The sequence below is a fragment of the Martes martes genome (genome assembly GCF_963455335.1).
Source record: "Martes martes genome assembly, chromosome: 16".
Lineage (NCBI taxonomy): Eukaryota > Metazoa > Chordata > Mammalia > Carnivora > Mustelidae > Martes > Martes martes.
Window position 1 is genome coordinate 5947205 of NC_137904.1, and position 71826 is coordinate 6019030.

General features: G+C 47.8%; 1 long non-coding RNA gene and 1 pseudogene across 2 annotated transcripts; one reads left to right on the forward strand and one right to left on the reverse strand.

The window, feature by feature from the left end:
• Positions 1-12611: 12611 nt before the first annotated feature.
• Positions 12612-19002, reverse strand: LOC308356552 (sialate:O-sulfotransferase 1-like; annotated as a pseudogene). Its single transcript has 6 exons — positions 18892-19002; positions 16534-16696; positions 15920-16083; positions 13952-14144; positions 13318-13396; positions 12612-13003 (listed from the first exon to the last, which is right to left on the reverse strand). The product of its transcript is annotated as a sialate:O-sulfotransferase 1-like (transcript).
• A 17299-nt stretch (positions 19003-36301) lies between these two features.
• Positions 36302-49630, forward strand: LOC308357574. Its single transcript, XR_013968213.1, has 4 exons — positions 36302-36690; positions 42379-42438; positions 46510-46586; positions 48762-49630. It is a non-coding gene; the product is annotated as an uncharacterized lncRNA (long non-coding RNA).
• The last annotated feature ends 22196 nt before the right edge of the window (positions 49631-71826 follow it).

Below are 71826 nucleotides of genomic sequence, written 5' to 3' on the forward strand. Positions count from 1 at the left end.
GAGCCCATCTAACAGGCATCAGTCCTTTCTGCAGATCATTAAGAGCAGGCTTGAGGTCCTGGTTGGGGGGGACTGAAAGCAGCACAGATGGGAACAAAGCCTGGGCTCTGGAGGGAGGGGCCTCCACAGCCTTCAGGATGCCCACAGGACCCACCCTCCTATCTGTACTGTGGAGCTGGACAGACCTCTGAGTAGGTGTGTGTGTGTGACTGTGATCATGCGTGTGTGAGCGTGTGAGCACGTGTCGTGTCTGTTACGGTGATCTCGTGTGTGTGAGCATGCATGTACACATGTGTGATTGTGTCTGTGTGTTAGCACGCAGGGAACATGTGTGTACATGTGCATACGTGTCTTCGTGTGAGTGCACATGTGGGTCATGTGTGTACATGTGATCATGCATGTATGATGTGTGTGATTGTGCGTGCATGTGAACGAGTGATTGTATGGGTGTGCATGTAAGTGTGTGTCCATGTGCGCACACATGACTGTGTGTTCCCATGTCTCCAGAAGCCCCCCGTGGTGAGTGAGTGGGGACAAGAGGTCAGGATATGCTGCAGGGCTGGGGCTCCGTGCAGCATCAGGCGAGGCAGGGCAGCGGCCGGCAGGCAAGGGGGCCAGGCCCCGTCTGTGTGTGCTCCTGGCTGCGGCCCATGGGCATGTGGCCTCTCCCTGATCTGAGCGTGTCTGCCCCAGGCCCGCCAGCGCCTTGGACTTCTCTGGGACCGATAAGCAGGTTACTCCTCCTGCATTTCCGCTGTGCCCGCTGCTCTGCCAGCCCCTGCGGTTCCCGCAAGCAGAGTCGCAGCTGTGCCCGGGCATCTGCTGGGCCATGGCAGCTCTCCATCTGCCCTCTTGCTTCCTGTAGCCTGCTTGGCTCTCTTTGGCTCTGCAGACATTTCCTGCCTGCACTTTCTCTGACACCGAGTAGCCGTGTTTGAACCTGCTTTTCCTGGAGGCTCCCGTGCGGGGCTGTGAGCACGCCAGAGTTCCCACCCTGTGGGCCTGGGTCCTCCTCCAAGTGTCCCCCAAGACTGTCGCAGGCCTGGACCCAGAAGGATAGGCCATCCTTGTCTGTATCCCTGGGAGTGTGTGCGGTGGTGCATGATTGTAAGTGAGGTTTTCCCAAGTGGCAGGAAATGCCAGGTCTCGCCACGTGGGCTCTAGATAATCCTTGTGTTAGTCAACAAGCAGGTAATTACTCCGTGTTTGTGTGATTTCCCCTCTCATGATTCATTTGCTCATCCATGTGCTCGAATAGTCATTCAACAAACATTTAGCAAGCACCTATTGATGCCAGTGGGTCTGAGCTGTTCGTGCAGGAGCTGGGTTCAAATTGCAGCTGATCACCCCACCTGATTGCTCAGAAGCCCGTTTGCTTATCTGTTCAGGGGACCTCCTGAGGCTGATCAGAGGATCTCGGTACAATCCCATGTTAAAGGCCCCGTAGTTCTCCGCCGCTGTCACTGTCATGGGTGTCCTCACCGTTAAACCCCCATTCCAGCAAGGCAGGGATGAGGGTTCCCTGTGGTCTGTTCTGTCCCAGGGGATCAGGAGAGGCTGAGGGAGGAGGCAGGTCCTTCCAAGCTGGGCCTTGAAGGATAGTTAAAAGGCTACTAGTCAGTGGGGGTGGGCAGAGGGGAGGCATCCCAGGAAGATGGAGGAGCACGAATGGCCGAGTGGATGGAGGATGGCGGCCATGAAGGGGAAGGTTGTGTGGGCAGATTACAGAAAGCCTTAGAGAGCCTCGCATGCCAAACCAAGTGGGGTATCTGCTGGCCGTGGGGAGGGATTCCAGTGTCTTAAACAAGGGAGCAGTGGGATCTGATCGGTGCCAAGGGGACAAGTTGCCATTATAAAAATAAGTACGTTACCCCGGACTAAGGATGTTGGCAGGAATGCTCGGCCAGATTTTCACTACTCCGCCGGTGTGTGCTTGCTTCCTGCCGCGGGAAAAGGGGCCAGGAAGGGGGATGTCATGGGAGCTTGGAGGCCTCTCGTCCAGAGCAGGCAGCCAACTGGGCTTGCCAGGGACTGCGAGGAAGGGGACGTGACGCATCCTCTGGCCCCATGCCGGGCTTCCTCCTGTCCTCACTGCCTCAGCAGCTCCTGGAAACAGAGGAACCGCAGAGGTAAGGAGGGAGTGATGGGGCCCACGTGAACTTGCTCTGTGACACTGAGACAGGTCACTTAACTTTCCCAAGACATGGTGTCCCTGTCACTGTGGGAGCTCTGTGGCACTGGCCGTGGCTGTGAGGACTCAGGGCCAGCACAAATGAATGGGATGCACTGTGGGGCACACAGCAGGTGCTCCTCAAATGGCAGCTGTGGGGGAGTGGGGGGCTTCGGAGCCCGAAGAGGCTCACGCATCTGCTCCCGACTCCCACCACCCCTGCTCCCACAGCCCTTCTCGCCAGTGGGCCCTGCCACAGGTGGGCTGGATGGGACATGGGACATGCAGCTCCTGCCCGGGAGGGTTTCACACAGTTTTTACCACCCCTCTCCCAAGTAGGCAATGTTCGCATCCTAGGTCTTTTCTTCCAGGACCTTTGAAGTTTTCGCTGTAAGTGGTAAAACACATCAATGGATTTCCCCATGAATATTTATTGGAATGGCCCTTTTAATACAAAGCCATTTTAGTGAAACTCCCAGGAAATGCATTTCATGCAGCCATTGATCTTAAAATATTTACTACAAATATGCTCATCTTGGAACTATTACATGCTGCTCCTTTTATTTGTTCTGGATGAAATCGCAGGGATCTGGCACGCATGGTTTTTACAAGCAGAGCAGTGTTGTTGAGATGATGATGGCGTTCGGCTTTCTTTCTCCCGGGCCCCCGATGTGTGGGTTTCTGCTGCTCCTCCACGACTCTCGGGGTCGGGGAGGCACTGAAGGCGAATCTGTGTCAGGTGAGTTCTGAGAACAGACATCTGGAGAATCAGGGGCACAAGGGCTCATCTTGCCAGATGCCCCAACTTACCCACAAAGGTACCGCTTCACACGGGGCCACTACCCAACCCACCCACTGGATCAGCAAAACTTTGAGAAGATGAGACTCTGCGAGGTCCAGGAAGATGCAGGGACGCCAGAATTTCATATGTTCTGGGGCGGGTGTCGATGGCTACGGCTTTTTGGAGAGGAGGCCACCAACATCCGTCAGGATTAGGATGCCACCTCTCCCCTGAGCCAGCTTTTACGCTTGGGTCCTACAGACCTCAAAGCACTCATATGTAAGCGTTCGTACCGAGCAGCCCTTGTTGCATGAGGCCAGCAGTGGCCCCAGCCACAAACAGCGTCTCCAGCCAGCGGGGAATCGTGGACAAAGTCCCTCCCACTTCCTTAGCCCAGTGGCCTTGAAGGACTGCTGACTGCTCACGGGGTGTCAGCGCGCACCTCCAAAGCATAGATTTTCATGTGCATAGACGAATATTATAAGCATGGGATAGACAGACCGAAGCGGGAGGATTCAAACAGACGAGGTAAAGCGTTGGATGTTTCCCTGGTGCCAGCGGGGCGTACATGCCGCACGTCGGAGGTCCTTGCTGGAGGATGTTATGCACCCTCCCCACAGCCCACAGCATATCATCGAGTGGGGACCTGAAAGACGGAAAATTCCGTCCTCGGCCGTGAGCCCTGGGGCCACGGCAGGGGCTGGACGGGGAAGGGGGAAAAGACAATGTTAAAAAGATACTACAAAATTAGGACATACTCGGAATGTAATGCCAAGTAGGAAAGAAAGTAAACCCCCGAGTTCACACGGGGAGGAGAACTGTGTAAGAAAAGTGATGAGGGGCACAATTCCTGCCTTGGGTTTGGGCCATCATTTGATAAGGGACTTGCAGCCACCACGTGGGGGCTCTTCACCCAGCCCTCCTCTTCTCTGCATGGGGTGCCAATCCTTGCTCCACAGACCCCACGACCATGGTCCCCCCCCCCCGACACACACACACCAAGGAGACAGGCTGGTGCATTTCAGTCTAAGTGCTGGACACAGAGAACCCGACAGCTGGGCTCAGGTCAGGGAGACAAGGTGGTGGGTCAGAGCAGGTGTCAGCCTCGCTACCCCGTCCTGCACAGATGCTGGAGCCCCCAGATCCCAGGGTGGCTGGGCTCTTGGCACCTCCGAGTTTTCTCATTGCCCATGTCCGAGGGCCGGTGACCTCTGGGATTCAGACAGGCCAGAGGTGTCCCAGCAGGGCATTCACATGGGACACAGCCAAGAGGCTCATGGAGCAGAATGTGGCCCTGGAAAGAGCAGAGGAGGGCTCTCTTGATCCCTTCTTCCTGGGGCTCGTCTGCACTGGGGAATCTGCACCGTGAGGTTCTCACTTCCATCAGATTGGAGGACTCCTGGGTGTGTGCATCAAACATCCTCTTCAGGGCCCAGGAATGTGTAATAGCTCAGCCTTCGGACAAGGGACAGAGACAGGGAGGGGATCCGAGCACAGGGTCCTGAGAGCCGGCGCTCATGGTCGGGATGAGTCCTTGTAAGTGCCCTGAGTGTGGGGGACCCAGCTGGAGCCAGACACATCAGCCCCCAGACTCAGTGGCTTCGGGGATGGTCCCACTGCCTTTGGCTCCTGTGCCACAATCCGTTCCCCCTTCCATGTATCTGGAAATCTGTCCTGGAATTACATGCTAATGAGGCAAGGGAGAGGACATGGACAGTTTTCCTGAAGGTCACACTCTGCGCCCTGGGTCCCGTGGAGACCGTGCGTGATGCAGCGGGTGGTCGGGCAGAGTGATGTGGTGGTGAAAGTGGGGAGCCTTTGGCTTCCTCGGTTTGAACATGTTCCATTAGACATTGTGCCTGTCGGAGGTGACTGGCTGGCAGAAAGGTGACCGTGAAGGTCTCCCATGGAGAGCTGAGCCCTTGGTTACCTGACAGAGGTTAACGTGGCCACGGGGGAGGGGAGACTGGGGCTGCACGGAGAGCCCTGTGGGGCCGGAGTCTCCCAGCCTCGCGGGCTCCCTCCCAGGCTGCGTGTGGGGACAGACGGTTGTTGGCACATACACGGTCGGAGGGCAGAGCCCACAGGAAGGATGCTGGAGGCCGCCTTCTGCAGGGCAGGGGCAGGGAGCTCCTGCGGTCAGATGTGCGGGGACTGCAATGCAGGAGTGCGGTTCCCAAAGGGGGCTCAGTCCCTGTATCCTCCTCCCCTTGTCAGGCTGAGCTGCATGGGTGAGGGGCTGACGGGGAGGTCCTCTGCCCTCGCGTTTGAGGAGTCCTGCCCACGGCAGGGAGAGAGGCTCAGGGGGAGCCCCTGAGGAGCATGTGGCCCGGCCACTTCCCAGTCGCCATCTCCAGAGGGTCTGTGAGCCATAGGACCCACGGAGGCCGTGCCTGGATTCCCGGCCCACATGGACTCTGAGTCCGTGGCTCTAAGTTATGGCTGATTTGGGGTGGTGGCTGTGTGGCGATGAATCAGTGACAGAGACGTTTGCTGGTGGGGCAGGGGTGCTCCTCCCTGTGTTTCCCCCTCCTTGTCCCCTCATCTGGATGGCGGGCCTGGGAGAGAAGCCCGATCCCCCCCACGGATGAGCGTGTATGCATGGTCTGGGGGCCCCACCACGGCCTTCCCTCTCCTCCTTACATAGCCAAACACTGGTCCTCGTGCTGCCCGCAGGAGAAGGGGGCGTCTCCGTTTACACCTCGGGGCCTGTGCTGAAAGGGAGGTTTCCGTTTAGAAGAAAGAGCATTGGTGTCGGTTTGGGGCTCAGCATTAGGTACCAAGCAGCAGAACAGGGGGCAAAGGTCGGCCGATGCCGTTAGACCATCTTCCCGACCATCCACCAAAGGGCTTTGGACAAAACCCACTGCTTTATCTCCGGTTTTGCAAATGGGACACAGGTCGACCAAGAATGTGTGTCTTCCATTCGGACAACTCCCCGGAGAGCTCGGCACTGGTGTTCGTCCCCCTCGTTCTGCCTGCTGTGCGGCTCCCATAGCTCACTTTTGTCCCCCAGCATCTCAGCACGTGGGGGAGGGGGGCTCACAGGTGTCATCAGCTCTGTCCCCGCACCAGCTCACAAACAGGAAGCGTGAGGCAGTGGTTGCTTTCCTGGAAAACTTGAAAAGCAGTGGGTTTAGGAATTTCGTGCATCCCTACTTCCTTTCCCTGATAGTTGCTGTACCTCCGGCTTGCGAGTCCTGTGCCAGGAGCAGAGGGTAGGAAGGTCCATACAAAATATAGCACTGTCCCTGTCCCCACGGGTTTAAAAAATCCAATGAAGTAAACATGTAAATAGAGCTTTCAAGTGAATTGAAAATGGTGATTATTTATCCAACTTAAAACATGAAGAATGGAAGGAACACACAAAACGTGATTTAAGAGGGTTTTTTGGTGTGTTTTCCATGGCACTGTTTTGGGGAAGGCCTGACAGAGACTGGGCTCTCGAGTGAAGGTCTGGCTGTTACCATGTCCCTGGTGAGGTCAGTGTTTGGAGCAGGTACAAAGGTGATGCTTTTTCCCCAGATTGTGTGGACGGCCTCAGCAGAACTGTCAGACAGCCAAGACGGGTGAGGTCTTAGACAGCTCTTCTTTCAAATTTCTCAGGGTTTTTTTTTTTTCCCCCTAATAAAGAACTTGAGATTCAGAGAGGAGAAGATGCTAGCCCAAGGTCACACAGCATCTCCTGGCGACGCTCGTAGGTCAACTGATCCAGTCTTTGTGATCAGGCATCTGGTTCTCACGGCAGCTGGTTAGGGAAGCACTCGCTCAACTTTTCCTTCCCTGAATTGGACGCAGATGGCGACATGGTCAGGAAGGCGGGGAAGGGACGGCAACGACAAACACTGAGAAGCGGCAAACTGATGAGAAGGTCAGAGGTGGTGAGCGCTCAGCACACAGCCGGGCTCGTGCCTCAGAAAGGCAGGCATGTCCCACTGGGAGCCGGTGGAATCGGGGAGCAGGAGGTGGCCCAGGCGTGATTCACGGGGTCGTTGGCTGAGGTCCCAAACCTGGGCCTGCCAGGAAGGTTGACTGGGCACCATCCTCCTCTCCTGGAATGAACGCAGAGCCGCCGACACTCCGATGAGGACAAGAACTGCCAAAGAGACCACAAACCCGACAACGAGAGAAACTAACAGCCGAAGAAATAGAGTTAACAGCACTGAGTGCATTTAATGTCCGCCGGCAGACCTGAAAGGGCACCATCCACAAAACCGGGGCAGACCATGATAAAAATTAATTAGAAGTTCCAGGAATTAAAAAACATGTAATTATGGAAATGGGCAGGTGGGTTAATGGGAACTGTACCCAGGGGAGAGCAAATGATCATTTTTGAAGACCAAAGTGCAGGACCTTCGTGGTGGGATCAAGAGAGCACGTGTGGGAAACCGCCTGCTGTGTGCTCCCAGATGCAGCTGGGCTTTGGAGTCTGTGTGCCAGCGAGTGAGGAATTCGAGAAAGATGTTGGAGGGAGGGGCAACATTCATCCCAAAAATAGTAAATGGCGTCTTAAAACTAGACAAGTCCAGATACTGAAAGGCCCACTGTGTGCTGTGCGAGATTAAAAAGGAGTGCCGAGTGGCCAGTGTGGACTGGGAACTCGGCCCCGACTCTTGGGGACACGAGTGTAGCCGGGGCCCTGGATGATATCCTCAAACACCCCCCATAGTCAGTGCAGACCAGCGGGGCAGGGGAGCAGAAAGTATGGATTTCCAGACTTTTCCCACATTGGTGTTGTGACCGTCAGACCCTGACTTGGTCCGCAGGGATCCCCACCTCCTGGGGCTCGTGCTTTCGTGGGACCCCCATCCCCGAGTGGGTTCTGCCCCATGGGATGCAACAACGGTGACTGGATGGCCTTCCTGGGATCACATAGTAGACTTGGGACCCTCCTGCCAGCAGCTGCTCTGCAGCGACTTTCCTGCGAGAGGCCCGCATGTCAGGACCAAGTGTGGATTGGAGGGACTGAGGGTCTCTGTCCTACAACCACAGAAACTCAGTTCTGCCAACAGTGTGGGGGAGCCTGGGTACGGACATGCCCCAGTCAGGCCTCCAGTGGGAACACAGACCGCTAACACCACCTCGATGGCGGGCGGCCCAGGGAGGTCCACCTAGACGCCCAACCCATGGGAGCCAGGGGAGGGTGCCTGGGGTTTGGCTTGAGCTGCTGGGTTCGTGGTAATTCGTCACGTGGCAAAGGCAAGCGGCCCAGCTGCTGATGGTGGGGTGTGATCTCAACTTCGGCCAGTAGCACTGTCGGCCGGGCGCAGGGGGCCCTGCGAGGCAGGCATGGGTCACCGTGTCACCGTGTCGGCAGAGGACAGGGGTCCTGCCTGCCTGCGAGGCGGGCGTGGGTCACCTGGTCGGCAGGGGACAGGGGCCCTGCCTGCGAGGTGGGTGTGAGTCACTGGGTTGGCAGGGGACAGGGGTCCTGCTTGTGAGGTGGGCGTGGGTCACCGGGTCGGCTGGGTGTGGGGCTCAGACAATGGGGACGAGATCAGAGAGTGACCTGACGCCAACGTCCAGGTGACTGGCTGTCCTGTGGTCAGGAGGGCTGGCGTGCGATGGGAGGGAGCACCCGCTTGTCCTGTGGGTGAGCATCCCAAACTTATCCGTGAGCCCCCTGGGTGGGGGGACAGGACCCTCTTCCATCTGGGACACCTGGGAGAGAGCACGAACACCCCGGCACGGCACGGTCCCTCTCCCTGCTCCTCAGAGTCAGGTCTTCAAGTCCTGGCCCTCGGCGCCGACCTCGGGCGCCCACCAAAGTGCATTCCGGCAGAGAACTGGCAGTGAGATTAACGGGGTCACTTCCAGACGAGCTGGCTGGGCACACCTGCCCCGTCTGCACCGACACCCAAGAGTTATAGGGGTCGAAGCAGAAGGGCAGCCGGTGGTTTCGTGGAAGGAGCCATGCTCTCGCCCTCGCTCTGAGCGCTTGTCCCTCAAGTGTGACCTCCGGGGAGTCCCGGGTCCCTTATCCGTGAAGCAGAGGGTTGGCGCTTGGACCCGCTCAGCCCAGAAGCTAGATCTCTTCCTCACAGAGGCGCCCACGGGACAAGGGCTCTGTTGGAAAGACGCTCCGTCCCTGGCCCGCCAGCTTGAACTGGGCCGAAGCTCGGCCCCCGCCTGCAGCAGCCACGGAGGCGACGTGGCGCCAAGCCCACGGCCGACAAGGAAGAGAAGCCCAACTGAAGCCGAGGTGAACAAGAAGGGGGGTTGATTGGCTCGTGTAACAAACCCGCCCAGAGGCAGGGTGATCGCAGGCCAGTCTTGAGTATATGTAACGACGCCACGTTCCTGACTCCTTGTGCCCTCTGACCGTCCCCGTGGTAGAATCGGTGACACCTGAGGGTGGGCCCCTCTGCAGGCCCAGGACTGCTGCCTCCTCTCCCACCAGCAGCGCACGTGCTTCCCAATGTCCTGAGATGCCCTCCGGCCACGCCGCCATAGCTCATGCAACCGTCCCCGAACCCTCTGTAGCCAGAGAGATGGAAGGAGCCGCCGGCTTCGCCCAGCTGGGGCCCCACCCTGGAGATAACAATGACCTTAAATAGCCCCACCCAGAGACCAGGGCTGCTGGGGAGGGAAACGGGGGTGGGAATAGGGGGCACGGCCCTGCCCGGCTGGAGCTCTGCCTTCCACTCCATTTCGCCCTCATTCAGGCCTCCGGGTCCTGGTGGGAACAGTGAGCAGTGGGGGCCGAGACCCATCAGATTCCCACTAGACTCCCACAAACCACACTGCAACAGCCCTGGAGAGCTTCCAGGTGCAGGAGATACACCTCTGCCCCAAGCATTCTTGCAACCATGAAACCCCCTCCCCCCCGCCAGCACTCCCATCACCCCGCTGAGGGCCCCCCAGGAACCAAGGAGCTCCTGCCATGTTTTAAGGGGAAAGTGAATTCTGCTGTGCAAACATTATCACACATTCATGCACTCAGGATCTAATTTTAGCTGCAAGAGGCTTTGTTACAACATGCTCTCGGAATTAAGCAGCTTTCTTCCCGGGGTCTGGAAGCCTGTCTATTCTTCTGTTTCATTTACACATCACTGGGATTATCAGAAATGTGTTTTAGTTTTTTAAAATTATATATTTTGGTGTTTCCAAATGGGTTCACAACGGGAGATGAAAACCATGGAAATTGCAAGTCTTAATGCAGGTCTGTGTGATTTCATGGCCTCCCCGTTAAAGCTGGAATCTGCAGAAGTGGGGTTTGTCACAGTTCTCCCCCAGATTCACACTGGCTTTTGCGCCCTGGCTGCTTGGGGCAGCAGCCACTTGATGGAGAAGCTGAGAGCTCCGGGAGGCCTCACTTGCACAAACGGACAGCCAGAGCCGTGCCTCCAGGCTCTCCCACAAGAAGAACCAGCCACCACAGGGCCTTTGCATGCCCTTGCTCATCAGACACCCAGGAGCACCAGCCCCCTGTAGGGCGCCCGACCATGTGGACTGACTCAGCGTGACACTGACCCCATCTTTCTACTCATCGCAGGTCTGGCTGAGGTGCCCTGTAAACCACAAGGCCATCACAGCAGCTGGCTCTCCCCCGGGGAAGGAAGGGAGATCTCTGCGGACCTGCAGCAGGAAATGGACCATCTACCAGGGGGTCTGGCTGATGCTGTCCTGATTCCAGGTTGGGCAGGAGGGTGGGAGGCCCAAGGGTCAGTGGGCCTGGCCCTCCAGCCACGGCTCTGCCCTTCCCAGCCTCCCTGGGGTCTGGGTCTTCTCCCCGAAGTCACACAGGGGGCCGGGAAGAGTGAGGGCCAGAGCTGGGAGCCAGACTCAGGAGGCAGCCAGCATCCGGCTCTCTAACCCGTCGAGACTAGACTCGCTTCGGGGGGTGCGGGGACCCTTGGGTGCACGGCAGGTGGGGCCTCCTGGCAGGCGTCACCTCTTCCTACGACTCCAGAGAAACAGTTTCGTCAGGGGCCTTCCCAGCCTGAATCTCAGAGCCGGGGCCGTGCCAATAAGTGTTGCCAGCGTTAAGCGGAGAGCGGCTGTGGGATGGCCCAGGACATGCTCAGCACCACCGTGGGTTTGGCGGGACAGGTGTGGAGGCCTCCCTCCGAGGAAGGGCAGCCCGCCGGGCCCTCCACCCCACCAGCTCTCACCACAGTGGCTCTCGGCTTCCCGGGGCCGAGGGGGAGTGCAGGGTCAGGACGTTCCAATGCTGGTTTCCCCAAACCTCTCACCCCGTTTTCTTCCCCTGGCACAGTTTGGCTCAGGCTGCAGGAGGGCAGACCAAGGGGCCCTGCCACCATCACTCCAAGACTGAAGAAGCTGTCGAGGGGCCCACACACCATCATCCACCTGGCAGGGGTCCAACCCACCCTCCCACACACACACTGGAGACCTGGTAGCGCGGCCTCATTTTGAACCCGAGGTACCTCTGAAGGGAGCTCTGTCCCTCCAGGCTGAGCACCAGGTGGCTGAGGATGGTCCCTCTCTGTGTTCCCACCTCTGTCCTCATTCACCCACTCCACCCCCAGCTGCAGAAACTCAGATGCACATGCCCCACAACCAATCCCCCTGTTCTCCAAGCCCCTGAGCCTTTGCACAAACTGTTCTCTCTGCCTCAAAGTCCTTCCCTCGGCTCTGCTGGGGTAATTCCTACAGATCCCTCCAGACCAGCCCATAGGGTGCCCCTGAGCCTGCATGGCATGCACAGTCCTCTGCTACTGGGTTTCTTCCCCTCTGTGACCACCCCTCCTCTGCCCCCTGAGGCTGTGAGCTGGGGTGGGCGGCTTTCCTACCGCTCCCCCCAGCCGCCAGCCAGCTAGCACACAGCAACCCACTGCGCTCGTGAGGACCCTTGCTCCGGGGTGAATGAGTGGGAAAGACAGCAGGCTCCCATAGAGACAGAGGGTGTGTCAACGAGGCCCAGGGACCCGGCAGCGGGGGTGGGGGGGTGGGGTGGGGGTGTAAACTCAGAGGATTTGGCCGTGGTCCTTCCCCCGATGGTTGTGTGGATGGGGGACATGACCAAGATGGGTGGGTCCACCGGTCCAAGTGACACCAAGACCCATCCCTCCTGGGTTTCCCCATGTGCAGCCCCCGGAGGCCAGCCCTTCCCTGCCCCATGCCCCGTTGCCCCACACCCTGCCTCTAGGACATGAGATGAAAGGGCCAGGCAAGGGGAACCCTCCACGGAGTGCTGATGTTGGATGGGGTCGTGGGGGGTGCACAGAGCTGTGGCAGGTCCTGAGGTCATGTGCAGCATGGGGTCAGGGGAGGCTCCACTCTGCACTGCCAGCCGGTCTACGGAGAAGGGCGATGCAGGGCTGTGGACCCGGGAGCCTGGTGGCCATACCCCAGCTGTTCACAGGGCGTCAGATGTGCCATTTAGGGTCACAGGGTCCAGCAGCCTCCGTGAGCTCACGTCCACACCGCGGTACTCGCTGCCCACAGCACTGACGCCCACTCAGCCCCGCACTAGGGGGCAAGGACCCCGGCCAGCAAGCCTGCAGCGGGAAGCAGGAGAGCCGCACCGGGAGCCCAGCGTGCACGCGCGGGCCAGCGTTGCCAAGTCCGAGCGGGTCCCTGCAAGCGTGCAGCGGCGCATGCAGCGGGTCTGTGAGCGCAGGGTTCCCGCAGCGGCTCGGGCAGCCGGGCCCTGTGGAGCAGTGTCCAGGTGGCGCGGGCGGAGCAGCCGGGCGTTCATCTGGGCACATACTCTCTGGGAAGCCTGGCCCTCCGTGGTCGCGCAGCGCCTTGTCCACCGTCCAGATGTAGCCGTGGATCAGCGCCCTCATCCTGGGGGTGAAGGGCTTGGGATGGTGCAGGGGCCGGCCGCGCCTTCGGAAGCTGCCCTCCTTGTTTTTCTCCACGCACAGCAGCCACTCCTCGCTCACGGACACAATGAGGAAGGCCACCATCTCCCTCAGCGTGGGTAGCAGGCTGTGGCACAGCTCCTCCTCGTGCACCACCAGCAGCCCCTTGCCGAATCGCAGCTGGTCCAGCACATTCGAGGACCACCAGGCGGCGTAGCTGCGCACGAAGTCTGGCCACTCAGCGGGGAGAGACGCACAGGTCAGCCCACCTCCTGGGCGCTGTGGGTGGGGAGCCGGGGAGGTGGGAGAACAGAGCTAGCAGCCCCTCGGACCAGGCCCTCCTGACGACCCGTGGGCAGTAAGAGCAGCACCTCGGGGCCAGCCTGGGTCACCGGGCCACGTCTGCATCGGTGGCTGTGCAGCCCCCCACGAGGACAGATGTGGCGTGCATGGAGAGAGCTGGTTCCCTCTCTCTTGGATGGTGAGCTCCCTGCCCTCAGGGCCCACGCCGGGGCAGGGAGAGCCACGGGGCCCACGCGGCACAGTGGTGTTCATCACAGGTGGGAGACGGGGTGACCCTCATCCATGCTCACCTTGCCCTGGGTGACGGGGACGAGCTGGGGCACCGTGAGGACGGGCACAGGCCTGAAGCTAAGTGAGCGAGGTCCCTGCCTGATGCGGACCACGTCCCACAGGGGTGGCCAGTCCACCCCATGACGCTGCCAGACAGCCGGGCAATGTTCGGGGAGGATCTATCCGTGAGAGCTCTGTCCTGGCAAATTAAGACATGTTGGGGCTCTTGTCTTGGTGGGGACGGTGTCAATATCAACAAACAGCCTGTGACCATCCTGCTACCTCGGATGGCATGGGAACCCTTCGCTTTCCCTGGTTTTCACCACCACCCTCAGACAGGGACTGCTCTGGTGTCTTGGGTGGGTAAACTGAGGCCCCTGGGAGCTGAGGAGGGACCAGAGCTCAGCCTCCTGCACCTGGGGCGCCAGCAAGGGGCAGGGTGGGGATGGGGACGTCTGCTGGGGCAGGGTCTGCGGAGACAGGCCTGCCTGCCTGACAGCCCTGCTGCCCTATGATCGCTCAGTGTCCCAACACTCGCCCCCTGGACCCGTGTCCCGGCCACAGTGCCGGGGAGCAGCTGAGCCTGGGGAGGGCCAGAGACGGTGTCTGCACAGGAGAAGAGCTGCCTGGCCTCCCCCACGCCCTTCTTCCTACCTTTGCTCTTCCAGTTTTGGTTGGCCCAGGTGCCCGGCACACTTGCCGTTGAACTCGGTTACCAGGGACCTGTACGGGTTCCGGATCAGCAGGATGGCTGAGTCGAACATCTGGATCTCCCTGCAGCCGCTCTCGTGGGTCTTCATGCAGATGGTGTGCCGGCTGCGCCAGTGGTCCTTCTCGCCCTTGAACCCTGCGGGGGAGACAGGGGCTGCTGAGGACAGTGATGGACCCCGTCGTGGCAGCAGGCAGAGCTGAGCGTACCTCCAGGAGACCCCACAAGTCTGGTGGCAGGGCCCTGACGCCCCTCTAGAACCTGTAGGCACGTGTGTGTGGGCGTCTGCACGGTGATTTCCCGTGAGCGTCATCGACAACCCGAGGGGGAGTCGTGGCCACAGGCGTGGCTCAGAGTGGGCAGGACATCTGCCAGGATCACAGGGCAGCACGGGGCTCTGGACACCTGGTGCAGGTGTCCCTGTGATGCCGGGCTTCCAGCCCCAGCCCGGCAGTGGGCCCCGGCGTCCTGTGGCGAGGTCCCAGCCCTCCCCACCTGTAACAGTCACATGTGGGTCAGCAAGACGCTGTGGGCTCATTCAGCGGTGGCCTTTATGCTGGGGATGGAGGGGCTCCATGTGCGGTCCCACGGAGCACAGGGCCTCCCAGGAACTAGGAGTAGGGGGCCAGTCAAGGGGTGCAGCCAGATGTCACAGAAGGACCCCTGGAGGGATGCCCCAGAACCTAGACTCCGGCCACTTCCCAACAGATCCGGGGTCCACCAGCCGGGGACCCATGCTCCATAAACGAGCTTGAGTGTCTCCTGGGCTCTTAAGGGACAGCAAGGAGCCCCAACACCACCTACTTCGTGAGTGTGGTGGTGGGAGTGGCACGCAAAGGTGCTGCAGGCAGGGCCAGGTTCTTTGATGCTGGGAAACAAGGCTCCTCTGAGTCAGGTTTGCTCCTGGAACCCAACACAGTTCAAACAGATGTCTGCCCCAGGCTTAGCAACCGTCAGCCTTCGCCAGGGCTCCTACTGCCCAGCGCAGGGGATGAGGGAAGGAGGAGCCAGACCACGGGCTGTAAACACAAGATCAGGATCGGGATCGGGTGCACTGCGGGCTGTCCCCACAGCGGCCGCTCTGTGTCCCATGGGCCACAGCCGCCCAGGACAGACCGAGTGCCCTTGCCTGTCACTAGGGGGTCGGTGCAGAGGCCAGCAACCACCCCGCGCCAGTCCCATAAGCCTCACAGGGGGAACCTCCAGGGCCGTCACACGTGGCCATTCCAGCCACTGGGCCCCCGGGCCACTTGCAGACCAAGACCACCAGCTGTGCAGACGGCTACGGTCCTCTAGACAGCAGGTGGCCAGCAGCCCGTGCCATGGGACTCCACGGGTGCCAGACCACAGCAGGCAGGACCCTGGAACACGTCATCCGGCCACCCCCCTGGGGGTGCCAGTAACATTCAGGGCATAAGGATCAGCCACCAGCTTTCTTGGCTTCTCCCAGCAGACCAGAGCCCCCACCAAGCTCAGGACGCTGTGGACCTGGGTTTCTCTTCCTAAACCATAGTCCGGTCAGGAATCTGGACGCACGGGGGTGACATCTGATGGCAGACCGACAGCCCCTCGCTTGGCTGGGGTTCTCGGTCCTACTCAGCACAGGGAGGCCTCTCGCTTCTGCAGGGGGAGACTAGGGGCCACACAATTCCGGGGGGTTTTGCACCTATCTTCAAAAACACAGCGTTTTTCGGAGCTCCTTCTGGCCTCACAGAAAATCAGACAAACGAGCCAGTGACATCTCACAGAATTACTGCGGGTTCTGACAACAAAGGGAAATTCAGAAAGTGCTCGTAGCATGGGAGCACAAGCCACCAGAAGGGATGTCCCGAGTCCCGGGCTGGCCACACGGCTGGGAATGTGTTTGCAATGCTGGTTCCCCCGGGACTCCAGGCCCTGTGGCCCTCGCTCACCCTTGTTGCACAGGGTCCCGTGGAAGTAGAAGCTCCCCGTGTAGAAGCGGTGGTGTGCTCAATGAGGTGCGGCGCCCACGTGTTCCCGGCTCCCGGGAAGCTCGACAGAGCCACAAACACCTTGGCCTTGGTGGGCAGGAACCGCCGATCCGTGCAGCGAGTGTCTGAAAGGCCAGAGGCTGACCACCGACCGCCCCACCCGGACCCACCGCCCCCAGTCTCCTGCTTCACCGATGGGGAACCGAGGCAGGCCCAGGGGGAGGGGTTGGCTGCCCAGGCCTGTGCCCAGAGAGAGCTCTGGGGATGACGAGGCCTCCCACGGCCCGGGCAGCAAGCCCTGGCTCCCCAAACAGCACAGAACATTCCAGATTCTGCCCGAGGGTGGTGGGGCCCCGCCTTGCGGGTGTCCTGCTGTTCCTCAAAGCACCTCCATCCCCAGGCTCAGGGAAAGGCCAGGTGTGTCCCGTGTCCAGCCTCCAGGGACGATGGTGGCCTCCCCTCCCCACCCCGGGCCGCACGCGGCCACACTGGTCTCTCCAAATGCCCGGAGAGCACACGTGGCAGACATGGCGGGGAGGGCCCCGCACGCCTCATGCCCCAGGCACCGAACTCACCCTGCACGGGCGTCTGGTAGACCTCGCAGTACTCGGCCAGCCTCTGTGCCTTGGGTTCCTGGCCACACAGCGCACTGTCCACCACGTCCCGGAGGCTGAACTGAGGTGTGGGGTAAGCACAGTAGCACTCCCAGCCCCGCAGGATGGCCAGGGGGGACTCCTGCTGGGGAGCGAGGAGGGAGAAGCATGTGGGGTGCCCACTGGGGCCAGGCCTCCCGGCTCCTGTCAGCATGGATGGTGCCCATCCTTCCCGTGCCAGCCCAGGGGAGGCATGGCGCACGGGACGTGACTTCTGCCCCCAGGAGCTCAGAGCGGGTCGGAGACCCGACAACAGTCAGTGTGAGCCAGGCCCGGGGCTAACACTGGGGGGCCGGAGGGAGCACAGGGAGGACCAGGCACCTGGCGCAGGGGCGTCTGCAGGAGCCAGTGTGTGCAAGGGTCAGGATGGGACAGGTGAGCACACATACTGCGTTGTGGGCCCACTGGCCGTGAGCCCGAAGGGACCTCTGGCGTTCCCGCTGGGGCTCCCTGGGGAGGAGACCAGCTCAACCCAACTGCGGGGGGCAGGGGGTCCAGGCCAGAACATTCCGGAAGGCCCTGCCGGCCCTGCCAGGATTAGGGGCAGGGCAACACCTCATGGTGAGGCCGTCTCCTGGCCTCCCTGGCCGCCTCTCTGGGGTTCGTTCCCTGCTCCCTCTGACCCCACAGAGGAGACCGCTGGGCGCTGGGTGACCTCAGGCAAGGTGCTGAGCCTCTCTGCCCTTCACCACCGAACATGGGCAATCAAATCCACTTCGCATGTCCTTTATAAGGGCAGCCCAGGACGGGGCACGACATGTGTGGGTGCTCCAGGGTACCCAGCCCCATCATCCCTGCCTGCCCGTACCTCTTGCAAATGGAAATGCAGGGAGGGAGGTGGCAGGGAGGGAGGCGGGAGGCCAAGGCAGTGCCACACAGACCTTTCTATTTTTTGCTCACAGCAAAAATCTCGTATAAATAAAGAAAAGAAAAATCAAAAGCGTTTTCTGAGTGTGGCTTGGCAAAGTGAGGATTTCCGTGCTTAGAAAGTCTCTGGGCCAGTCCCAGCCATGGTGGTTGGGAGGGGGGCGATGAAGAGCCTGCGGCGGCGGGGGGGGGGGGGGGGGCTCCTGTGTTCAGGTCTGTGCCCCCCAGTGCTGTGCACCCCCACCAGAGCCTCTCCCCACCTCCCTCCTCCTCCTGGACGCCCACGGGCAGCTGCACCCCTGCCGGGAGCTCCTGGGGTCCCAGCCCGGTACCTCTGAGGGCTGAGCTGCCGCGTGGGGACAGAAGCCTAGACCCTGTGCTGTTCTGACACTGCACACCCCCACCATGCACCCCTGTGCACCCAACCACCACACACCCCTGTGTGTATTCATCACGTACCCCCATGCACCCCCAGCACACACCCCTGTGCACCCCCACCACCCATGCCCATCGCTGCTACAGCACCGAGCCCCCCCCCCCCATGCAGGAAAAGCCCTAAAACAGCCCGGGAGCCCCATCCAGAATGCTAGTCTCTATAAAGCAGACAAGTCCTTCGGCTGCTGGCTTGGGAGAGGAGGAGGACCCGGCTTCCCTCCGGCCTCCTCGCCAGCTTGTCTTCTCCCCTGGGACCAGAGCCCTGGTCCCCATGCTTTTTCTGGACAAGGCTGGAGACAGGGATTTTCGGAGGATGGAGGACGGGGGAGGTAGTAGCTCAGGGTGTCTGGGCTTCCTGGACATAGGGACCAGAGAGGAAGAAGCAGGCATGTAGCCCGTCAGATCCCCACACTGACCCTGACACCTCCGTGCCTCAGTTTCCCTGTCTGCAAGCCCCTTCTCATCTCTTAGGACTCCACTGCCCCCCCATGCTTGGGGGACCTGAGGGTTTGACGCTCTGCCCGTAGGCTCCTCTCCAAGGTCCCCATGCCCGGAAGGTCGGAAGTCCCACCCCCACTGCACCTGTCAGACCCGCCCATGGCCACAGCAGCCCAGCCCCCCACCAGCCCACCCTCGGGCTCCGCAGCGGGGCCCGCATTGGCATGTAGGGCTGGGGCCTGGACCAGGCCACGAAACCGCACCGGCGGAGCCCCCAGCCATCTCCCTGTACCACGCGGCCTCTGTCCCAAGCCCATGTCCGACCCCCACATCAGGATGCAGCTATACTCGGAGACGGGGTCTCTAAAGATGTCATTCAGTTAAAATGGGGCCATGGCGGGTGTGAGCCAATCCGACTAGTGTGGTCATAAAAAGAGATTCAGACACACACACGCAGACGACCCTATGAACACAAAGTCACGAGACGCCCGTCTGTGAGCCCATGAGGCCTGAGAAGTAACCAGCCCAACGACACCCCACCTTGGCCTTCTGGTTTCCAGAGCCCCGAGAAGTGTGAGCCCCTCTCTGTGGCACTTTGTTCGGGCAGTTGCGGTGACCTTCTACACTGGGGTCCTTACGGTCGTTGGCCATGCACCACTGGCACATGCAGAGCTCAGGACCTTTGCACCTGCTGTTCTCTCTGCCTGGAACGTCCTGCCCCCAGACCTCCCCCACTTATTCAAGCCCCTTTCCCTGAGAGGCCTTCACTAGCCACCCCGGTTCACACCACCACACCCTTCCCACCCCCACAAGACCCCGTCCCTTTGCTGAGCCCTCGGGTTCTGCCCGTGGGAATCACTGGGTCCCCTTTCCTCCCGTGGTCAGCCGAGGCTCCGGCTTGTGCTCCGTGGTCGTCCAGCTACCCTAGAACGTACTGGAAACAGGATCCCTCGGTGCAGACTTTCCCTTCCCTCAGAAATCCACGTGCCCACGCTGGATCCCCGTGGAGGAACCTGCAGCTGTGGTCCACGTGCAGACACACCGCGGGGCGTCCGTTTGCCCCACACGTCTGGGCTCTGTCTGCTTTGTCCTCAAAAGTGCCGGCAGGACCGGGTCCCAGAAGGAAGTGTCCCTCTACCAGTGGCCACCCCTGGTAGGGGTTGCACCCCACCAGGGACCTGAGCCCCTCCACTTCCTCGAGTCGATGAAACTGTCAAGATCCAGGTGCGCTGGGGCGCGGGGTAGTGTGGACAACAGTGCGGTTTTATTTACAACAGAACAGAACTGGATTCTGAAAACACAGCACAGCTTCCAGCCCCTCGGGTGATGACAGGAAAAGCACACACTTCAAGCCTCATAGAAGGAAGAAAATGGGCATGGATTATGAATTGAGGTTTCTATTGACTGTATTTCCATTAAAATGTATAATTATTGAACAATTTAACTGGCAGGACTTCTGACTTAAAGGACATTTTGATTTCTGCTTCTTAAACTTTATCCTTGAGTTAGAGAAAGTGACCTTGTCATAGTAATGACTCCCCTCCTGGTCCTCTCGACAAGTACTAGAAGGTGTTGATTGGCTCTTGGCTGAAATGGCTCAAGGGTGATAATCCCTATGTCTGTACTCGTGGGCTTTGGGAAGATGGACCAGAAAAGAGCTGGGTGCACTCTTACAGACGGGAAATAAGAATGTGCATTTAAACAACAGATCAGGGCTTGGGTCATAGGCCTGGGCGTCTCTCAGCAGCTCTGTATCCACTCTGTTCTCTCCACTCTCTGCTTTGGTGGTGCCTGGACAACGAGGGCGCGCTCTGGGTCCTCACATCTACATAGAGTCCCCCTCACCCAATGGGGAAATGCCCAGTGCAGGAGAATATCCTGCCGAGAGAGAGACAGAGAGAGAGAGAGAGAGAGAGGGAAGGCAACACAGAGTCAATGCCACTTTGATTGTTCAGGTGGAAACAAGTAACTATTCGGGCCATGCGTGTGTTCTGGGACAGTGTGGGCTGCCTGGTCCAGCAGCTTCTGTGTCATCCTGGCTGTGTTTCTCTTTGTCTGTTCTTGTGTGTGTCCCCTCTGTGCGTGTGCTTTTGCCTGAACCAGGTGGACATTCTCTGGTTCCGGGGCTGAAAATCTCTGTGCCTTCCCAGACAAGATCATGTAACAAGCATTTGGAATATGAAGACTTTGTCAGCTTGAATTGTGTTTGGACGCGCCCCATGTTGCGTGCTTTCTGCCTTTGCGACTAGGAGGGCTTGCCACTGAGGCGATCTGTTCAGCAAGTGGCCAGGGGAAGCTGCTCCCCCAAGAGGAGTCACTACTGAACGCCACTATTCATTGAGAATCTTACATTCTGGGTGAAATGTTGCAGAGTTTTGATCAAGTTCAAGTGGCATGAAGAGCAGAACAGTGTAGATCTGAAATCTTCTATGGGATCAGAATACTTCCTGCTTTTTGAATATTTGACGAAGTGCATATACATCAAACGTTTCACATTTTTATTTATTTTATTTTTGCTGATTTTGTGGGATGGGAGATTTTGACAAAAATTGTATCCTAAAGCCGCGTTCTTGGAATGTGTCTAAACAAGGGCTTCCAACGCGAACCAGAAGAGGGCAGCAAAACACTAGTCACTAGACTGTGTTCCTTGATCTGGGACTGGGAAGCCGCTGCAGGCTTTCCTGCCTCTTTGGTTCTTGTGCATTTGCTTGACTGACCGAACTCCAGGACCTGCAGCAGGTCCACACATCTTTAAGGAACACACCAAGCCTTTTGTTTTTACCATGATATTTCTCAACAATGAGATATCTGAGGACATGGCTAAGTTATTCAAACCAGGGTGGAAAACTCACTCAAATTTAATTTAAATAAATTAATTTAATTTTAATTAATTTATTAAAATTAATTAAAATTAATTAATTTATTAAAATTAATTAATTTATTAAAATTAATTAAAATTAAAATTAATTAATTTTAATTAAAAATTAATTAATTTATTAAAATTAATTAAAATTAAAAATTAATTTTAATTTAATAACCAAAACTCACTCAAAATTAATTTTACTAAAGATCCAGTGGAGTCAGATTGAATCATATAAATAAGAATACAGAAGGAATATCTTACTGAAATGACCAATTTTAAGCTTATTTTCTCCATGTATATTGCATTATTTACTAAATTCTGCATTCACAAAAATACATGTAGTGTTCAGAGAGAATGATATTTGAAAGGGAAGTGATCAAAGTACGTCTCAACTAGTTATCACAATTGACAATTGCCACCAGGAACATGGCTTCTTCACCCAACTGCGGGCAACAACTGGACATGTATTAATTAGCATTTAATGTGCAAAAAGAGAGCTGCCATCTCAAATGTAATGTGAGATAGTTATGAACACATCTTAAAAATTTTAAGACTCCTGAATAGGAAGGAATAGACTGACCCATAGGAAAAAGGTCATTCGTGTTTCTCTTTCTTTTCTTTTTTTTTTTTTTTAAAGATTTTACTTATTGGAGAGAGAAAGATTGAGAGAGCACGCATGAGAAGGGGAGAGGGATACAGGGAGACAGAGAGGCATACTCCCCGCCAAGCAGGGAGCGTGATGACTGGGGCTCGAGCCCAGGACACTGAGATCATGATCTGAGCCTAAGTCAGGTGTTTAAAAGACTGAGCCACCAGGAGCCCGTGTCTCTTTAAACAGAGAAATTACAAAGAAGTGTTTCCTTTAAAATTAGCTAAGGGGCAATAACGTCTGTTTCCACCAATGTTATTTGCTATTCTGCCGGAATGTCGATGAATGCAAAGTTAGGAAACAAACAGGAGGAATCAAAGCTGCAACAGTGATGCAGAAACATGTTAGGTCCTTTTTCATTTCTGGCTTGTTCACTCAAGGTCATATTTGTGAAATGTAGCAACAGCTCATTTCCTCATTACTCTGCACTGTGCTGTCTAATATATCAAATGATACACATGTCCTCTATTACTGATATAAAATTGCTTTGTGTCTGCCTTTTCTAGCTTTTAACTACCTGCACAACTTTCAGCGGACATGAGCAGTAATCTCTGTTGGTCTGTATCACAGGAGGCGTGCTGTGTATGTTTAGACTTCCAGATCCTGCCTTTTCCACTTCTGGGAGGTTTCAGAAGTGCTGAAATATTGGTAAGGAAAATCCTAGGTTTCAGTACCAGGAACTGTGTAGATTCCCCTGCTCGCACAAGGGATCTGAGCTATCACTTTGCAAGGACCCTACAAAGTATCCACAGATGGTGGACGAGTTTCCAGTCCTCCCGCAGGACCGCTCTAGGCGGGGACAGCAAGTGGCCCGCAGAGGAGCCTCAGGCCAAGGGCACAGCTGCCACAGGTGGACCTCAGCAGCTGGGCAGGTTCCGTCCTGCTGTGACCAGCCTCAGCTGGGGAGTCCGTGCAAGGACACCCCCTGCCTTGGGAGGGTGGGCTCATGGCAACCCTGAAGCCCCGTTGGAAGGCAGGGACACTGGGGATTTCTGAAACGCAAGAGACATACATCCTACTGCTCTAGGAGAATGCTTGCCTGTCTTCAGGAGAATTCCAAGTTTGCACAAAAATGAATGGAACTTTTGGGAAATGATGGAAGGAATGACTGCATAGTTAGCTTTGAGGTCCACACCTGACACAACATTTCCTATTGTGCTGCTGGGCTCCATGGGGCCTCCTGCGATCAGGGTAGCCGGGATACAAGATAGGAAGAAAGAGTGTTTTCAGAAACATGTTTCCCTCATGAAAGTTTATAGTCTAGGGGCGCCTGACTGGCTCGGCAGAGGAACCTGTGACTGGGTCTTAGAGTTGTAAGTCTGAGCCCCACATTGGGCTCAATGCCTTGAGAAATGCCTTGATGGGACAATGGAGCCCCACATTTAAATTTTAATTTAAAATTAAAATTTAATTTTAAAATTAAAAGCTTAAAAACAAAATATGGTCTAGAGGATGTACAGTGAAAAGTGAAGTCTCCCTAGTTCCCACCCAGAGGTAGCCAGGGGAGATAACTGGCACCCTCTGCACCCCCATTCCTCTTCCTCAGTTCAGCCTTCAAGCCCTGAGAGATCTGTGAACCCCCGAGGGTGGGGAACGAGGGAGTCGACCCTTCCTGCAGGCCTGATTCATGCACTGGGCGGAGGCCCAACAGAAGCTGTGCACGTGCACAGGGGTTCCTGCACACGTGCTCATTCCTCAGGTTCCAGGTTCCAAAGCTGTGTCCTGGCAACAGGCCCCCATTGTGCTCTAGGCCTTCTGCCGCGACTTGGCAGCTGAAGGAGAGCGCTGCGAGCCTAGTTCGCTATCCTCAGCATCTGGCCTTACCGGACTGCTCTATGGGCACCTCCTTGAGCAGGACGTGCCCCTCCCCCCAGCCCCCGGCTCTGCGGGGTCCGCACCTGCCAGGAGGGCTGGTCCGCCCCCACCCCGCTCACTGTGGCCGCGGACTACTCTTGGCGCCCAGGGCTCGACCGGCGGTCCACGCCCCGGGGTCCACTCGCAGGCAGCCCACCAAGTACCCTGCGAGGTGGCAACCGCGCTCGGTCCTAGCTGGTTGCAGAAGGTACTCCTTGATCCTGGAGACCCGGCGCTTTCTTCTGGGGCTCCTCGCCTCTCTCTGCACGTGGGGCTCCCGGGTGAAGGCGATGTTCTCGGCTCCTGGATCAGAGGTGTCCTGCCACCGCCGCTGCGAGTCCATCGTGGACACGGTCCCCCCCTGTGTGCTGCAGAAGCGGGTCGTCACCGGGCTGCCGCCCTCAGAACCCAGGAATGTCCACGATGTCCCCACGGGGGAGAGGGTATGCAGAGACCCCAGAGAGAGCGGCAAAGGCATGACACAGGTAGAGGAAACCCCTGCACATCCAGAGGGGCAAGTGACTCATAGAAAAGACCCTAAAGGCGCTGGGGCCCCACAGGGGGCATTTAGGCCGCTGGGGGTCCAGGGAGGCCTCTCTTCCTTTGTGCCCAGGCCTGGGCCTCTGCAGACAGCCGTCCCCCGGCAAGAGAGCTCGGAAGACCCATGCAGGAAGAAGTCCTCCAGCTCCCATCGGAGCTCCTGCCCCACTCGAAATGCCATCACCAGTTCCTATAGTTCCACCAGGGACTGCCACCCGGTGCAGAGGAGGAGGGGTCTGGCCACAAGTCAGGCCTCGCAGCCCCCGAGGTCCCCCAAAAAAGTCAGCCAAGAGAGCCCCTTGTGTCCCGCCACAAGTCAGGCCTCGCGGCCCCCGAGGTCCTCCAAAAAAGTCAGCCAAGAGAGCCCCTTGTGTCCCGCGGGAGTGCCTGCACTTTCTCAGAAGAAGAACCAGCTGGAGAAGGATGCCGATACCACCACCGGGCAGAAGGCAACGCAGAGGAACTGCTCGTCCCCAGCTGACTGTTCCAGGCCCCGAAAACGCAGGGTTTGTCTGCTGCCACACAGGCGAGGGGAGCCTCTGAGGCTGCCTTCACCCCCTGATCCAGGGTTTCGAGTGACCGCTGAGGACCTGGACCAGGAAAAGAGAGCTGCTCTCCAGCGCATCCTAGATGCTCTCCGAGGGGACACAGAGACCACCTGCAGCTGTGGCCCAACTTCGCCATCCAGTGCCTTGGCCCCGTCTGCTGCAGTGGCTGCTCCCCTGCCAGCCTCTGACACCCAGGTCACCCCCATGGGCTGCTCCCCACCTTCGCAGCCTCTCCTCTTGGGGTCTCACCCTGGCTGCAGTGGGAGCTCCTTGCCACCTACCCAGGCCCTCTCCATGTTCTCCAGAAAGTGCAGAGCCTCAGTCACCGTCCCCCCAGGCCTGCCTGCACTGCCCGGGAGTAGTGGTAACCCGGGACCCACTGCCCAGGCCCCATTCGGGGCTGTTGGTGGGCAGTGGCCCGGAGCCGGCACCCTTCACAGCTCTCCCCAGCATGGACAGCCGGCAGCTCAGGCTCCAGACCCACTCCAGGCCCTGAGCGCAGCTCTAGCCCAGCTATCCTTGGGCAGCGGCCCCCAGGCGGGTTATGTGGTTCCCTTACCCGCATCTGCCTCCCGGGGCACCCGTGCCAGTGCCCAGCCAGGTTCGGTTACCTCCACTGCTGTACTCGCCCCTGGCGCAGCCGCTGCCCCTGGCTTGGCAGCCGCCCCCCATGCTGGGCCCAACAGCCAGCAGCCCCGCCCCCCAGCTGGCAGCACAATGCCGGCCCCCAACAGCATGGGGCTTTCGGCAGCACCCCCAGGTTTGCGGAGAGGAGATGATGTTGCAGATCTGTGCTCCAGCTTTGGGGCTCTCAGCATCACAGCAGGAACGAGCAGGGCCCCAAGTGGCACACAGGGCTCCAGGGCAAGCCTGGGCCCGAACACAGGGGGCCGCCCACGTCAGAGCACCCTGTCGGGGACCCCTGGAGCCAGCACGACGAACCACGCTGTGTCGGGAGCCCCGAGTGCCCCTTCCTTCAGTCACATCCCCAGGCACCCGACCAAGCAGAGGTCCAGCTCAGGTGGCTGCAGCACTGCCAGCAAGGCCGCCGGCGGGGGTGGGGGTGTCCTGGCCTCTCCTCCTAGCGGCCCCGCCTCACTGGTCAGCACGGCCCAGAGCAGCCTTGCCACCAAGACCCCCTCATCCGTTGCCCAGCCCTTGATGAGACGCAAAAGCGCCGCGCCGTGGAACAAGCCATCTTCCTCCACATCAGATCCCACTCCCTGGGGGCCCAAGAGGCAGAGGCTCGGCTGAGCCAATCGCTTCCGGGAGAAGCAGCCGGTGTTGCACTTCCTCCCAGGTGACACCGGTGCCAGAAGAGTGTGGAATGGGAGACACAAATCGAGCCCCGACCTTGGCGGTCCTAGAGCAAAACCGGGCTCCCAGCCAGCCAGCCAACATTGGGGAAACTTCCCAATCCCTGACCCACCATTTTGAAGGAAGGTGGGGGCTTGAGCCCTTGTCCGTGATCCCAGGGGCCACGGGCCTTGGGACAATACACGGAGATCCGTGTCCCTTCAGCCTCCAGTCCCACAGCACCCGGGACTCCTGCCGCTGCCCACAGGTTTCCCCTCCCCTCCCCCCATGTTCTTCCCAGAACCTTTAGATAGTATTTATTTTATTAATTAAAGCCTTGTTCTAGTTTCTTTGCATAGCTGTCCTGAGTCTCCTTTGTGGGTCAAGTGTGCAAAAGTTGGGACTCTAATGGGAGTTGGGTGCTAGAATGGGAAGCCAGACACCACCGTTTCCAGGTTCCCGTGGCCCAGCAGAGCGGGTAGGGCTAGAAGGATGGACCCTTGAAGAGTGAGAGTAGATTTTCAGTTTTGGGGATGAGCCTGGGAGAACACTGACCTGGGGAGGGCAAAATGGGGAGACTCACCCTTGCCTATTGGAAGCGCTGCTTCTCTCCCACTGGGGACCCCACGGAATCTTTTTGCTTCACAACCCTGGGGCAATGGAAAGACACTCCTGGCCTAGAGTATGGGTGTAGCATCAAAGATTGTGGCTCAGGCAAAGGAGGACAGCTTTGCCTTGAGGGTGTGACAGCTCCCTGAACGCTGAGTGACATCCCACTTCACACAAGCACCAGCCTCCCTCAGTGCATCTCTTCCCTCTACCAGGCATTTGGGGTGCTGCTTCCTGATGGCCCTGGGGAGAAGAATGAGGTGCAAACAACTCATCTGTGAGAGGGAAGGTGCAAGGATGACAGCTGAAAGGTCTGTCACCCCAAAAAACTCCTCAGTCCCGTTATTTTTTAGAGATAAGATAACAACCAACAAAGGAGGAGGTTATACATTAGTCAGGGGTCTTGTAGGTCCACCAGAGGGAATGGGAGTCCTATGTCGACCATAGTCTTGTAGGTAAACAGAGGAGGGTGTGCCTGGCCCAGCAGCGTGGAATTGATAGTTGAGCAAGCGCACGTAAAGGGATTATTCTAACACCAGGCTTTAACGACCCTGGCAGGGGTCAGTGACCAGGGCATCCCCAGCTGCTGGGCTTCAAGGACGTGTATCCTCCTCTCCACCGGAGGCCTGCTGCTAGTACAGGTTTTCTCAAGGTCATCACCAAGCACGCTTGCGTGACCAGTACAATTCCTCATTAGTGATATTTTAAGCAGTCTGTCATTCTGAGGGATGGTTCCGTTTCCCCCTTTTTGTTAATGCAGAAGCAGCAAAATCCGTTTTGCAAGTTCTCGAACCATTTGTCATCAGAAAGATTTCCGTGAGCATCTGACGACTAAGTGTAAAAAGATTATAGCAATAAAAAGTGTCATCATTCCACCTATAATGCCAAGACCAGTTTTTGGATCCAAGCAAAGGGGTTTACATCAGACAGAATATCATTAATCCTTTGGGCAAAACTCACTCTTGGAACTGATTTAAGGATCGCGAGGAATGCCCTGAATAGTATCTTGAAGCTGTTTAATATCCACAGTTAAATTACCACCATAATGACTAGTAATATGGCGAAATCTTGTTCCACGGTATTTCTCATTCATTATAGGTGTAGGGAGTAACACAGAAGGAAGAAACATTCTAATCACACAGAAGGTGAAGCCTTATATTTGGAAGATCTTCTCTCCTATATATATCACGGCTTCTTCTAAATCAGAGACTCTTTCATGAAATCTTTGATCTAGGACTGTTTGTGGATGCCAAGCCTTGCTAGCATTCTCATGCCATTTTTGCACAAATTGGGTGGTTTGTACGGCCTGATGCAAGGCCATTCCTGCAGTGGTAGCCGTAACAGGAATGGCTATAATTCCTAGAATAGTTCGGTCGGAGGCACAGGTGACAACCCGGATTTGTGATTCTTGTCTGAAGTGTGTGATATGTGTGTGGTGGGGCAGAGGTTGGGGGGGCAGTTTTGTGGGACTGAGCCCCTGCTCTCTCCAGGTATCTACGTCCACATAGATAGTGTCAGATTTGAGTTACATTGTAGCACACCTAGCTGGTGTCAGAGAATTGTTGGTGAGTGGAACACCCCCTCCCACACCCGTGGTGGAATTGGGCACAGAACCCTTATGATTCCAAATATGAGAATGTACAAAAACAAAACAAAAATCTAACACTTTTTGCTAGTTTGGCTAAAACAGAGAGTCTAAAATCAAAGCCTGGTTTACAAATGCACGATGTTATGAGAAATGTTGTTTTATGAAGGTTTCATTTCACAGGCATGAATGATTACACAATTGACTATTGCCCATTGATCGTCATGTCCAGCTGTCTTCTTTCCGCAGAGGTCTGGCTGGTGGGGCTCAAGGGTCCATGCCTCTAATCACAAGTTGACCCCACTGCCAACCAGCCCCAGTTCCTAGGTGAGGTCCAAAAGCCACCTCATTAACATAACAAAAGAAACCTTTATTGCTATCCTCATTGGAAATTACAGAGGTTTTGTGCCTGAAATGGAGACACAGAACCAATAATTCTGTTATATTTCTATTTCAGAGAAATAGAAAGCAAAGGAATAATCTAAGTAATGTAAAAAAAAACCCGTAGATCAGTGAATAAACTTGATGTATTTTTCTAAGTTTTCAATAACTTTCTTTTTGTAGCATGCTTACAACATATTGTAAACGTAAATATAATCTCATTTGGTTATCAGTGATATTTAAAACACAGGGATATGCCAACAATATTAGTTTAAATATTGTCTTAACTCTCCAGACATTTTAGTCCAAGAACATGCATTTTTAATTATATATGTTGTCTTGAAAATTTAACAACTGAACTAAGAAAAAAACTATGAGTTCTTTCAGCAAAGTGTGTATTTTGTTAGAAAAAAAAAAAACTAGAAAAGTTGTATAGTATTATATACCAAAATCTTATCTCATAAAACTTACCAACTTAAAAATTCTTAAGAATTTAAAAGAGTAAAAAAAAATTTAGAAGTGCGCCTGGGTGGCTCAGTGGGTTAAAAGCCTCTGCCTTCAGCTTGGGTCGTGATCCCAGGGTCCTGGGATCAAGCCCCACATTGGGCTCTCTGCTCTGCAGGGAGCCTGCTTCCTCCTCTCTCTCTGACTGCCTCTCTGCCTACTTGTGATCTCTGTCTGTCAAATAAATAAATAAAATCTTAAAAATTTTTAAAAGAAAAAAATTAAAGATATCTTTGATACTTTTATTTGTAGCTTCTTTTTATGAAAAATTAATTAAAAGTCACAGGGAGGGTTTTTTCACATGTACTTTTAAAATGACAGAGACTCTAGAAAATAATTATTTGAGATCTCCTATTCAAAGTCGTTTAGATTTCAAATTTTCTGGGACCAAATGAGAGAAGAAAGCAAGACCGTTATATTTCTGAAAACCATCTTTGAATCTTCTTATTCTCTTAATAAAAATATAAGTAGACTGAGTCTATCTCAAGTGGGAAAACATAGGAAGATGGCAGAATTTTCTTCAAATATTCAGAATTAACCAGAAATGTCAAGACTGCTAAGCAACAAACATTGAAATGAGTCAGTTTTAAAGATCTAATTGGTTTTATCAAAATTCATGAATCAGCCAACATCCTATCTAACACTAGAAAGGCATTCCAAAGTCTACAGATAGGGAAAGGTTTTGAAAGCCAAGTCAACTAAGTTATATATATATATATATACATATATATATATATATATTTTTTTTTAATTGCTTCAGGTGAAGTCACCTTCCTTCTGAGCATAAAAGGGCATATTAGGGGGATTACTTCATTTTCTTTTGGAGGAGGGAAAGGAGTCATGTGGCAGATTACATCATTGGTGCTGACCAGAAAATTCCACACTGACCAGTTAAGACTATATTTCTGAGGGAGGCTGAAACAGTAATTAGCTTAAGATATTAAGTCTTGGTGGGTCTAGCACAAATGACTCCATTTTGGGCCTACTATTTTTTTTTTTTAAACAAAACCTTTATGTGTGCATTCTCAAAGCATGTAGTAAACAGTATACAGTCATGAATTTTCTCCAGGACAGATTGTTTCTTTTTACAGATAAAAGGCCTTTGAACATCAAGAATTGAAAACCAAACTTGAAACAGCCACAGTGACTTCTACTACTTTTTTAGACAAATAAGTAAGCCTCATTGTTGTTACCTTAACTGTATCTGTGACAGTAAATAAACACAAAAATCCCCCTGGATGAACAAAATAGATGTTAGTCTCTGGATGCTGCCTTCTGCCCATGACAGAAACTTTCGCCATCCCCCCTCCTCCCCATCTAGGTCTCTCGTCTCTTCCTCCTCCTCCTCCTTCTTCCTCTTCCTCTTCTTATTCTTTTGCTCCTTCAGATTTATTTACTTATTTGATTGATTATTTATTTATTTTAGAGAGGGTGGGGAGGGCCAGAGTCTAGAGCCTTTAACAGCAGAAATATATATGTATCGAGAGGTTAAAACATAGCCAGGAACCTGTACTATTTTAACTTCTTGTGTTACCCTGTTTGATATTTTAATAGAGATAGATTTAGAAATTAAATTTGAACTAGAAATTATACTAAGCTCGGGGTGCCTGGGTGGCACAGTGGATTAAAGCCTCTGCCTTTGGCTTGAGTCATGACCTCAGGGTCCTGGGATCGAGCCCCACATTGGTTTTTTTGCTCAGCGTGGAACCTGCTCCTCCCCGCCCCCACCTACTTGTGATCTCTGTGTGTCAAATAAATAAACAAAATCTTAAAAAAAAAAAAAAAGAATAGCCAAAAGAGGGAATCAATCCAAATGTTCATTCGTGGATGAATGGATAAATAAGATGTCATATGGCCATATGATGGCATATTACTCAGCTATGAAAAACAATGGAGTAGTGATACATGCTACAACTGGATAAACCTCACCAGAATCATTGTAAGAAAGGCAGCCAGAAAGGACCACATTCCATTTATGAAACGTCCAAACTAGGGAAATCTATAGAGACAGAATGTAAAATAGTGGTTGTCTAGGGCCTGCAGGGAGTAACAGTAGTAGCTAAAGGGTACAGGGGTGCTTTTGGGGTGATAAAAGTGTTCTAGAATTGTGGTGACAGTTGTACAACTCTGTGAATATACTAAAAGCCAATGAATTATACGTTTTAAATGAGTAAGCTATAAGTGAACTGAATCTCAATGAAGCTGTGAAAAAACTCTTTGGGGCAAATGCATCTGCCACAGCAATTAATATAAATGAGCGAAATAACTAAACACAGTTTTTTTTTTTTTTCCCCAAGTTGCTCTACCCATCCTGAGGAGGGGTTGGCCAACTTTTTCCATGAAGAGCCAGAGTAAATATTTTAGTCTTGGCAGGCCATAACATAACATAACATTACTGTGGCAACTACTATACTCAGTAGTTAAAGCAGCCTGAGATGACATGAAAATGAATGGGCATGGCTGTGTTCCAATAAAACTTTATTTGAACAACAGGTGGCAGGCTGGGCTTTATCTACAGAATCTCCCTCAACCCAACACAATCACTCTGTGAAGACAGGCCAAGTAATGCCTCTGAGGCAGTAGAGACGGTGAGAAGCCAAATGACTTGTCCAGGTGACAATTTGACAACAGAGGAGACAAGACTTCAAGCCTTGGCTTCACCGGGTGTTGTACTCAGCCGGACATACAGCCTCTCCAGAACACCCTCCCCTCTAAACCAGCCGATGGATCTCTGACAACTGGTACAGAGCTGGGCCACCACTCAAACAGGCCTCCTTGCTGCAAAATCTCCTCTAACACCCCAGCAACCCTTTCCCAAACCCCTCCTCTTCTGACAACCTTCACTGGCCCGGCCGTTCCTAAGGAGCCACGTTCAAGCTGCCTGCCGGAGTCTCCATGGAGAAGGCCCCCACTTGGGTTTAATACTCGACCATTCCCAAGACTCACAGAATCTCAAAGTGGTAGTGTCTTTGCAGTGCACTCACAGGCCTGGGTCATGTACCTCTCTCCCACCGGGCTTCATTCTTACATTCCTCTTCTCTTTCCTGCTTAACTACCTCCCATGTGCCGGCTACTTCCAAGAGCCTAAACTAGTAAAGTCTGCAGGAGAAAGGAAACAGAGATGGTAGATCGCGTGTCACAGTAACGGGAAATGGCACCACTGACCCAAATGAACGCTCTGCCTCTGCCAATTTCAGTGAACTCTGCACATGTCCCCTTTGGCCGTGTTGTACCTTCCCGGGATGTTGTAAAGGAAACTCTCATTTTCCTTTATGCATTCACAGAGACACTCTCTGCTCCAAACGTCTGGGGGGTTTGCCACCCAACAGCTGGTGTGCTACAGTTCAATGAAGTTCTGACACTATGTGCCTGGAGATAGCATCAGGTCCCACAAGTTAAGGGCTCAGTCCCACAAGACTGCATTTCCTGCTCCCTTCAGATGCCAACCACAAGCCCAGGTGGTCTCCTATGCTTCCGACTGCTGGCTATAAATCAGAGGCTCCCAGGACCCCTCCTCAGGTTTGATGAATTTGCCAGAGCAGCTCAGAGAACTCAGATAAATATTTAACTTACTAGATTACCAGCTCATTATAAAAGGATATAACTCAGGATCAGAAGAGATGTGCAGGGCAAGGTATAGGGGAAAGGGTGTGGAGCTTCCGTGCCTTCTCTGAGAGACGTAGCAAGCTTTGAGAAAAGCATGCTACTCTTCCAGCATCTCCGAGTGTCCGCCACCCCTGAAGCTCTCTGAACCCCGAAGTTCAGGGATTTTTATGGAGGCTTCATTATATAGGCATGATTGATTAAATCACAGGCCACTAGCAATCAAGTCAACCTCTCCAGCCCTTCTCCCCTCCCCAGAGGTCGGGTGTAGGCCTAAAAGTACCAAACCTCTCATCTTGTGGCTGGTTCCCCTGGCAACCAGCCCCCATCCTTAGGTGCTTTCCAAAAGCCACCTCATTTGCATAACCTCAGGTGTGGTTGAAAGAGGCTTATAAATAAGATACTGCTTTCAACTTTGTATCTTGGGAGCAATTTTAGCACAAAAGACCAAATATTATAATAAAAACCTCTTCCATAGCCCTTATTGCTTGTAAATTACAAGGGTTTTAAGAGATGCGTGCCAGGGGATGCCTGGGTGGCTCAGTCAGTTAAGCTGCTGCCTTCAACTCAGGTCACGATCCCAGGGTCCTGGGATGGAGTCCCACATCGGGCTCCTTGCTCGGCAGGGAGCCTGCCTCTGTCTGCCAGTCTGCCTGCTTGTGTGTGCGCACTCTCTCTCTCTCTCTCTCTGACTAATAAATAAATAAATAAAATCTTTAAAAAGAAAAAGAGAGAGATGTGTGTCAGGAACTAAAGGGAGACCAAAAGAGACAGTTGACCCTTGAACAACGTGGGTTGGAACTGGACAGGTCCATTTATACCTGGATTTTTTAACAATACAGTAAATGTTATTTTCTATTCCTCCTGATCTCTTCCTTATGATTCATTCTAATTTTCTAAATAAGAAGATCTTGTATCTAGCTTACTTTAAGAATCTAAATAAATAGGAATTATTATATATATTATACGTATAATACATATAATAAATATATAACAAAAAATATATATATAATGTATATATATTACATATATATTATTATAACATCTAACATACAAAATGTGTGTTACTTGCCTGCTATCTGTAACACTTCTGGTCAACAGCAGGTTATTACTAATTAAGTTCTGGGGGAGTCAAAAGTTGTATGAGATTTTTCAATGGTGGGGGGTTGTAGTGGTATTCCTAACCCTCATGTTGTTTGAAGAGTCAACTGTATATTTCTTTTTTTTTTTTTTAAAGATTTTATTTGTTTATTTGACAGAGATCACAGGTCGGCAGAGAGGCAGGCAGAGAGAGAGAGAGGAGGAAGCAGGGTCCCCGCTAAGCAGAGAGCCTGACGTGGGGCTCGATCCCAGGACCCTGAGATCATGACCTGAGCTGAAGGCAGAGGCTTTAACCCACTGAGCCACTCAGGCGCCCCATCAACTGTATATTTCTTCTTATAACTCACAGTGTCACAAGTGCCCTTCCTTCTCCCTCTTTACTGGCTCTTCATGGCCCACTTTCATGCCCTTCAACTTGGACCACCACAGGGGAAATGCCAGCTCCTTGCTGCATCCAGCTCTCTCCCCCATGTATATAAAATGATGAAACTTAACAGGACCCTCATAGGCAACCTGGTCCTTCAACCCACAGAGGAAAATGAGGCCCAAAGGAAGCGGTCCAGCGCCCAAGATCGCGCTGTACCTCCAGCCAGCATTAGACCCCAGGTCTGTACTTCTGCCACAATGTCAAACTATCTGTAGAGTTCTAGATTTTCTAAAGTAAATAATGTCACAGCATGGTCCCTCACACCCTGCTGTCACCTCTGAACTTGTTCTGTCTACCCAACACTCTTCCTCCTCCTCTCCACTGAACTCCAACTTACCTGTCAAGACTCAGCTGAGGGGCGGCTGGGTGGCTCAGCCACTGAGCATCTGCCTTCGGCTCAGGTCACCATCTGACCTGGGGTCAGGTCCTGCATCGGGCTCCCTGCTCAGCGGGGAGCCTGCTTCTCCCTCTCGAACACGCCCTGCTTGCATTCCCTCTCTTGCTATGTCTCTGTCAAATAAATAAATAAAATGTTTTTAAAAAAAGACTCAGCTGAAATGTCCTTTCATCCAAGATCCTTTCCAGACCCTCAAAACCCCCAAGAGGAGAGTAGGTTCTTCTTCATGTTGTCACAGTTTCTTTGTATTTCCCTTATCACAGCATATCATACATTGTTGTTTAATCAGACTATTATAACCTGCAGTGAGCTATAATGACTATAATGACAGTGCTCATTAGGTAGGACCTCACCTGCCTTGAAGACCACCATGCCTCCAGCTCTCAGCACAGAAAAATTAACTAAAGAGTGTTACTACTCTGCACTCATTTAAGGGAGTCATTCCCACTCTTACCCTAAAACCTCTTCCCAGAATCAGTGAAAGTGTTACTACTTTCTTCTAGGCCTTATCAGTCAGGAGAGAAAGGAGGCACCAGGATCAACTCCTTAGGAGAAATGCCAGGGACTGTGATAGGACAGTGGGACCGAGGGCCAGGGAACCTGCAGAGAAACTGTCCAGGATGGAAGACTGAAGACCCACTGAATGCCCCGGTTCCAGGATGCCCAGCCATGGGTACACAGAAAAAGGTCAGGCTGACCGATGCCCTCCACAAACCTGTGAGTCTGCTCTGTGACCTTGGTGTAGTCCTGATCTAAGAACCCAAATTACCCTGTCTGAGAACAAGAACGCTATTTACTTTCCTTATTGGAAAAGAAACCCATAAGCTTTGAGAAAAACTGCACGTGCCAAATGGCAACTACTGTCTCACGCAGTGAGGCGATGCGTGCCCTTGCCTGGCCTTCTATCTTTCCCAATCCCTGGCAGGATCCCGGTGAACTGAGTAACCTCAGGAGCCTGAGCCCTGCCTCGGTGACCCCGCCCTACACAGCCTAATCCCTCAGCCCACCTTAGCCCGCCTCGGGCCCTGGCCTCCCTCACCTGTTGGGGGCGCGTAGGCCCGATCAGGGGTCAGTGGGTTTGGCTCCGGCTGGCGGAGGTGGTGAGGGCAGCCCGGGCCGGTTCAGGAGGAGGCTCCCGGCGCCGCAGCTGGAGGCAGCTCCTCCACATCGCCCCCGAGAGCCTGGGGGACAACCGGCGGGAAACCTGAGAGCAGGAAACTGAACGAAGGGATTCCCAAAGCCGCAGGCTGGGGTTGTACGGAAACCTCTCACAGCCTCCCCAGAGTCCTCTGCCTCCCCTGGACACCGCCATCTTCCGCCTGACACCAGCGCGAGCTGTCGCTCCTGCTCGCCTCCTGCACACACCCCCAGTCAATCAGTATCACTAACCCACCTTGCCCCGCCCACTCCATGCTGTGCCTGGGGAAGAAGACTACAAGTCCCAGAGGGCCTCTCGCGCACCCCCCTACGTGATTTCTCCGCCAGCTAATGGGTGGAAGCGCCGCGTGAGCCTGTTCCCTCCCCCCCGGTGCGCCTGAGCCAATCGAAAGGGTGGTGTGTGTGCGAAGGCAAGTGGGGAGGAGGACTCAGCTCAGGACGCGGGGAGGTGGGGGGCCCTGCTCGCAGGTCCCCGGGTCCCGGTGTCTGCTGGAGCGCTTGGTCCGCAGGCAGCGAGCGGGTGGTCCCCCCTCCGGCCCAACCCCGCGCGTGCGCGCCCCGGCCCCTCCCTCCCTGCCACCGGCCTCGGCTCCCGCGTGGCGGCGGCGGTTCCTTCCCCCACCCCCCCAGCCCTGGCTCCGGAAGACCCCGCGATGCCGGTCCACACTGTGTCCCCCCCACCCCCCGCCCCGCGCCACCCGCCGGCCGGTGCCCATCAACACCCAGCAGCCCGGCGTGGCCACCAGCCCGCTCTACAGCAGCTCCAGTTCCGCGGCCGCCAGAATAGCAAGGGGAACTCGTAGGACGTAGAGGTTGTGCTGCAGGTGAGCGCCGAGCTGGGCCCGCGGGCCTCCTCGCGGCGCTCAGGGGCAGTGTCCGCCCCCGGCTTCTCGAGCCTGCCACAGCGGACCAGGCCCTCCCCGCAGGGCCTCCTGCACCAGGCGCTTCACCCCCCGGGACCTGCCCAGCTGGTGTCTCACACTCTCCAAGCCCCAGCCCTGACCTGCCCCTCACACCGGAGCCTGTCGGGAGCAGCTCCTGGCAGACCCTGAACACTGTCCCAGACTCGAAGCCAGTGACCGGCCTCCCTGGGATCAGGAAGGGCCCCCCCCGCCCCGTGACTGGCCACCCTCAGACCTGAGTCCTTCCTCCCCAGGACCTTTCGTCCCGAGATCAGCGCCCCCTCCTCCAGTCCCTCTCAGAGGCTGAAGAGCCCTCCATTGGTTTCTCCTGACTGGGGACCCTACCCGTGGCTGGGCCCATGTCAAATTATCTCAGACCTGAGACAGTCCTCCTCCCCTCCCCTTTCCTAAGTTCCAGGGATCCTCAAACCCTGGGGCCCTCCTCCCAGGATTTCTTCCTTGGGAGAGCCTAGTTAGTCCCCTCGGACCTGGCGACCTGGCGCACACTCCCTCCATTAGCCCCTGAGCCCTGAGCGCCCCCCAGCCCACAACTGATTCCTAGCCTCTGGTAATGACTCCCTCAAGACCAGGCACTCACATCCTGGGTGCTGCTGAGTGGAGCTCCTCCAAGTCTGTGGGGATCTTGCCTCCTGGCCTCCCTCCCCCCACAGCTGTCCCAGTCTCTTCCTGGCCCAGGCACCCAGCTGCCCCTAGCCCCAGGCCTCCCGCTCTAGGCTTCTCATGCTCCCTGCCTCCATTCTTTGGCCACCTCCAGTCCCCTCCCAGTCTCCCCGGCTTGCTTCCCCAACCCATACCTTCATCTTCCTCCTCCTCGGCTCCAGGGGACCCTCTTTCTGTGTTCTTTTATCTACACAACCAGGGCTTCCTCCTGGTCTCTGATAGCCATGTGCTGGGAAATCGAACTCACCCCGTATTATCTCTCACACGGTATTTCCTTGCTGTCCCTGTACACCTCCCCCTGCCCCCCACCATTTGACCTGGATTTCTAAATACCTGGTGCCAGCCCCCGGTAGCTTTGGAGTGACAGCTTTACCTACCCTGGCCCTTTTCTGCACCTCACCCCTCTCAAGCAAATAGGAACACACTTGACATTCTTTTCTCCAGGCAGAGATCAACAGTAGTTCATACTCCTTTTTCTCTCCCTTCCCCACAAAAACCCTTCCTGTGTAGCTACCATTGCCTGCCTCAGGATCCACTTTCCTCCTCCCTTTGCCCCTTTTTTCCTTAGTGTGAGGCCCCACCTCCTAAAGCCCCTCCCCATCTGCCCTCTTGAAAGGCCTTTTACAGAAACTCTGAGGACCTAGTGTGCCACCTTACTGCTCCCATGCGTGAGGACAGAACCTAAGATGTGTCTTTGCCTTATGTACCCTTGGCTCTTTAAAAATAGTAAATTTTGGACAGCCTCTCTTCTGAGCAAGTGGGTGTCTCTCCCAAAAGACAGTGCAGATACATTCTCTTTCTGCTAACCGTAGAGCACCATTAACCTCTTTTTTCTTACTGTTTTGGGGGAATCAATAGTTTCATCTTTTTTCGGTGGAGGAAACTGCCTCTTCATGTTAATTGTATCTTTGCTCCATAAATTTAACTTTTTCACGTGAGCCGTGGCATTTGTTATAGCTGGAAAACTGTTGTGACTGATTCGTTCAGTCTTCATAATTATATGCCTCACGTGGTGATCCCTCTTGTCTTTTGCTTGAAATGTGAGAATTTAGTATAAAGGTAAAGACTCTTTTTTCTTTATTGTGGGGGCAACATCATAAAATTCTGGCAGTGAGGTCCTTGGTGTGGGTCGTGTTTGGAATGATTGTGAATTTGTGCCGATTGTTTATTTTGACAGTTTCTGATGCGGTAGACCAGCAGGGTCGCTAAGTGTCAAAGAGAAGTGGTCTTTGACTTCTTCAGCAACTCCCCGATTCTGTCATTGGTGTGTTGTTTCCAACGTCCTGTCGGGTGCCCATGTCCCTGTGACCCAATAGAAGTGGTGATTAAGTTGCTGCAGGACTGACTGGTCTCACGGGAGCCCAGAGCGGGAGCCCGGCTCAGACCTCAGTAGGATGTCTACTGGTGGGAGCTGTGGTCGTGCCCAGGAATGCCGCCCTACATCTGGATTGGTAAGTTCTTTGTCTGTCACTGAGACCATCAGTGGCCTGTGAATTGGCCCATCATCACCCTGGTTTTTCAGCCAGGACCAGTTTCTTGGACTCAGCCTTTTTAGAATATACATCTGCCTCTTTCCTGCTTGCTTGCTTTGTTTCCTAACAGCTTTGTTGAGATACAGTTCGCATCCTACGCAACTGGCCCACTGAAGGTGTTCAGGTCAGTAGTTTTTGGAGTTCTCAGAGTTGGGTAAGCATCACTGCAACCTAATTTTAGCCCCCTTTCATCCCCCCGAAGAGAAACCTCACCTCCTAGCCATCACGTTCCTGAAGATTTGCTTATTCTGGCCATTTCACGTATGTAGAGTCATACACTATGGGACCTTTTGTGTCTAGCTTCTGTTGCCGAGTGTCATGTCCTCAACGTTCGCCCGCGTCATAGGATGTGGCTGTGCTTTGTTCCTTTTTATCATTGCATGATAATCTGTTGTATGGATATACAGCATTTTGTTGAGCCTTCGAGCAGTCGGTGAACATTTGGGTGGTTTCCACTTTGGAAACCATTTAACGATGGAGTGAACGTTGCTTTATGAGCTTTCATGTGGACACATCTTCATTCCTCGTGGGAGTGAAATGCTGGGTCCGATGGCAGCTCTGTGCTTACCACTCCGAGGAGCTGCCACGCCGATTTCCAAAGTGCCTAGCCCAGTTTTCATTCCCACCAGCCCCGCATGAGGGTCCAGTTTCCCACAGCCTTGCTGACACTTTCAACTTACTGCCTGTCTCTTTGATCGCAGTCCTGCTAGTGGGTGTGAAGTGGTGTCTCATTGTGGTTTTGATTGGAATCTCCTTAATGACTAACAATGTTGCACATCTTTTCTTGGGCTTTCTGGAGCCCTTCTTTCTTCCTTCCTTCCTTCTTTCTTTCCTCTTAATTCTAGTTTAGAGAGTTTCCCAAACCTTCGTGAGATTCTGGCTGGGTTTCCCTTGTTGCCGTTGTTACTGTAACTACTCTGTTTCTCCTCTGCCATGCAAGGAGCCAAGACCAAAGTGAAGGCCAGGGTCACAGGGAACGGGTACTAGAAAGAGCAGCTGTTGGACACAGCTGTGCTGTGAGACGTTCTTGCTAAACATTTGCCTTGTTATCTTTCTCATCGAGATGCTGGCCTGGCGTTTGGTGTAAGGTCTCTGCATTGTACTGTGTTTGAGTTCACCAACTGTCATCTAGATGAGTTGGGGCAGAATGGGAGGGATACATGGTTGAACGGAGGCCAGACTGAAATTCTGATTCTTGAGCATGTGATAATCCATGCAAAATGTTAGCCAATTCCCAGTTCGGTTTTTAATCTTATTAGCAGGTATCTTGGACACCTGATAAGCTTTCCAGCAGCTGTGAAACCCCAAAGTGTATTGAATTCAGTGAGAATTGCATACATGAAATTTAAGGCCCCAGGTTAGAGCTGTGTTTCCTTTAAATAAAGTCTTTCACTGAACCGCGTTAGTGCAGATCAACCACTTAGATCACATCCAAGGCCAAGGCCAGCCGATGAGGATATTTCAAGTGCTTTGGCAGTTTTCACATGGGCTACCTTTGTCACCGGGTCCAAACTGTGGGAGCATTTCAGCTTCATTGAAGCCCGTTTGCTTTGGTGCTGACCTCCTCTGGCTGACTGTGCTTATTACAGTTTTTAAAGATTGCTGGAGTATTTGATTTACCGTGTAAACGAAAGTAGTTAAGTCTCCAAATCTGAAAAATACCACAAAACTTTCCTAGTTGCTTAAAATGAGACCTCGCTTAACATTAAAATCTCAGCGTGCCAGTGGCATTGTACTTGGGTTTGCTTTCTTTCCAGGGGTCTGCTTTTTAAGGGAGCCCAAGTTATCATGAAATGTGAAAATCTGCCTGTTTGGGACCAGTCTGTATAGGTTTGGGTGAATTGTATCGGTTCAGGTGCCCTAAGCTGTAAGTAAACCATAGCCACCTCAAAATAATTTAAAGAATGAGTGAACCTAGCACTTCTGATTACAAGAAACTCGGAGGTGGTTTGGTTCCAGGTTGGTCATTCAGGGGCCTCATTCCCTTGTCTGTCTCTCCGCTGCCATCCCTGGCATTTCCCGGCCTGTTTGTCCTCATGGTCTCTAGATGGCTGCCGAGGGCCTGGGCGCTCGTGCAGGTACTGCCACTTCCAGGGGAAGAAAGAGGGCCTCCTCAAAAGCCAGCATCTTTCCCAGAGGCCCCCAGGAGACTGACACACATACCTGATTGGTTGGGTCACTCACCCCTAAACTAATGACTCACGAGGGAACAGGGGCACCTGTCTGCCTTGGGTCAGGGCTGACCAGGCCCTGTGGGGCCAGGGTGGGCGCCAGAACAGGATCTGGGCCCTGGCAGCATGGAAAGGTAGGAAATTGGTTATTGGGTAGGCACCCTGCAGTGTCTCAGCAACCCATAAGTGGTGGATACGCAGCCTTAACATCTCCCATGCCCGTTACCCCTGTTCATTGTAGCCTCCCAACTCTTCACCAAGAAATACAGGCGCTCATCTATGAAATGGGCAGAGTGAACACTCAATAATATATTCCGATCTGGGGGTCAGCATTTTGGTTCATAACGGAAATGTTTGCCCAAGAAGTCTTCGTATGAGGTCTTTTCTGAATATGCTGCCCATTTCATAAAGAACTAATGCACAGGGGCGCGTGGGTGGCTCAGTCCTTAAGCGTCTGAACCTTCATCTCCGGTCATGATCCCGGGGTCCCGGGATCGAGCACCCCATCGGGCTCCCTGCTCAGCAGGAAGCCTGCTTCTCCCTCTCCCACTCCCCCTGCTTGCGTTCCCTCTCTCTCTGTGTCTCTCTCTGTCAGAGAGATTTATTTATTTATAAATAAATTAAATAAAATCTTTAAAAAAAAAAAGAACTAATGCAGGATTGTGTAGTGTGAGTGTAGGGGAGGAATACACTCCTGAGACCGGCGGGAGGCCTGTGTACGTGGGCTCGCTGCTCCAGAAAGGCACTTAGGTCTCAAGGTACTCAGCAGAGGAGGTTGAGAGGGTCCTGGGATCAGCTTGCTTGGTCTGAACAGGCCCACGGGTAGGGCAGACTCACGAAAGTCTTGAAGGCCGGTGATCCCTGGCCCAGCTCGGTGGGCACCCACCTCCAGACCTCCCTTAGCCCACCCGGCCTGTGCCCGCAGGACACGTGGATTTCCACAGCATCCCCAGCTTGTCCCAGGGGTTCCTCCATTTGTTTTTTTTTTTTCTTTTTTTAAAGATTGTATTTATTTATTTGACACAGAGAGATCACAGGTAGGCAGAGAGGCAGGCAGAGAGAGAGGAAGAAGCACGCTCCCTGCCAAGCAGAGAGCCCGATGCGGGACTCGATCCCAAGACCCTGAGATCATGACCCGAGCCGAAGGCAGAGGCTTAACCCACTGAGCCACCCAGGCGCCCCGGGTTCCTCCATTTGTAACCAGACTGTGTGTCCTTTCCTTCCAGCATGTGGACACGGGGAACTCGTACCTTTGTGGATACCTGAAGATAAAAGGCCTTACTGAGGTAAGCACTCCTTCAAATGAACTAGAACTAGACAGTGGGCCGCACACGTGGCCTTCTCGGTGTGAAGGGCCAAGAGCGTGGACTCTGAGGCCCGACTAAAGCTCCCTGTGAAGTTGTACTTCACACACAAAGGATGTAGTTTTGATGTGTCCAGTTGGAAAGTGTACGGATGCACACATCTTTAAAGTTTACAAAGAAGTCACAGTGTTCCCAACACTATTGATTTTCTTCTTAATCCTTTGGTGGGAAAAAAATAGAGTCAGAATATGGCTACCTCTCATCCTAAGTTTAATGGTTTCTGAGCTATGCATTAATCCATCCAGGCCTGAGGTCTTCGACATTCCTTAAACCCCTTCGCTCACTGGAACAATGTCAGGGGATCGCCCAGATCCTAACCCAAGGAGCTACTAGGGAAATGTAGAGGGTTTTTCCTTTCTCTGCACCAAACTTTTAAAATCTCAGAACTCCTGGGAATATGGAGAGCAAGAAAGAGCATCCATTCTTTCCCTGCTAGTGAGTCAGCAGGAAGAGAAGGAGGGGACGGAGCCCAGCCGCCTAACTCCTCCATGAGGGCCTGGGTCTGACCTGGCTGCCGTGGCGGGGGCCTGACCAGTCCTCCCTGTCTCCACGGCCCAGCTCCACCGAGCCTTGGGAAGGCCTGGAGGGACGTCCTTTCTCTGCCCCTTGCTGGTGCCATGAGCTTTCGTTTCTCTTTCCTCATCTATAAAATGAGAATGAAAAATAACTGCTCTGCTACTGTTGTGGTGAACACAGCACAAGGTTTAGCATTGTCAAATCACCACACGGACCCACAACCCGTGTGATGGTGCGTGTCAACTAGACTGGGATAGTAAATAGAGTAGGATAGGAGAGGATATGGGGCGCCTGGGTGGCTCAGTGGGTTAAAGCCTCTGCCTTCGGCTCATGATCCCAGGGTCCTGGGATCGAGCCCCACCTCGGGCTGTCTGCTAGGCAGGGAGCCTGCTTCCCTTCCTCTCTCTCTGCCTGCCTCTCTGCCTACTTGTGATCTCTGTCTGTCAAATAAATAAATAAAATCTTTTAAAAAAAATCTCAAGTCAGGTACTAACTGATCCAGAACTTTGTCTCTTAGTAGATCTCCCTAAAACAGATAAGCATGACTTAGTTTATACTTTTATTTTATTTATTTATTTAAAGATTTTATCTATTAGAGAGCAAGAGAGAGCATGAACAGGGGGATGGGCAGAGAGAGAGAGAGAGAAGCAGACTCCTCGTTGAGCAGGTTTGACCTGGCCTGAGTAGATGCTTAACTGATGGAGCCACCCAGGCACCCCTTTATTTATTTGTTTGTTTATTTCTTTTTAGATTTTGTTTATTTGACAGAGAGAGATTGCAAGTAGGCAGAGAGGCAGGCAGCGAGAGAGAGGAGGAAGCAGTCTCCCCACCGAGCAGAGAGCCCGATGTGGGACTTGATCCCAGGACCCCGGGATCGTGACCTGAGCTGAAGGCAGAGGCTTTAACCCACTGAGCCACCCAGGTGCCCCTATATATATAAAATATAAATAATATTAATCCTGAAGAGCAATTCCCTTGAAGCCAGTTCTTCTCAACTTCGTATGTCCTTGCCTTCACTGTTCTTACTCGGTGATCATGAGTCATATCAGTAGAACAGGGAGGCATGCCCTAAGGAGTGGTTAAGAATCATTGCTGGAGGGGTGCCTGGGTGGCTCAGTGGGTTAAGCTTCTGCCTTTGGCTCAGGTCATGATCTCAGGATCTTGGACTCAAGCCCCACATGGGGCTCTCTGCTTCCCCCTGCTTCCCCCTCTCTCTCTGCCTGCCTCTCTGCCTACTTGTGATCTCTGTCAAATAAATAAATAATATGTTTAAAAAAAAGAATCACTGCTCAATATACTGATAGTAACATCTCATATGAGTACAAATATATACATAATTACATAAATATGTATATTTATGTATATATAAAAATATAACTATTTTCTCATTGATGGAAGCATGAGAAAGTTGCTCTTCTGTTTATGCTTCCGTTGCCATAAATGTGTGATTATTTTACCCCACCTGACCCGAAAACTGATTTGAGATAGCCTATACAATGAAATCAGTCCAACAGTGTAAAGGTAATCCAAAAACTTGTAATAAAGGAAAAGGTCAGTAAAATCATATAAATTCAATAGTATGTTTACTGTGTAAAGCACATGACAGTAACACATTACGTTAAAGAAAGATCTAATCCAAATATTCAAGGATGATTTATCACTAGAGTATCATGCAATGTTTCACTGTGCTAATATATATAATATGCATATATATGTGTGTGTGTGTGTGTGTGTGTGTATCTTGGTAGACGTCATAACATTTTTTAAAAGATTTTATTTGAGAGAAAGAGAGAAAAAGCACAAGTGGGGAGAGGGGCAGAGGAGCAGGAGAAGCAGACTCCTTGAGCAGGGAGCCCTACATGGGGCTCCATCCCAAGACTCCCAAATCATGAGCTGAGCCAAAGGCGGATAGACGGTTAACCTACCAAGCCACCCACAGGCCCCATGCCAACATTTTATAAACTTCAAATTTTGCAGTGATTACAAACTTTGAAAACACTAGGCATAAAAGGGAACTTTTTTTTAACACAACAAAACCTGCATATTTAAAGACATCATATATGTAATGAACAAATTTTAAGACATTACCCCCCTTGCCAGTTGCTCTTTTGTTGAACTTGTTTCTCTGACTTTTCAGGAATTCCACATCTGGAGCTCTCTATAGTTCACTTTCCAACGTTGGAACTCGGAACTCGTTAATACCATTCAACTAATGATATTCCCTGGTTTGGCCCTGTCTGTCACCTTTGGAGGCTAGAAGAGATATATACTTTCTAAGGAGATAATTAGCCATTCAAAAAACCCTCCAATTTGCTAATAGGCCAACTAGAAATTTAGGAAAACCTGTACAGTTTTAATGGATATGAACAATTCCTTCTTTGTAAACTATCTTCCTGGTTTATTTCTCAATTTGTATATGCATTTTATATTCTTGTTTTTCTAAGAATATGAGTATATAGTATACATGTATGTGCACATATTATGTGAACAGAGAAATGTCATAAATGTGTGATTCTCTAATGATGTTTATGGGTACATTGTGTTTGGTTTTATTTTTAGAACATTACTAGAAATATTAAGAATACAGATTCTATTAGGATATTTCTGACATAGAGTGTTGATCTCTCATCAATAGATCAGACAGACCCCTATAAAATAATTTGGGGAAAGGAAGATACAAATGGAAGAAGTAAGCAGAATTTGGAGTCCTTGAGATTATAAATAATAATGTCAGTTCTTAATATATTTCTTATAAGTTGTGAAAACGATTTCACTGTGTCTCTTATGGCTATGAATCTCAGTTCTGTTGAAAGCTTATTTTTGCCTTTTAAAAATTTTGTTATTATTTTCTTTTACGTCTCTTTGTTTAGTGTTTTGATTTCTTTTTTCTTTTTTATTGAATGTTTTTCTTACCTTATAATTACTAAATCAGAATCTCAAGTTATGATACTAAGTAATTGAAAATTTTAAGTCTCTAGTATTCTATAGAGATACATATGACTACAGAAATATGTTTTAAATATTGTTAAGTAAAAACAATTCTTAGGCACAACACAATTTAAACATCTATCTATCTATCTATCTATCTATATCTATATCGATCTATCTATATATATAAAAGTCAAAGTTTTGAGTAAAAGTTATAGCAAAAGAAGTCCACCAGAGTAGTTGCCAATTATGAAGGGTTGATTTGGGGCCTTGTAATCAGAGATAGAGAGGGAGAAATAGCATAAAATAAAATAACAGAGAAATTGTGCATGAGTTAGTATTTGTGGTAAAGACTGAGTCATTATTCACCCACACCACTGCCTCCTATGAACACAATGGAAGACTGTGTCTTTTAGACTCCGTATGAGTTGATTGCAACCATGGAAGTGAGTTCTGAATGACGAAATGAAAAACAGCACTTTTAGCGTAATCATTACACCTTGTGCATAATCACCCCTTTGTTCTCTTTTCTTCTGCTTGTGAATTCAGCATCACAGATGAAAAGAACTGGATACTTGACTTACCCCAGAGAGTCTGCCTGGCTCATCACACTGGACTATGATTAGGTGAGAAAGAATCATTTAGGCTGCTAAGCTGGCGAGATGTGGTGTCGTTAGAGTACCTAGCAATAATCACCCTTAACAGGATGATGATGGGGTACCAGGAAGCATATGATTGACTAAAAGCCGTTTCTGTGGGAGAAATGTAAAAGAAAAAGGGAAAAGAAAAACCGAAGAGGAAAGATTCCACACAACACTATTTTACAAAGCCTCCATACAAATCAGTGTTCATATGTATTATTATATAAGCAAAAGCAGAGAAGAGAATTCTTATTATTTAAAACAGTCACACGTTCAAGTTTTGTCCATATTAGAGTACTGGAACAAAATACTCCTTTCTGCTACTAAAACCAGATAACCCAAATAGAAGAGTTGTTTTCAGAAACTGGAAAACACGGCATGGGAGTGTGACACATAAGGCAAGAAAAAAGGAGGTAAAAGTCATGGTTACTTCATTTGCTATCTAAAAACACTTTCTGGATCATGGCACTGGAATGAGAAATCCAGTGGTAACTGTGTTGTCTTGTTGCATTGAGGAAACCTTTGGGGAAGCCTGAGCCAGCTGGTCATGCAAGGCAGAATACTCTAAAGGATGGAGGTAGGCAGAGGGATCCTTCTAAATTGTGGGTGCGTATTAATCTGTGCACACAAAGGAGTAACCTTCATCAGGCTAAGGAGGTGAACATTCTCAGGAGCTCTATGCTGGATAAATCAGAGATCACACAGACCTGGGAGTCATTTGGATAACTGGGGTGTTCAGGAGAGACACAGAATTGGTTTTTTGTTTTTGTTTGTTTTTTAAAGCAGGAATGAACTAACCTAGAGTAGACCTTCCCTACAAAGCTTAAAAAGAAGTGTCCCAACAGACCAAAGTAGTCAGTTAAAATGTACGTTATCCCCAAATGTATCTATGAATTAAATCAGTCTCAGTCAAATTCCAAACAGAAGCCTTATAGAAACTGAAAAGTACATTCAAAATCCATGCGGAAATGAAGGGAACTTAGAATAACCAAAATAATTTTGAAAAATAAGAACATCTTTGGAGATTTACACCACTTAAATTCAAGATTCATTATAAAAGTCAAAAATCATGACAGTGTAGCATGAGTATAACGTTCAGACAGAACTGAATGAGGGGTGCTGGGCTGGCTCAATTGGTGGAGTCCATGACTCTTTATCTCAGGGTTGTGAGTTCAAGCCCTGGGGTGGGTATGGAGACTACTTAAAAATTAAATCTTAAGAGGAAAAAAAAAAAAAGATAAAAGTGAATGGGCCAGAATAGCAAAACCAAAAATAGAACCACATACATAAAGCCAATTGGCAATTCAGTGGGGATAGAGATCATCTTTTCAACAAATAATGCTGAAAATAGAGGCTAGCCACATACAGATAATAAAATGAATCTCAAATTTTACCTCCTATCATACACAAAAACAAACTCAAATGAGTCATAGACCTAACTATAAACCCCAAATTATGAAACTTCTAGAAAAAAGAATAGGAGAAATTGATTTTCTGTCTGGCAAAGATTTCTTAAATAGAATGAAGAACACATAGTTGGACTTGTCCACCATATAAGAAGTTGGGAAGTTGCCACTGTATTCTAAGAAGTAAAAAAGTGAACAAACTAAAAAGTCAACAGCTCCTCTGAGATCTTTGAGAGGAGTGAGTTTACAAGCAAGATTGCTGTCCCTAGAATTGGAAAGAGAGGTGAATACAGAGAATCATAGATTACTATGGCAAAAATCCACCAGCAGAAAACTAGGAGCAGTATTGGGGTAGAGAAAGCTGAACGTTGACAACTTCTAGAAGCTCAGTATGGACAAGTCTAAGAGATAAAAACTCCACGGGGACCCAGTCATAGCCCCCCCACTCCCCACACATTGATCTCTTGAAGTTTTACCAGGTTCTCATGGGAACCATGTGCATTCTGTTTTTCACAATGTCAGCCCTCAGGGGGAGTTAACCACACCCTAACCTTCTGGTTCTTTGACAGAGCCTAACTGACCTAAGAGAAGCAAAATACTCAATTCCATTCCATTGGAGCCATCCTGTCTCACCGAATAGTGTAAATTCCTGACCCTCCATAAGATTGAACAAGTGCAGACAGACATTCACTGTGCTTTTGTTTATTTGCTCATTCATCCAACAAATCTTTATTGTCCATCTGATGTGTTCTAGGCACTGTATTCAATGAGGATCTAGTGGCAAAGAAATACAGTTCCTGCCCTCCTAAAACTGATATTCTAGTGTAGAAGAGAGATGGCAAGTAAGTAAACAAACAAATGCACTATGTAATTTTGTGTGTTAAAATTTTCCATGAGGAAAATCAATTAGGTTAAAAACCTAATTGTAATGCATGAAATGAATTATCAGAAAGCTTTTGCCTTTGGAAGTGATCTGTGTTCATAATGTTTGATATGCCTACTCTGGAGATGGGGGTACATAAAGGCAAAATTCTATGTGGACAGTAAAAATATAAAGCGATTAAAAAAAAATAACACCCTGAAATGAGTAAGTGATTGAATTCGATTGGGTTAACTATGTGATTTTGTTGTTTAGATATATTATGATACGGTGTTGAAGTGAAATTACTGTGTTGGCATTGAAATCAAGTTCTGTAGTGCTTTCGAAGGCCAGGTCCTCAGACCCCATGATAGACAACAACATTGAAATATAAGAAGAGATAATGCTTAAGTCCAGTACATTGGCATAGTGACAACAATCTAAGTTCTCCTATTCCTCAGTGTACACAGAGGCAAACTTTTGATGATTCACACGTATGAAATGACCAGTAAGAACTTGCCAGTGATGAGATTCATTCTAAAGTTTTTTTTTTTATTCTAGAGATTTAGAAAGTTCTGCAAATAATAAACATGAGGTCTGCTGTTTGACTGCATTGATTAGAATTTCTTAATTAGTATCTTTTCAAGGTGTAAAGGGAAAAATGATTGAAACAAAACCATTAAAAGACCAAAATGAACATATTATTGGACAACTAATTTATTTTAGGGACAGGTAAAGCAGTTTTGTATAGATTGTCTCAATGCAAAGAGGAGAAAAAAAGAAAATAATGATGTACATAGTGGTGGATTTTTGTGACTCTAAACATTTCTTCCACTTATCATTAATCAGGGGTAAAATGAAGGCAAACTCTGGATGTTTGTAAGAGATGTTGATTTCTGTAAGTGTGTCCTACAGGGAGAATGGGGCCACAGGGTCTAATTTTTAATCCCAGGGATTGTGTTTGTGTGAAGTTCTCACAAACTTTTTCTTCTGACTGAATCATCTATTTTACTGCATAAAAACAGATTTTTATCTTGAAAAACCTGTGGTTTAAAAAAAAGGATTACTGTCAGTATCAATTGAAAGGGTGGAGAACAGAAACATTCAGTGAGTTTTTGCTGTTCATTGGGACATAGCTTTATAAGCATATAACCCCCATAAGACAGACCATGGAGACTAGATCAGATCTGGCTATGAAGTGCTGAATTTTGGTGCAGAAATGAAGGGTAAAATATTTGTCTCCATGGGGACAGATCCATGACTGCACTTTTCAAAATGTCAAGGTTACATTTGAAAAGTAGTTGTAATTTTCTCCCATGTCCTAAAGATAATTCTCTGCTTGTACTTCACACATAAAAATCTGTGACTTAATGAAAATTTTCTTCACAGTATTAGGGTAATAATTCCAACCTAACATGGTTTAGAGTAGAGTGCATTTTTTTTTAATCTCCAGATTCCAGTGAATAAAAACATAGTATTATTGGTGATTTAATCATATTTTGTCTTTTTGACCACTTCATTTGGTAGGAGGTCCTAGTTTGTTTCTGAAACTTTGTCAAATAAGGTATCTCTTTTTGGAAATATTAATTCTTAAAAGAAGAAAACATATTCCTATTTGAGATATTTCTATATAAAACAGCCTACCTCAATAAATTGAATCTTGCTAGATAAAAAAATGTACATTTGTGTCTATTTGATGTGCTTTTCAAAGTCCCGATTTTACATGCAATAGCAGTACAGCTAAACATTGCAGTATACTTTTACAACTATTAAACCATCCAAGTTTATTGTGGTACAAATGTTAAAAATACTAGTAGCTATTTGGAGGTAGATATTAGATGGTGATGTTTAATGAGATGGAATGAATGGCAAATGCAAAATAAAATTCTCAAATAATTTTAAGGAAAACTAATTTCAATTTATTAGAAATCTTAATATAAGAATGATTTTTAAAAGTCCATGTAAGGAAATTCTGGAGGATGGTCAGTTGTAGAAAATCAACAACTAGAAGCATTAAATTAAAATTTCTGTTACCATGCTAGGGAGTGAGAGGACATATGGACAAGATTTTAAAGATTTAAGGAATTTTGCAGATGTCAACAGGTAATTTGCGTTTATGTTAGACAATTATTTTTAGTCCATAAACCATTGATACAGAAAAATGGTACCAAAATTATGGCCTTTTTGCAGAAATGAAACAGTGTATCTTTGTAAGAAATACTCAAACATGAAACATCATTTAGATTCAACTAAATGTTATAAATATTATAATTTGTCTATGTTAAAAAGAGACGTTTTCACATGGATCAACTTTTTCTCGAGATTTCATTTGTTTATTTGAGAGGGAGAGACAGGGAGAGAGTGTGGGCACACAAGCGGGGTGGAGCACAGGTAGGGGCAGAGGGAGAAGGACAAGCCAACTCCCCACTGAGCAGGGAGCCAAATGCAGGGCTTGGTCCCAGGACCCTGAGATCCCACCTGAGCTGAAGGTAGCCCCTTTAACAGACTGAGCCACCCAGGCACCCCTTCATGTGGATTATCTTAGGTCATCTTCACAAGGACCTTGTGGTGCAAGTGTTTCAATTTTAAAGATAAGCAGATTCAACTTAGAGAGTTAGAGAGTCTAAGGAACTTGTTCAGAATCTCAGCTACTTGATGGTCAATGTGAACCTTAACTGAGCTCTTCTACCCCAAGTATAGTGCTTTTTCCACTACCTACGCCAGCTGAAATAATTAATAGCCTCATTTTGAACATCTCAAGAAATCTCTTATTTGTTCAGTCAGTATCTACAAGATTTCTAGTATTTCTGACATCTCTGTGTTACATCGTGGAGATTGAAGAGTTACCTTGACTGATCTCAAGTAAATTTTGTTCTCCTGTATGTTGTTTAATATGTTGTTTTTCTCTGGCTTCTTTCAAAACTTGCAAATGAAGTGTAAATTTGACTGGATGTGTGTAGATGCTATTTTCCTTCATTTACTATGCTTGTGTTCTAATGAACTTGAATTTGTACATTTATGTTTTTCACCAAATTCGAGAAATAAGCCACATTTCTTCATCCATTTTTTCTGTCCTTTTATCACTGCTTATATGTTAGACAATCTTCAATTGTTGCAGTTTTTCTTTTTTTTTCAATTGTTGCAGTTTTTCTGAGTCTGTTCCCTTTTTTTGCATTTAATTGTCTCTCTTATCTAATTTATTATTTATCTGTCTTAAAGTTCATTTACTTTATCTTCCATATGTTGTCAATCCCGTTAGGTGAAATTTTTATTTCAGATTGTATTTTTCACTTCTTAATTTCTTTTTTATTCTTCTTTTATAGCTTCTATTCCTTTGCTGAGATTTGTCTTTTTATTCATCATCAATATGTTTCCATATCCTTGAAGATAATTACACTGCTTCTTTAAAATCTGTTCTGGAGGCGCCTGGGTGGCTCAGTGGGTTAAAGTCTCTGCCTTCGGCTCGGGTCATGATCCCGGCGTCCTGGGATCGAGCCCCATATCAGGCTCTCTGCTCAGCAGGGAGCCTGCTTCCTCCTCTCTCTCCCTGGCTGCCTCTCTGACTAGTTACAATCTCTGTCTATCAAATAAGTAAATAAAATCTTTAAAAAAAATAAAATAAAATCTGTTCTGATGCCAACATCTTGATCCATCTCTAGTTTTGTCTTCATTGATTGTTTTTTTCTTTGAGTGTGGCATTTTTCTGTTTCATTGAAATTTGTGTAATTTGCATTTGTGTTCTGGGTATGAATTATACATTGTAGAGATTCTGGATTAGGTTATATACTTTCAAAGAGTTTTTTTTTTTTTTTTTTTGAGTGTTCAGTTTGACAGAACTCAAACTACAATTTTTTCCATGTGGTGCCTGGCAAGTTCAGTCAAATACTTTGATATAATGAAGTCTTTCTACCTTATCTCTCTTTTTAGAGATCCTACCCTCACTCCACTCTGCCCCCTCTTAATTTTTCAGCTGTGTAGTTGTCCCAGACTCTGCCCTTCTTGGTTCATCAGTCTACTAAAAAAGTCTTATAACTTCCATATTGTAGTTGCACAACATTGCACTAATGGTGTCTGCCCTCAGGCTCTGAGTTTTAAAATTAGGAAGCTTATTCTCCTCCAGCAAGTGTTGACTTCCCTGTAACATCTCCCTGCTTTGCCAGTCTTCAGTGTCCTTAGATAACTGTCTTTCTGTACACATTACACTGTAGTTTATGGAATCATATAACATGTGGTTTTGTACCTGGCTTCTTTTATTGTGTTGAAATGATTCTTTACATATTGTAGATACAAATCCTTTTCATATCTATGGTTTGCAAATATTTTCTCCCCAACTCTTTTTAGCCTTTTATTTTCTTACGAGTGTATTCTTCAGAACAATAGTTTCTGATCTTCAAAGTGTTGAAGTTGACAGGTTTTAAAAATACTTTGTGGTTTTTAAAATTAAACTTTTATAGAGCAGTTTTAGGTTCATAGCAAAATTGAGCAATGGTACAGATATTTCCCACATACCCCATCCATCCCTCTTTGTACACATTTTTTGACAAGAGTGGTATATTAGTTACAATCTGTGAACCTACACTGACACATAATTATCACCCAAACCAACCATTTACATTACAATTCTGTCTTCTATTGCATATTCTATGATTTTGTACAGATGTATAGTAACCGCCATTATATATATGGAGGTATGTGCATATATCGACCATTATAGTATCATACAAAATAGTTTCAGAGCCTAAAATCCTCTGTGTGCTGCTTATTTATCTTTCCCTCCCCCCTCACTTCTAGAAACCACTGATCTATTTGCAGTAAACATTCTGGTGTCTGGATGTATCACAGTTTATTTGTCCATTCACCTTATGAAGGGTATCTTGGCTGCTATCAATTCTGGTAATTATGAATAAGACATACACATTTGTGTGTAAGTTGTTCTGTAGGCATTGCTTTAAGCTTGTTTGGGGAAATACCAAGTTCTCTAAGGTATTTATTTTAGAAATATTTAGAAATGTTTTATTTAGTAATATTTTTAATATTTCTTGCAAGGCAGATCTGCTGGCAAAGAATTTCTGTAATTTTTGTTTTGTTTCGTGTTCTAGCCTTAATATGGAGAGTGGGGGGGGAGGTGATTCATAGGGGGAAGAGGGAAGGCACAGAAAGCGAATAGGGAAATACTGATAAACCAGCCAGTTGAAGACAAAGTAGAAGGGATCAGGCACTGTTTTGCCATTTCAGTCACTATGACCAGTGACCTCATCTGATGGCAATTTTCTGCTCTTTTTTCTTTATCTCAAACTTGCAAATGAGAAAACTAAGGCTCAGAGAAGCTAAGTGATTATATCAAGGTCATTAAGCTTCCCTGTGGTAGAAATGTGTTTTTCACTACATTTTGCTAAGCAATATGTAATCTGACATTATAGTGAACATATGACCAAAAAAATTATTTGCATAAAAAAGACAATTCTATCAGGGGATATTTTCACTCTTAAAAATGTATCACTTATTTTGCTATGTGATTTTTGAACCTCTCATTTTCCCTGAGTATATATGTAGGTTCTTTATATAGCTTCTAAAGCATTCTATGTCTACATCATTCCTGTTGAACTCCACAATAAACCTGATAGGCAGACAGAACATCTCTTCATCTGATAAAACACCATCTCTGAGAGTTCAAGTGACTTGCCCAAGATAATACTGCAAATATCTGAAATAGGCAAATTCAAAAACTGTTTTCAGAATCAAGCATCAGATGATATTCTACTATATATCTCAACATTTTCATTAGATAATATACTAAAGTTCTCTGAAGTATATATTAAAGTTCTCTTCTGATATTTACCTTTGGAAAAATCTGATGTTTCCACATATGTAATTAATATACACTTTGTTTCAAGCAATTCTAATTTTTATTATGTACTTTTGTTTTCATCATTTCTAATTTTATGTGATTTCAAGATAATTTGAAAATACATATTTGGAGTTCTTAAAAGCGAGTTAGTTGGTTACTCGCTAGCAGTGACTGCACTTATCCAGCATTGTAGCTTTTACAGATCTTCCACCTTCTCTCTTAGCATGACCTTTCCATAAAATTAGTGTATATTGTCTGAGAACTGTTATTATTTCAAATGAAACACATATATTGTAATATATCAGGAGGCTCTGGATTGTCAGTGTTACAATGTAGTGATATCAGTTGTGAACTTTAGTGAATAAGAATACATCTTTGGAAGCTTATAAAAACAGATAGAAAAAGAATTAACAATAATAATTTAAATTCCCCCATCTAACCTTAACATGAATATTATCAATATTTTCAATGTGTAATTTTGTTCATTATATTGATACATAGTTATATCAGATATGAATTTCCTGTGTTAAATAAATGTGCCTCTACCAAACAATGCATATTATTTTTAGTCAAGAATTTAAGATAGTTTTTCTAGGGTATTTTGATTCTACACAATTTTTGCCATTGTTGCTGAATTCAAAAACTGATATTCTTTCAGATGTTTTCCCGTTGTAATCTTCAAAATGGGAAATAAATAAAGGCCTAAGTGGAAAGATAGGATTTCTTTGAACCAGAAATCCAATTTGAAAAATGGAGTGGATTTTTGCCAGGCTAAAATGAAAGGGGGGATGTGGGAGTCTTTCTGAAATACAATCCAAAGAATTCTATGATTTCTTACTATTGGTTTGACTAACTTTCATTCCCATCCACCAAAGACCACCAGGTCCACACCTGTGGTCAAAAGTTATTACTGGATGCAGCAAAAGAGTCTACACACAATGGGAATTTGTAGGGTACTGCAAAAGAAAGACAATGAAGTCAGGGAAAGAGAACTTCTGGAGTTTTGGGTGCTGGGGTCAAGGGATGACCTTGGGAAGCATTGGTCAGATGGTGTCAATGCAAGGGTTGCTGGAACTGTTGGAGGTCTCTGTCTTTAGGATTTGTGAGCCCATGTAGAATCACTATTGATCAGCTTGTGGGTAGTCTTATCTAGATCACACGGGTCTAAGTAAACTGGTGTTAAAAGAATGAGTTTAGATAATGGGTGATAAACATGATTTCTCTGGCACCTTCTATTTTATGATTCAGGATATACTTTTAAGTTGTGGTTTGTGTTTCAGTTTTCACTGCCACTATGTCCCCCAATTTTTTCTCTTTCTCACTACTGGCAAAATTTATCATTGAGGGTAAGTCATTTATTTTTTTTTAAAGATTTTATTTATTTGTTTGACAGACAAAGATCACAAGTAGGCAGAGAGACAGGCAGAGAGAGAGGAGAAAGCAGGCTCTCCATGGAGAAGAGAGCCCGATGTGGGGCTTGATCCCAGACTCTGGGATCATGACTTGAGCTGAAGGCAGAGGCTTTAACCCACTGAGCCACCCAGGCGCCCCGAGGGTAAGTCATTTAAATTCCCTTTAGTCAATCAGTGCTTTCCTTTGGATAATAGAAATCTTTCCATTGACATTCAACAAACTCCTTCTACTTCTAAGTCTGAAATACTGAAGCCCAGACACTAACTCTTAAACATCTATCTTTAAGCATAAAGACAGAGCTGAGCTTTGTATCAGGTAAGCTTTATCCATTATCATCTCAAATTCCACATCGGAAAAATTATAGAAATATGATTTTTAAGTATAAAAAACAGAAAATGCCAGATCCTTATGTCCCAAATACTCACTAAATATGTGAACATAAATTGAAATATAAAATTATGGGTGCTTTCATACACTATGAATTTAATAGTAAGTGCACTCTTGTTAAGTAAAAAAAAATATATGATTATAATGAAACTGTTGACTCAAAATGAATATTCATCACCTTTGTCAGAGATCAAAAGAATCAAGGCAACCACAGATGAAATTGAAAACACACAGGTGCATTGTTTTGCTAGTTAGTTGTTTTCATCTGCTCAGGTTGTCATAACAAAATACCATAGACTGGGCAGCTTAAACAAGAGAAATTTCTTTTTTCCCAGTTCTGATGAGTGCAAGTTGAAGATCAAGGCGCCAGCAGCATTTAGTTTCTAGTGGGAGCTGGCTTGCTGGTTTGCACATGGCTACCTTCTCTCCAAATGCTTACAAGCATAGGTATCTCTCCTCTTCTTAAAAGGACACCATCCCCGCTGAACTAGGATCCCCACTCTTACGGTTTTATTTAATCTTTAGTACATTGTCACTGGCCCTGACTCCAAGTCCAGTAAGTCACTCTGGGCCTTAAGACTTCAGCTTATGAATTGAGGCACAATTCAGCTGAGCACTAGTAAACCCTAAATAAATAATTTGCCTTCAGCAAAATACTATAATCTCTATTAAGAATATAAATGTTGGGGCACCTGGGTGGCTCAGTTGGTTAAGCAACTGCCTTCGGCTCAGGTCATGATCCTGGAGTCCCAGGATCAAGTCACACATCAGGCCCTCTGCTCATCAGGGAGCCAGCTTCTCCCTCTGCCCCTCACCCCTTTCATGCTCACTCTCTCTCTCTCTCTCAAATAAATAAAATCTTTAAAAAAAAAAAAAGAATATAAACGTTGTGTTACTTTTACCTCATGAAAAAATAAATCTACATAAAATGGAGGGATTTCCATTGCCTTCTCATGGCAACCCTTTATCTTTCCATTGAAAAGAGGTCCCTTATGAGGACAGTGCGAAATCCCTTGAACTGGACTGGAAAACTCTGCCACTTCTCTGTGTCAATCCCACCTCTGACCTCTTTAGAGATTATCTTGGTGGGATGCCTGATGGGGTTGGCTTTGAGTGATCTGACCTTCAGCACTTCCTTAAACTTGGACATAAAAAGGATCCACTTCCAGCAGGTTAAACTGAAGTGAAGCAAACTACCAAGATTGAAAAAAAAAAAAAACAGTTTAACTTTATTTTTATTTTTTTTATTTTTTAAATAATGCCACTCCTAACCACTGGAGTAATTTGAAGACAACTTGGTGGTGGGGATTTTTTTTTTTTTAAGATTTTATTTATTTGTCAGAGAGAGAGAGCGTGGAGAACAGGCAGACAGAGTGGCAGGCAGAGGCTGCTGAGGGAGAAGCAGGCTCCCCGCTGAGCAAGGAGCCCGATGTAGGACTCGATCCCAGGATGCTGGGATCATGACCTGAGCCGAAGGCAGCTGTTTAACCAACTGAGCCACCCAGGCGTCCCAAGACAGTTTAACTTTAAAAGCAATTTTACTTAAAAGTTCCAGTTTTCCTTTAAGACTTATTACAGCCTAATTTAAATGAACAGATTTCTAGTTCACTATCAATTTGCTAATTATTGACTAGAGAGTTTCCTGGTTTTCCTCCTATTTCAAATAATGTAAAGGCTCCATTATTTGGAGATATAAATGGCTAACTTCATTTCCAAATCCATTATTTCATTTATTTTATTCAATATAGTTGGGCTTTTTTTAAATGAGCTTTGAAAAAAAATTTCTAGCGCACTGCTTGTGTTTGCAGTTGTATTTCTTTTATTAAATAACTAAATTTATGATGTGGCTTCATTAATTTGATTTTTAGCTCATTAATACATCATAAATAGGAATTCTCTAAATACTGATCTCTTATCCTTCCACTTGACCCAAAAGAGGTAAAAGCAAAATAAAACAAAACAACAACAACAACAACAACACCTAATTCCCACTGCTAGAAAGAGGGGTATATTTTACCATTTTTTTTTTCCTTGTAAGTGGAATGACACATGTTGTTTTAGCAAAGACATCTTTTATTCATTCCTCCCTTTCCTTTTCATGATTATGACACTCTCTCCCCCTCTCCCTTAGGTAAGTCAATACTAAAAACTCGGTGTGTGTTCATATGTATTTTTCTCCTTTTATGGACTGTGTAAAGCTACGGAGACGTGTATTAGTCTATGTCCTCATACACACATATACGGAGTTGGGTTTCTTTGTTCCTGTTTTTATTTTTGTTTTTCATTACCTTGACCAACTCTATAAAAGTTATCTTTAGAGGCACCTGGGTGGCTCAGTTGGTTAAGCAGCTGCCTTGGGCTCAGGTCATGATCCCAGGGTCCTGGGATCAAGGCCCACATTGGGCTCCCCGCTAAGCAGAGAGCCTGCTTCTCCCTCTCCCTCTGCCTGCGGCTCTGCATACTTATGCTCTCGCTCTCTCTCTGTCAAATAAATAAATAAAAATCAAATCTTTTTTTTTAAGTTATCTTTATATATAAGTTCTTACAAATTGGTCCATTTGTTTCTACAGAATAGCTTTTAGGAAAGGAATAGGTATTTTTTTCTTAGTAGATATTGTCAGATTCTCATTTTACAGATCAGTAATACTGAGGCTTTTTAGAACAGAAGGCTGAACTCGGTTAATCACATTACATTTCAGCCAGCAATCTGAGACTCCCCTTTCGCCTCGTGTCCATATCAGCATGAAATCTGGAGCATTAAACTTTCTCTCTGGTGAAATCATTATATTGGTTTCTATTTCCCTAGTAATTAGTCAATTTCCTTATTCCCAAGGGTGTTAGTCATTTGGATTTGCACTTGGTATATTGTGTATTCATATCTTTGCCCATTTTTAGACTCTGTGTTTTGCCTTTTTTCCTGACAGTTTGTAAGAACTTTGTGAGTATTACTGAAATGAACTCATGGCCTGCTATTTGCATTTTCATGTTTTCCAGATATATCACATCTGTCTTTCTTGGTATATCTTTTTTTGCATATAGATGGTTTTAATTTCATTTAATAAATTCTGAATTTCTAGATAGTCTAGGTGTCTAGCATTGCACATGAACTATCTAGATTTTCTTGCACTATTGCCAGAAAACAATCAATGTTTTAATTCAACTGGTGTTCATTTTTGTAAATAGTGACAGACAGACAGGGATCCCGTTTTAGTGCCTCCTAGGTCAATGCATTGCTGTTTCAGCGCTGAATATGAAATTTGCTAGTCTTTTCCCGTTGAATGCCTCTACCACAATTCTTGTGTTAACATTATTATTTTGACAAGGTATGCAGAATCTGATGCTTATCGGACTGAGCTACCCAAGTGCCCCTCAATTCCTTTATTCTTAACAACTGATTCTCTTTCTCTATTAACTTGTTTTGTCAAAAGTGAGAAAGACCAAGAAATATGTAGAAAAGTCCGTGATTTGTCTTCATCTTCCCTTCCATGCATTTCTGCCTTTTAATGTCTATTTCTCCTCTTTGCTTCCTGAGAACCTTCTTTCTACTTCTTCCCACCATCCACTGGTATCACTCCAGCCTCCTGTCAAGCCCACCTTTCTTAATTCCTCTCAAATTAGTCATGTCCTAATACCTTTCTATATGTTTTCCTATCATGAACTAGGTTGATATATAATTTTGTACTCCATTATAATTTTTACAGTGATCCCCAAAAGTAGGTATTATTATTATTATCAATGTTACTGAAGAGGCTATACGACCTGTCCAAGAACCAAAAAATGCCAAAAAATGGTAAAGCCTATATTCAAACACAGACATTCTGATCATAAATGTCATGTGTTTTTTGCTGTCCTTTATTTGTAAATGACTGTTTTGTTTGATTGACTAATCTGAGTTAGGGTGACAGTGATTAAGAATCAGTAGATAATTTTCCAAAGTTTATCATGTCAAATGCTTTTTCTACATTGATTGAGAAGACCACGTGGTTCTTCTCTCATTGATTTGTTCTGTTACATTGATTGATTTGTGAATGTTGAACCACCTTTGCAACCCATGGGTAAATCCCACCTGGTCATGGTGGATAATCTTTTTAATGTACTGTTGGATCCAGTTAGTGAGGATCTTGTTGAGAATCTTGGCATCCATGTTCATCAGGGATATTGGTCTGAAATTCTCCTTTTCGGTGGGGTCTTTGCCTGGTTTGGGGATCAAGGTAATGCTGGCTTCATAAAAAGAGTCTGGAAGTTTTCCTTCTGCTTCCATTTTTTGAAACAGCCTCAGGAGAATAGGTATTATTTCTTCTTTGAAAGTTTGTTAGAATTCCCCAGGGAACCCGTCAGGTCCAGGGCTGTTGGTTTTTGGGAGGTTTTTGATCACTCCTTCAGTCTTGTTACTAGATATTGGTCTATTCAGGTTGTCAGTTTCTTCCTAATTCAGTTTTGGAAGTTTATAGGTTTCCAGGAATGCACCCATTTCATCTAGGTTGCTTAACTTATTGGCATATAACTGTTGATAATAATTTCTGATGATTGTTTCTGTTTCCTTGGTGTTAGTCATGATCTCTCCCTTTTCATTTACAGTTTTATTAATTTGGAACTTCTCTCTTTTCTTTTGGATTAGTTCAGCCAATGGTTTATTGATCTTACTGATTGTTTCAATAAACCAGCTTCTACTTTCGTTGATGCATTCTACTGTATCTCTAGTTTCTATCTCATCGCTCTCCGCTCTAATCTTGATTATTTCACTTCTTGTGTATGGGGTTGGTTTAATTTGTTGTTGATGCTCCAGTTCTTTAAGGTGCAAAGTTTAACTGATTTGACTCACCATTTCATAGATTTATTTGGTCACAGAAATGAGTCTGAGTATGTGTGTGTGTGTATGAACATGTGTAAAGCAATTACTTTAGATCTCAGGAAATACTTTTTATCTCAGGACATACTTTTAAGTTATCACCTCTATCAAAAAAATATCATATTTCAAAATGAGGCAAATACGTTTAAATGTGGAAATATTTCACATGCCATAGGAGAGTGACTGAGAATCTAGAGTAAAGACCAGAGGTTAGAGTTATTATTTATAGGAATATAATGAATAATAAAGATCTATTATTTACCAGGGCCACCTAGGGTACTCAGAATGTCACTGGACATCTCAGATGTACCCTTGCTTTACAATTCTAAGTACTCAAATATTAGATACTACCTTTATTTTACGTAGAATAGCATGCACTCTTTATGGCAAGGCATCATGAACACGTGCATTTTTATTAGAATCTCCATATATAGCAAATAAAAACACAGAGTACACAGTTATATATACTTCTCAGATAAAGGACAAATGTTATTTTTAGTATAAGCCTGTGCCACGCAATACTTGGGATTCATGGATACTAACAATTATCCATTTTTATCTGAATTTAAATTTAAATAGGTATCATGTACTTTATCTGGCAACTATTTTTATATATCTAACACTATACTCAAATCAGTGTTCATATTGATGTTCAAGACAATAGCAACTCCTGACAGCTACACAGGATCATCACATTGCATTAACCTTTTTTTTTTTTAATGTTGCAATAGAACCCATATAACATAAAGTTTACTGTCTTAACCATTTTCAGGTATGCAGTTCAGTAGTGTTAAGTGCATTCGCATTGTGCCACCAATCTCCAGAGCTCTTTCCATCTTGCAAAACAGAAGTTCTGTACCCATTGAAGAACCTGTCATTTCCCCCTCACTGTGGCCCATCAATCAGCATTCTACTTTCAGTCTTTTTGAATTTAACTACTCTAGGAGCCTCTTATAAGTAGAATCATGAAGTATTGGGTTTTTTGTTTTTGTTTGTTTTTGTTTTCTGATGACTGTCTTATTTCACTAAGCATAGTGTCTTTAAGGTTTACACATATAGTAGGTGTCAGAATTTCCTACCTTTGTAAAGGCTGAATAGTATTCTACTTTTAGTTATCTCTTCACCTGTAAATAGATATTTGGATGGCTTTTACCTTTTTTGGTTATTATAAGTAATGCTTCAGAGTTGGTGTCTTGGTCCCTTTGAGCTACCATAACAAAAATCCACTGACTGGGTAGCCTATAAACAGCAGAAATGCATTTCTCACAGTTTTGGAGGCATGGTTGGGGGAGGGCTCTCTTACAAGATGCAGACTTCTCATTGTGTCCTTCCATGGTCGAAGGGGCTGGGGAGCTCTGTGGGATCTTTCTTATAAAGGCACTAATCCTGTTCATGAATATTCTACCCTCAACCTATTTACCTGCCAAAGGCCTCACCTCCTAACACCTCCCCATTAAAATTCTAACATTTAAATATTGGGAGATCATAATAATTTAGACCATAGTTTTGATTTTTCCTCAGGCTCTTCTTCTTATCCTATAAATGGCCATTTTCTCCCTGTATTGTCTGTCTACTAAGTAAATCTGTATCCTCACTGTCTTTCTTATTAAAACACCAGTCACATTAAGCTAGGGCCAAACTCATTTAAATTTAATGATCTCTTTAAAGACCATATCCAGATACAATCACTTTCTGAGCTACTAGGAGTTAGGAATTTGGAGGGACATAATTCTGTTAGTAATAGGTATAAAACCAAAAGTGAAATTCCTAGATCATATGGAAATTTTTTTTTGAAATTTTGTTGTTTTTTTTTTTGAGGAAACTCCATACTGGTTTTCATAGTAACTACCCCTTTTTTATATATCTATCTAACAATAGTGCATAAGGATTTGCTTTTCTCCACATCCTTCACCACACTTGTTATTTCTTTTTTTGATAGTAGACATCATAGTGGGTGTGAGGTGCTATCTCACTGTGGTTTTGACTTAACATTTCCCTAATCTTGAAAATCTTTTCATGAACTTATAGGCCATTTCTGTATCGTATTGCAAAAATGTCTATTTGTGTCCTTTGCCCATTTTTTGTTTTTATTTTACTTACTTATTTTTTAAAGATTTTATTTATTTATTTGTCAGAAAGAGATAAAATTAACACAAGCAGGAGGAGCAACAGGCAGAGGGAGAAGCAGACTCCCTGCTGAGCAAGGAGCCTGATGCAGGGCTTGATCCCAGGACTCTGGGATCATGACCTGAGCTGAAGGCAGACACTTAACACACTGTGACCTTTTTTTTTTTTTAAATTGGATTGTTTTGTTGTTGAATTGAAGGAGTTTTTTTATGTGTTCTGGATATTAAACCTTTATCAATATATGATATGTAAATATTTTCTATCATTCTGTAGTCTGCCTTTCACTCTATTGATTATGTCCTTTATGCACAAAAGTTTTCAATTTTGATGGATTCACTTTTTCTATGTTAATTTTTGCTGCCTGAGCTTTTCCTGTCATATCAAGGAATTCATTTCCACGTCCTATAGCATGAAGACTTTCCCCTGTTTTCTTCTAAAAGTTGTATAGTTGTAGCTCTTACATTTAAGTTTTTGACTCATTTTGAGTCAAGTTTTGTATATGGTATAAACTATGTGTACACTTCATTGTGTTGCTTATGAATTTGCAATTTCCCTAAAAGCATTTGTTAAAAAGACTCTCCTTTCCCTGTTGAATGATCTTGGCACCTTTGCCAAAGATCTTTTGACCATTTAGATGAGAGCTTATTACTGGATTCCCTGTTCTTCCCATTGACCTATAGGTCTGTCTTTGTTCGAGGACTATATTGCTTTTAGTACTGTTGTTTTATGATAAGTTTCAAAATCAGGAACTGTGAGAACTCCAACTTCATTCTTTTTCCAGATTGTCTTGGCTATCCTTGTTCTCTTGAGATTGCATATGAATTTTAGGATAGCTGTTTTTATTTCTGTAAAAAAAATGCATTGGGACTTTCATAGAGACCACATAAGTCTACTTTTTGATGGATAGTTATTCTGTTCTTACTCCAATACAGTTCTTAGTATTTAGAGTCATTTCTAATTTTATTAGTTTGAATATTATCTCTCCGTGGGAGGTAATGTTAAAGACGCTACCGGGCAGCAAAAAGCAGCACTTCTGAGACAGGAGAGCATAAAGAGAAGGAATGAAAACCTTAATTTACAAGTAACAAAAGTTTAAAAAAAAAGTGGAGATATATGTATGTATGTATGTGAAAGTCCATGCAACCTACTTGACCTGTTTGGCACTCAAACACAACGCCCAACAAATGCAGAATACCCAAGGACGCAGGAAATACTCATTGAGATAAACCACATTCAAGACCATAAAACAGGTCTCAAGAAATTTTATAAAAACAGCTTAGGGGCACCTGGGCGGCACCATCAGTGAAGTGCCCCTCTTCCCTCTATCTCAGGGTCTTGGGACTGAGCCCTGAGTCAAGCTCTGGGCTCAGGGCAGAGTCCACTAGGACTCTCTCTTTCCCCCACCCTTCCCCCCTCCCCCGCTCATGTGTGCTCTTTCTCTAAAACAATTTTTTTTTTTTTTTTTAATTAAAATGGTTGAGAGTGGGAGGGGTGGGAAGAGAAGCCGGCGGGGGGGGGGGGGGAGCGGGAGGAGCCCGAGATGCTGCCCGCCCTCCCATGGCCAGGCTAGCTCAGCCACTGCCACACGGAGAAGCCCAGCGCCCTGAGCCTAGGCGCGCGCCAGCCGGGCTGCGGGCGGCCCAGAGCGCCGCGCTAGCAGCGAGTAGCGCCTCCAGCAGCGTCCGAGCGCGCTCTCTTGGCGGCCAGGGGACCGCAGGCCAGTCCAGGGAGGCGGCGAGCGCGGTGCCCAGGGACCCGCCCCGGGCAAGCAAGATTAGCATCGAGATCCCCGCGGGACTGACGGAGCTGCCGCAGGGCTTCACGGTGGACGTGGCGAGGCACCAGCCTGCGGACCTGCTGGAGTTCGCGCTGCCGCACTTCACGCGTCTGCAGCAGCAGAAGCAGGGCAAAGGCGCCGCGGACTTTGGGCCATGAGGGCAGGACCTGGGGGGCGCGGGCACCGCCGCTGGGGACTGCATGCCCAGTAGGGGGGTCAACTTCGCGGAGGAGCCCATGCACACCCACTCAGAATGGCGAGGAGGAGGAGGAGAAGGCGGCTGCGGACGCCAGGGACTTCAAGGCCCTGGTAATAAACCTATTCACCGGGGCGCCTTGTTGGCTCCGTGGTTTAAAGCCTCCTGCCTTTGGCCCAGGTCCTGATCCCCGGGTCCTGGGACCCAGCCCTGCATCTGGCTCTCTGCTGAGCAGGGAGCCTGTTTTCCTCCCTCTCTCTGCCTGCCTCTCTGCCTACTTCTGATCTCTGTCAAAGAAATAAGTAAATAAAATCTTTTTTAAAAATCCTAAATATTCTTGGTGTTCATTAGTACCCCATGCGTCTCCATTTTATTTTTACTTATTTAATTTAAACAATTGATTGATTGATTGATTGATTGATTTGACAGAGAGAGAGAGACCGTGAGAGAGGGAGCAGAAGCAGGGGAAGTGGGAGAGGGCGAAGCAAACTTCCTGCTGAGCAGGGAGCCCCAGGCAGGGCTTGATCCCAAGACCCTGGCATCAGGACCCCAGCAGAAAGCAGATGCTTAACCATGGAGCCACCCAGGTGCCCCACTACCTAACCTATTAAGTAAGTTTTATTAATCAACACGTTTTGGGGTCTGCCTTCTGTGTGTTAACACGAACACATTGTGCTTTCTTTTGCTCTTTCGTGATCACTGAGGATGTTATGAATCTTTTCATGTGTTTATTGGCTGATTTTTTTTTTCTCTTTGGGATATTTCTGTTCAAGTATTTTCATTGTTTTTAAGTTACCTACCCTTCTCTATTTATTGATTCATAGTTATCCTATATATTTTTGTGTACAGTTACTTAGTTGGTATATCGGTATAGCCTTTCATAGTTTTAGTCTTGTCATTTGGTGGCCAAGAAGTTGTTTTTTTTTTTTTTTTTTTTAACCTTTTAATGAGTAGAGTACGACTTGCCAACCTTTCTTATGCTTCATGTTTTTGGTGTCTTGTTCAACTAATCTTTGCCACCTCCCCCAGATCGTAAAAATATTTTCCTATTTTACCTTCTAGAAAATTTGTGATGTCATCTTTCATATTTAGTCTACATCAGTCTGGAATTGAGTTTTAGGCAATTTTGTTCCATGTGGATACTCAACTGGTTTAGCACTGCTTTGTCAAAGTCGGCCCTTTTTTGTTTGTCTGTTTTCTCTGGTCATTACAATAGACTTTTTGTAGTAAATCCAATCCCATCGGATTCTCCTCTCACTCTCTTTCTCCCTCACTCTTGCTCTCACTTTATTCTTCAAATTTCCTGGGTAATTACTAGTCCTTTTCATGTCCATGGAAATATAAGAACTGGCTTCTCAATGTACACAGGCACTTGCTAGATATGAAACTGGGATTGCATTGCATCTCTAAATCAAGATGGGGTAAATTGGAACTTTACAATACCGATGATCAAATCTATGAACCTGTTCTATGAACATATGTAACATATTACCGTATTTGACATCCCATTTATTTAGATCATAAATTCCCCTTAGTGATATTTTATGGTTTTCTGTGTGGAGACTTTCTGTGTAGAGATTGTATAAAGTCTTTGGAGAGATTTAAGTCCTAGTTTTGGTGCTCTCATAAATATGATTTTCAACGTTTGTTTGTATTTCACAGAATTCCAGTGAATTTTTCTTAATTTATAACTTATATCCTATGACCTTGATTAATTCACTTCCTGATTCTAATACTTTGTACATTCTTTTAGAATATCTTTCTATTCAAATTTCACTCATTGTATCCAGTTGTTATACCTTTAATGTTTCCTCCATAACTTATTATACTGCCTAGGATGTCCACTTCTAGGTTTGTAGATTATTTGTTCAATTTTAGGTCTTCAGTATTACAAAATTTTATGTCTGCTTGGTGAGCTTATTATTTTTCTCTTAAAAGCAGCACATCATTATGTGTGTGTGTGTGTATTGATGCGATCTAACAGATTTAATCTTTTTTTTAAAAGATTTTATTTATTTGACTGACAAAGATCACAAGTAGACAGAGAGGCAGGCAGAGAGAGGGGGGGAAGCAGGCTCCCTACTGAGCAGAGAGCCCCATGCGGGGCTCGATCCCAGGACCCTGAGATCATGGCCTGAGCCGAAGGCAGAGGCTTAACCCACTGAGCCACCCAGGTGCCCCCAGATTTAATCTTTTAATTAGAGTATACAACCCATTTACATTTCATGAAATTACTGAGCCCCTAAATTTTTGTCCATTGTCTTGCAATTTTTTTGCTTCATCACTTTTTATGTCCCTTTTTAAAAATACATTTTTTTCCTTTGTATCTTTAAAATGCTGATAAATGCTATCAGCCTCTAAATCTCTGGTCACTTAAAGTACATACAAAATGAGAGATGAGAATGTAGATTTACAAAGAATAACCATTTAGTTTTTATAGATCCTTCTTTTAAAACACTAGAGAATTGACATTCAAAAAATGAAACAAATTCAGAAGGAAGGAGTAGGATGAAAGTCACCTTCATCACCACATAAACAGATATTAAATACCAAAAAGACCTGTAAACTCCAAAAAGATGCGAACTGTTTTCCAAAAGATGGCAGATGACTTTAGGCAACAATAACTTTCATGGAGATTTAGGAGGTAGAGGCGGTAGAGTTGTTCAATAGGCACCAAAAGCATGCGAATAACCTTGGAATGAAAGGAAGGAAGACTGAGATTCTAAGCAAAAATGTTTTATTAGAAAAAAAAAATATATATATATATATAAAACATAAAAACTACCCCAGTCCTAAACCCCAGCACCTGGGAGCATGACCTTATTTGGAAATAGGGTCCCTGTCGATGTAACTAGCTAGGATAAGGTCATATTTGAGTAGGGTGGGCCCCTAATTCAGTAGGACTTGTGTCCTTCTACGAAGGGAAACTTGGGATACACAGATATGCACTGAGGGAGAATGCCATGTGAAGAAGCCCAAAGCCAGGGCAACACTTCAAGCTGGGAGAGAGGCCTGGAACAGATCCTTCCTTAATACCTTCCAAAGGAGCATGGCCTACCAACACTGTAGCCTCTAGAACTCTGAGACTGTCCATTTCTGTTGTTTAAGCCACTAGGTTTGTGGTATCTTGTTATAGCAGCCCTAGAAAACTAATACAAACCTCGTTAGAGGAAAAGAAACCAACCATAAGCACATGGGGAATTGAAAAAAAAAAAAATATATATATATATATATCTATCTATCTAACTGTTTAAAACATTGAAAAGGAACACACATTTGTGAACCCTGTGAAAAGGAAAACAAGCAAACAAACAAACTGAGCCCCAGGATTCACTCAGCTTTGCACCTGGAGGAGTTCTGGATGGTGGGGGTACGGAGACTCCAAGGAAAAGATGGGAGTCTCCCTGGTGTGAGGAAAGAGAGGTTGGAATTCAGGAAGGCTGGAGTGACGACAAGGTCATGGGTTGCAGAAAGAAGGAAGTCAAGTAGAAAACCAGCTCTTGGAAATACACACTGGAGTCCTCTTGAGTCCGTGCTCAATAGGAAGCCGTGTGTGTATAAGAAAATGCCCCAGATTCCAACAAAGAGTAAAGGGAACTGAACCGGATGGTTCCCAAGACTCATACAAGGCTAGAGGTCATTGGAGTTCCAACCAGCCAGAGTGAGGAGTTCTTCGGGATAAGTCAGAATATTCAGTAGAGACCCAGTAAGGATCATGAGTTAGTAGCGGGACTCAATGATCCCTAAAATAAAGGTGACTCTACAGATTCCCTAAACAAGTTGAAGAACAATTTTAGAAAGAGTCAGAATGACCTACTCATATCTCACTGCCCATGGGACAGCCAATAATAGAAGGAAGATAGCATCCTACAAAGAACTCCGTTCATGGAAAGGAAGGCAGTTTAAAAGGGAAGAAGGAAGAGACAGGAAAAAGAAAACACGACTAGCGAGGTAGTAGACTTCAACTGAAACATTTCAACAATTACCTTAAGAATTAGCTATTAATATTCTGTTTAAATAAAAGACCTAAATATGTCAGTGAAAAATAAACTTTAGAAGGATGCAGAGGATAATATAGATTTTGTGAAAAGAAAAATTATGAACAGGGCTGTACCGTACACATACTAATCCTAAAAGGCTGAATTTAATAGGTCTTGACAATAGACAGTAGAAAGACAACACGTATAATGAACAGAGAAAGACAATTCAGAACAACAAAGGATCCATTTAGAAAGACACTGCCATCGTAAAGGTGTCTGGATCCTATTAGAAAGCTTCAAAGTCCATGAAGCAAAAACATCCTGAAAAAAAAAGAAATTGACAAATCCACAATTCAGTTGGGAGAATTCAACACCCATCTGTCAATAACTCATAGAACAAGCAGATAGAAAAATGGGAAGTCAATAGACCTAAAAATCCATTCAACCTACTTGACCTGTTTGGCACTGGAACACAACGCCCAACAAATGCAGAATGCCCAAGGACGCAGGAAATACACATTCAAGCCCATAAAACAAGTCTCAAGAAATTTTCTTTAAAAGGTTTTATTTATTTGAGAGAGAATGAGTGAGAGAGAGCATGAGAGAGGAGAAGGTCAGAGGGAGAAGCGGCCTCCCCAAGGAGCTGGGAGCCCGATGCTGGAGGAGATCCTGGAAGTCCAGGGTCATGACCTGAGCCCAAGGCAGTCGCTCAACCAACTGAGCCACGCAGGCGCCCGTCTCCAGAAATTTTTTAAAAAAACAGCTTGGGGGCACCTGGGCGGCACCCTCAGTGAAGGGCCCATCTCCTGGTTCTGGCTCAGGTCCTGATCTCAGGCTCTTGGGATTGAGCCCTGAGGCAAGCTCTGTGCTCCGGGCAGAGTCCACTCGGACTCTCTCTTTGCCCTGCCCTTCCCGCCTCCCCCACTCACGCGTGCTCTTTCCCTAAAACAAAAAAAATCCTTAACAAAAATGAACAATGAGGCCAACTTAACTCTAATACCATACTCTACTAGCAAAACTGGTGAAGAAATTTTAAGGAAAAAAAAAATAGCCAAATGTCCCTCCAGAAACAGACTCAGATACCCTTAACATACATTAACAAATTGAAATTAGAAGTGGTCCCAACATTTGCCTATGTTTTCTGAAAACTGTTACAAAACTGGTATGATTTCTCTCTCAAATATGTGATAGAATTCACAACTCAAGCCTTCTTGGGCCTGGAGTTTTATTTATAGGAAGATTTTCCATCATAAATTCAATTTCTTTAAGAGATATAGGGCTATTCACATTTTTCTTTTCTTCTGATAATTTTATAACTTGTACTTAAGAAAATTTTCATTTTAGTTGAATAATTTATTAGCATTATATTTATAACATCCTTTATTACACTTTTAAAAATTTAGAGACTCTCTAGTAATATCCCCCTTTTTATTCTGGATAAAAGTGATTTTTCCCCTCTTTTATCCTGATCAATATTGCTAGCAGTTTATCAATTTAATCTTTTGGAAGACCCAGCTTTTGGCTTTGCTGACTGAATCAGTCAGGGTTCAGTCAGGAAACAGAAACCACAGAAGCTTTAGGAACAGGGAAAATGTAACGTAAAGAATTATTAGCGAGTAAAGCTGATCAACGACGACAAGGAGTTAAAGAGGAGTTAAGGCTACACCATCCAGTATGGGAGTCACTAGCCACTCGAAGTGGCTTCGAACACTTGAGACTTAGCTAGTTGGAATAGAGATGTGCTGTCAGAATAAAATATACACTGGATTTCAAAAGACTTCATATTAAAAAGAGGTTAAAATAGCTTAAAATTTTAATAGTTTTATATGGAAAGGAAAATATTTTGATAGACTGCATTAAATAAAATATGTATTTTTAAAAATAAAATATATTATTAAAATTTTTTTAAAAAATGAACAATGGTTGAGAGTGGGAGGGGTGGGGAGAGAAGCGGGCCCGGGCGAGCGGGAGGAGCCCGAGAGGCTGCCCGCCCTCCGGGGCAGCGCTCGCACAGCCGGCGCCGGTGCAGCGAGCAGGGGAGCGCCAGGAGCGGCAGCGCGTGCCAGCAGGGCCTCCGGGGCCCAGAGCGCCGCGCTAGCAGCGAGTAGCGCCTCCAGCGCCCTCGGAGCGCGCTCGCTTGGGGGCCGCGGGGCTGCAGGCCAGTCCAGGGAGGCGGCGAGGGCGGCGCCCAGGCGCCCACCGCGGGGCAGGCAGGATATGCACGGAGATCCCCGCGGGACTGACGGAGCTGCTGCAGGGCTTCACCGTGGAGGTGGCGAGGCACCAACCTGCGGACCTGCCGGAGTTCGCGCTGCCACACTGCACGCGCCTGCAGCAGGAGCTCCAGGGCAAAGGCGCCGCGTACTTTGGCCAGGAGGGCGGG